At 45.3% G+C, this 71,718-nt stretch overlaps 1 protein-coding gene and 1 pseudogene across 2 annotated transcripts; both read left to right on the plus strand.

Moving 5' to 3' along the window:
* The first annotated feature begins 7,990 nt into the window (after positions 1–7,990).
* LOC143403940 (SLAM family member 5-like) lies at positions 7,991–28,992 on the plus strand. 2 transcript variants are annotated; one of them, XR_013091906.1, is made up of 6 exons: positions 7,991–8,245; positions 22,191–22,574; positions 23,290–23,382; positions 24,250–25,918; positions 27,417–27,556; positions 28,058–28,992. XR_013091906.1 is itself a non-coding variant. In XM_076862284.1 (6 exons), the coding sequence occupies exons 1-6, from the start codon at positions 8,176–8,178 to the stop codon at positions 28,202–28,204; spliced, it is 1,176 nt and encodes a 391-aa protein (XP_076718399.1). In that variant the 5' UTR covers positions 7,998–8,175; the 3' UTR covers positions 28,205–28,992. The 2 variants fall into 2 exon arrangements, 1 of the variants encoding a protein (XP_076718399.1); XM_076862284.1 differs by lacking the exon at positions 23,290–23,382 and having other exon boundaries at positions 7,998–8,245; positions 24,250–24,543; positions 25,778–25,918.
* A 29,786-nt stretch (positions 28,993–58,778) lies between these two features.
* Positions 58,779–59,667, plus strand: LOC143404819 (centromere protein N pseudogene; annotated as a pseudogene).
* The last annotated feature ends 12,051 nt before the right edge of the window (positions 59,668–71,718 follow it).

Raw genomic sequence — 71,718 nt, forward strand, 5'->3', positions numbered from 1 at the left:
GGGTGTGAAGATGATGTAGCCGTCTGGGGCGCTTCTGCTGCAGGGATTCAGCAGGACCAGGTTGAACAGGGCCCCATGTATCCATGGGTCAGACTCCTACTATCCTGAACCTTGTGGGACTTCGCCCAGGGCTAAGTCTCATTGCTGTGGGCACAGGGGCCCGTCAGTGACCTTCACACAGGACTTTGTATCACCCACATTTGGGGACTCCTCAACCCAGGAATGGTTACTGTTGAGGTGCCCAGTCTCACAGAGTAATCTACTTCCCAAATTCTGCTCATGGAACGGCACACCTGTCTTTATTTAACATCCACATTCATGGGACCTGAGGAGTCAGCATCAAGGTGCCAGCAGATCTGGTTGGTAGAGTCCTCCTACCTGGGGGCATGCTGTGTCCTTACGTGGAAGGAGGCTGAGTCCCCCTAGAGCAGGAGGCAGGACACTGCATGACGCCTTGATCCCATTCCCCAGGGAGGAGCCCTCATGCCCAAGCCCCTGTTAAAGGCCCCACCTCCTGACACCATCACATTGGCAATGCCTGAGGTTTGGAGGGGACATTATTCAGCCATAGCAGTGCTTGTCCCCCTTTGCTAGCTCCAGGCTGAGTTCAGATAGTGAGGACATATCCACTGAGACAGTGAGGATGGAAAAGAAAAGAGGAGGAAAATATTTTCAGAGACAGGATCTCAGAGAAATCAGTAGTTAGGAAACCACAGGCCCTGAGTGGACAATGTACGTGGATCCCTTCAGTAAGGGGAGAAACAAGAAGGATGAGAAGGGCACAGGGGACCTCAGCTAGGGAGCAGACAGGCAAAGTGACACGAGGGGGCAAAATTGTGACGTGTGCAGTCGAGGGGAGAAACAAAGTATGTCCATGCACTTCTGCCCCTTTCAATGCTCTATTCCCTCAAATTACTCAATGCAATTTCTCTCTATAGGTTCTTAATCAAGAAAACGACAGTCATTAATGCTAGGCACTGCAATAGACATGATCCATTCACAGCAAACAATGCTAGATTAATTGTAAGTGCTGCAGAATACTTAATCATGACAGGCTAATGTCAGACATTCCCTCTGCATGCTAAGTTTAAAAGTGTCAGACCTTAAGCTTGATGTCCAGCAGATGCACACCCACTCAGACCGCGGTGACCAGGTCCTGAACCAAGGCAGGCTTTTCCTGGCTTGGAATGGATGACCCATTGAGGAGAGGGTCATAGGGAGGTGGCTTTCACTGGGGTCCAGACAAGGTGGTAGAGTTGGAGAGCGGTGAGGATCATGCAGAAGATTAGAAAATGATGACAAGTGATGGGATGTCAGGTCCTCATCAGGCTCTTCAGCCCCAGTGCATCCTTGTTTCAGCTGGCTGAATCCCTGCTCATCAGTTCTATTATTTATACTAAATTTTGGGGCTTTTGACCCCCTTTCAATCCTTATCAGCTACCACCAGTACCCTGGGGTCAGAAACGTCTGGTCTGGTGGTCTCCACCCTGATCTTCTCCCCTTTCCCTCTTATCAGGCGAGGACAGCCTGCCAGGGCTTCACTCTGTTTACCAGGGTGAGGGGAAGTAACTTTTCGGAGGCCACACTGGAGGGCTCTGTGGGTGTGCCTGCATGATAAAAAATTATGAACAATTATCTGATAAACAAGAAGGAATGGATAAATTATAGTAACATACAAACTACTGAAGCCGAAACACAGATAGAAAATTTGAATAGATCAATAATGAGTAAGGAGCATAAATCAATAATAAAAAATGTCTCCCATCAAAAAAAAAAAAAAAAAAAAAAAGCTCAGGACCAGATGATTTCACTGTTAAGACTATGAATATTAGGGAAGAAATAGCACCATCTATCTCAAACTCTTCCCAAAGACTGAAGAAGGGGGAACACTTCCCAACTCAGTTCCCAAGGGCAGGATTCCACTAATGCCAAGGCCAGGGAAAGACACAGCAAAACAGAAAATTGTAAGTCAATAGCTCTTTCAGGCATATAATACTCACATAGACAGTAAGAATGGGAGACAGGCTGAGAAGAAAACAGAATTGGGTGAGAGATCTCCTAAAATCCACAGGAAAACCAGAGGCTTTGTATCCACAGTGGAGTGACCCAACATCAGAACCCTTTTAACAAGGCTTCTGTGGGGACAGAGGACAAGGAGAAGGCAGCAGGTGACCAAGAGGCATCTCAGATGGGGGAGCAATGGGCAACTGGATGAGGGGCTAATGGGAGGTCCTCACTTACCAATAGTTCCCCATCTGGTTTGACTATAAGACGATATTAGTAGTTAATAGAGGAGAGAAAAAGCTGTGCCCTACAGTCATTCTCAGGAGAAAGGGAGGACTGACTCACATCAGAGGAAGTCGACTCCAGAGCAGACAGTTACCAGGGAAAGTGGGATCAGGAAGGTTGGAGGAAACTTGTGAAGGCTGAGGTCAACCAGCTGGTCCCACTGCAACCTCACCCACACTCAGCACAGCAGTGCCAGCTCCCACTGCTAATAATGGAGTGTGCCTTCAGGTGGGAGAAGAGTTCGCCTTCCTCCCCAAGTGCCATGGTGCACAGGAAGGAACCCGGCACAGGCAGTAGAGGGTGAGGAGGGGGCGTGGGCAGCATGAAAACATCCAGGGCACATCCTGGGCTGGGGCCAGGGAGAGGGTGAGGTGGGGTCAGTTCCACAAAATGGGGGAGAGCTGAGAACAAGCCATGGCTTAGGAGCTCTGCTTCCTTGACCTCACCACTAAGTGCCAGGAACAGCTGATGCTGGATTCACTCTGCCTTTCCACCAGGATTTTTGACAATAAAATAAAATTACTGCATCTGAGGTGCTGAGTGATGGATCTGATTGATCAAGTGCTTGATCAACTACCCTGGGTTCAGCAGAGGAAGGAGCCCAGGACAAGGCCAGGTATGGATGGGACTATTGACTGAGACTCGGCACAGTAGTCGTTGAGAAGTCGAGGTGACAAGTTCAGCCCTGGCACGTGGGTGTGGACACCAGTGGAGACTCTGGTAGAGTGGAGCGCAGGGGCTGAGGCCCAGCAGGGGCAGTGGGTGGAGATGCAGGGCTGGGCACTGGCAGGTGACCATGATCGTGGAAGCCAGGGGCACAGGGGCTCTAAGGTGAGGATTGAAATGAGATGATCAGGGGCCTGTGGCAATACCAGATCTGAAATTATGCTACAGAGCTGTAGCAACACAAAGAGCATGGCATTGGCATCAACACAGACACCAAGACCAATGGAACACCACAGAGGACACAGAGACAAATTCATCTGCCTAGGGCTGTCTGACACTTGACAAGGTGCCAAAAGTATATCTTGGAGAAAAGACAGCCTGTTTAACAAATGGTGCAGGAAAATTGGATAGCTTCATGTAGAAAATGAAACTAGACTCCTGTCCTCTCCCTGCACAAAACTCAAACTGAAATGGCTCAAAATCTTAGGAATGAGACTTTGAGCCATTTACGACTGCTGGAAGGAAACATGGAGTTGACACTCCATCATAAATACGCTGGCACCAGCTTCCCTAACAAGTCCCCAAGGCACCAGATATAAAACCAGGAGTCAATAATTGGAGGGGGGGCAAACTAAAAAGATTCTGCACACTAATGAAACAAGAGAATAAAGACAATTTATCAATTTGTCAACACCAATTACATATAGTCATTTAATGTCCTGAATGGAGAAGTGGAGCACTGCACTAATTAGGACCTTTAAAAGCTAAGGATTCAACTGGGGATATAGCTCAGCTGGTAGAGTGTTTGTCTCACATGCATGGGAGAATGGGAGAAAATCTCAGCCAGCTGCTGAGGGGGACTTATACCCAGGATATAAAAAGAACTAAAAAATCTTGACACAGACACACATGCACACACACACGCACACACACGCGCACACACACAGAACCCAATCAATAATGGGCAAAAGTATGCAAATGGCCTGCAAATATATGAAAAAATGCTTAACATCTTTGGCAATCAGGAAAATGCCAATCAAAACTGCACTAAAATTTCCTCTCTCTCCAGTCACAATGAATAATAATAAATGCTGGTGAGGATGTGGATAAAAAGTTCACGTGTACATTTTTGGTGGGACTGCAAACTAGTACAATCACTCTGGAAAGCAGTGTGGAGGTTCCTCAAAAACTAGCGATGGAACCACCACGTGACCCAGCTATCTCACTCCTTGGTGGATCTCCCAAAAGATCTAGTGCTACAGCCACCTCAGTGTTTCTACCAGCACAGTTCACAACAGCTAAATGTTGTAATCAACCCAGATGCCTGACATTAGATGAGCAGATTAAGAAATTGTGGTATAAACATATGCTGGAATTCTAATCAGCCATAAAAAAGAATGAAATGATGGCATTTTGCTGGTAAATGGATGGGAACAGAGAACATCATGTTAAGTGAAATAAGCCAACTCAGAACTTAAAGGTCAAATGTGTTCTCTCATATGAGGAAGCTAGACTAAAACCAAGGGAAGAGGGAGAGAAGAATAGGAATATCACAAAGAGCCAATCGAATATGAATTAATAGATGAGTGAAAGGAAGTCGATAGGACAGAGGAAGGAGAGTGGGAGAGGGGAGAGCGATGGGGGAGAAGGGAGGGTCATGAACTGAATCAATTTCCATACTATTATGTATAACTATAAAGCTCTAATAAAAAAGAAAAAGAAAAAAATGTCAAGGCCTCTATGGACATCCTGTTCTCCAGGCTTTTTCTTTTCTTTTCTTTCTTTCTTTTTCTTTTCTTTTTTTTTTTTGTATGTGGTACTAGTGATTGAATCCAGGGGCACTCTACTGCTGAAGTGCATCCCAACCCACTGTCTTTACAGGCTGACCTTGAATTTGCCTGGCATCCTCCTACCTCAGCTGCCTGAGTAGCTGGGATTGCATGTGTTGGTCACCATAATCAGCCCTAGCTTGTTGGGAGCCATTCTCACACGTGACTGGGTGACTCCCGGTTAGGGTCTGAGGCGCTCTGGCTGTGTCGGAGCTTTCCTGACCCTCTCCTGTTGAGAGAAACTGTCCGTGTGGGGGTGTGACTGACCACTGACCCCGGAGGCCCAATCACTGACCCTGACCTTGGAGTGCGGCCCCCCCTTCAACCTTCATTGGATGGAATTCTCCCCTGAATTTCTTGTTCCCCAATAAAAGGCTACTCCCTGGCGTGCTCTCTCTCTCTCCTGCTAGCCCTGAGTAATCCTTGCTGCCCTGCCGGGCGGTTAGAGGAGGGAACCAGAGAGGGGAGCCGTCTCGGACCTGGTCATAGAAAAAGGTAACTGAATCTGTGTGTTTATTTTGATCTCACTAGCTAACTTTTATGCCAAGAACCTCATTAATGAAACCAGTGCGCTGGCCGCATGGTGGACTAGCTTTTTTATTTTTTTGGTGTGGTGCTGGGGATTGAACCCAGGGCCCTGTGCATAAGAGGCAGACACTCTACCAGCTGAGTTATATCCCCAGTTAAATCCTTAGCTTTTAAAGGTCCTAATTAGTGCAGTGCTCCACTTCTCCATCAGGACATTAAATGACTGTATGTAACTGGTGTTGACAAATTGATAAATTGTTGGATAACTCTGTGTTGGGAGACCTCCAATTTCTGTCATGTCAATTTCCTTGTTACTGAATTCAGATCCTGACATTTTACTAGGATTGAAGTTTAAAAGGGTCTTTCTTGTACCTCTCATGCTGTTGAGTGTCACCATAAGTATAGGCTGCTAATTTTTTTTTTTATGAAGGAGAAAAGTTTTGAAGGTATTTGATATTTTCTACTATGGCTAAAATTGTTCAGAATTGCACACTTCTCCCTGAATGAGCTACTGAAACTACCTCACTCACTCTCTTCTTATGATCTGGTGTTTTATATATTATTTATTTACTTATGATCTATTTCTTATGTTCTATTTATTTTTGATGAAAAAGCACAAACACACACACACACACACACACACACACACACACACATTTTGTTTTACCACCAATTAGTAAGAGGGATACAGAGGGAGAGGGAAAGGACAGAGAGGACAGTGATGCCCAGCTGACTGTCCTCTGTACCCTGCTGTCTGCTGCCCTCCCAGCACAGCCCCAGGCTGCTGGATGCCCCCCTGCACCCCTTGCAGGCCTGGGCTGAGGCTCTTCTCTTTCCCGCAGGCAGGAAGGTCAGGGAAAGACCACCTGCAGAGCTTCTCCTGCAACCTGGCCTCTGCCTGGCCCCTAGCCCTCCTCCTGCTCCAGGAAACAGCAACCCTGGGCCCCCCTGGGGTCTGAGAGTCCTGACTGGACTTTCTCAGAACCCTCACTCCCTCCTGCTCCTGGGGTGCATATGGCTGGGCTCATTTTGACAATTTCTGAGATCCTTGCCCCTTACTGAAATTATGACCTTGGACAAATTTTTCATCTCTTAGGACATTCAGGATGCTCCTCTGTAAGGTGCCACTAATGCTCAGATGATACAGTTTTGAGGATGTACTTCAACATAGTATGTGAATTAGCTGAAGTAACACATGTAAACCCTCTGACATATACTAGGTACTTAGTAAATATGTTCTTCTTGTAAGTCAGCTCTCAGCTGGGTGCTGCCCTTAGACACTCAAATATGTAGATATGACCTTCCATCATGTCCTGGAGAAGTCCATAGCCTTCCCTATAGTTTCCTTCAATTCCTGGGTGTCCAGCTTCCAGGATTATCTCTTATGTCTCTTATTCTCCCCTGGCATGTTGAACCACGATGCAAAGAAAAACCACCAACTCCAATTTCAACCAAATGAAAGCAAGCCTGGCCAGGGGCTGCCTCCCCCAGGGCCAGAGGACAGCAAGCAGCTGGTGTGACTACAGAGAAGTCCTTATAACACACAAAAACAGTTATCAAAAATGGGGGGTGGCTTGGGAACTTACAGATAACAGGGTTCTGGTAAGTGAAATACAAGGGCTGACAGCAGGTTTAGGATCAATGTTGTTTAACATCTCAAGGCGGGGAGCAGACTCAGTCCAATATCAAAGTTAAGGAGGAGCAACTGGGATTCAGGGAGGGTTGTCTTATGGTCAAGGAGAGCCGGGCATGGGGAAGTTCAAAGCAAGGGCAGGAATCCCAAACAAGTGTTTAAAACATCCAATTATGGTCAGGCCAAATAGAAATCTTGGTATTTTACAGTAAACAGAAATGAACTTTTCATGACTTTGTGACGAGATGGCTCCCAATCTTAACATGGAATTAGGCTGGTTCATCAGCGCTCCATGAGTCTGATCTTTGTTTCTCATCTATTTGGCTCTTGGTGGCAAACACACTTTTGTGCAGGCTCCTTTGTTGTTGCTTTTTGTTGTGTGGTGCTGGGGATTGATCCAAGGGCTCTCTGTCTTTGTATACCACATCATACCTTAGGGTAGGATGGCTGGTGTATTGAAAATGTGAGATATGGTGTTCTGAAAAGTCCCTGGCACCTGTCAGCTGGAATATCTATTGACTGACCTTTGTGCCCTTAGTTTCCAGCCATTATCTTGCTTCCTCTTTAGGATCCGGCCCCCCTAACCCTTCCCCCACCCCACAATCTAAACAGTTCCAGAGGCCTGCAGAACAGAGGGAAGGGCTTGTCTTTGCCTGAGCACCAATAAGAGTGCAGAAGCCATGAGGCCTCTCCATCAAAGCTGAGTGCAAATATTTGGTGATTTCCACTCTCCATTACAGTTTGGTGTTTTTTTGACCACAGTTACTCTCGTAGGCAACTGACAGTTGAAGTTCTTGGAATATCAGAAAATAAATGAGCTATAGAATGGGATAAGTGCAGAGGAAAGCCATGAAACTCAGGAGGGCTCAGCTCAGGCTTGTAAGAGGGGGACTTCTGTGCTGGCCACAGGCTGGCATTGGGATCAGGGCTGCCTGGGCAGAGCTGTTCACCCAGTGGGTGTGGGCAGGAGTGTTTGCCTGAGACAAGCTGGCTCTGCCTGCAGGAGGGGGCTTGCCAACAGATGTCAGAGACCAGATGTCCACCCAGGCTCTGGTCGTTCGTACAGTTATTCTGCAATTTTTTAGGGCGAGTGAGGTTGCCTCTGTGAACTCTGGTGGGCTTCCTAATACTGGCTTGTGGCTCTGCCCTCAGAGCAGGGAAGCTCCTCCTCTTGCTGGTTCCTCTTTCGGATGTTTCCTCTGCAGCTGAAGAGGCGGGCAGGCAGCCGGGATGGGATACAGCTCACAGGACCCCCACCTCTGCTGGACCACCAGGCTCCTGGGAGTCATTAGTCTGCTCTGTGAGTAGCTGGGTTTCCTGGAAGGGAGGGCAGTTGGGGTCTGGGACAGATGGGACCCTTCAGTCCTGGGGGCTGTTAGACTCTGATGCCTTTGGGAAACAGAGAAAGCCGCACTGTTATAATTCACCAGTGCAGTGTGGGTAGAGCCCAGGATGAACGGAAAGAGCAAAATGGCCTTTTTGTGGTGAGGACCTGGGACCCTGGGCTCGGGCAGCCCTGGCTGCATGAGGGACCATAGCCAGGGACTGAGGCCACCTGGGCTGCAGCAGCAGGGAGGGGCTGGAGCTGCCTGGGGAGGGGGATGGAGACAGACCAAGAGCCTGTTCCTGGGGCACAGGGGCGAGGAGGCAGCACCCCAGCCTGGGCCCCCAGGGTCCTCAGGGCCTCCGTAGCTCTTCTGTGGAGGCCCCAACCAGAACCCTGGTGTCTGAGCTGGAGGAAGCTCCTCTGGTCTGTGCTCCTTCCCCCCACCCTGAAATGCCCCTGGCCTGGAGACCTCAGATGGAACCTTGCTTATCTCATCACTGTTCCTGGCAAAGCCCTGGAGAAACAGGAGGTGCTGTCAATTGAGGAAAGATTGAGCAAACTGAGCAGTATCTGGGGCTCCTGTGCATGGGATGTCATGGAGGCTAAGGAACAGTGCCCCACTGTTCTGTGAAGAATGTCCAGTTTCCATGAAGGAGATGCCTGGATTCTCCTCAGCAAGATCCAGGGAACCGAGCACCATGAAGCCCTTATTATATAAAAGGACAAGCAGCGGGATGGGGCTGGGGCTGGGGCTGGGGCTGGGGCTGGGGCTAGGGCTGGGGCTCAGTGGTAAAGCACTTGCCTAGCACGTGTGAGTCACTGGGTTTGATCCTCAGCACCAAATGAAAATAAAATAGAGGTTTTTGTGTCCACCTACAACTAAAAAAAAAAAGTAAAAACACAAATATTTAAACAACAACCAAAAGGTCAAGCTGCCTCTAAACCTGAGGGTGTCTACATACCACATGGCTATGGTTACATTGAACGTGTGGAAGGAAACAATGGAGGGTAACACAGGTTTCAGGAGCAGGTAAAATTGTGCAGGAAAATATGCCAGGGGAGAGAGGATGGGAGGTTAAACAGGGGCAGAAAAACACATTCTGAAAAACAGAAACTGAAAAAATACACTGATGGTGACGATGGGCCACATATCACATTTATGACATAATAGAATGTTTGTATGTAGAAGGAAATCAAAAGCTAACAAACATAACATGACCTACTGAATTGAATTTAGTGACACCTTTAAAAGTGTGGATTTTAGCTTTTTCAAATTGTACTTATTAGTGGGATTCATTGTAACATCATGTACATAAGATGATTTGTTCCAGATAATTCCCCAGTACTTCCTCTTTTTGTTCTGCCTCCCCCTCTTCCAACTTTTTCTACTGTTCTGGTCTCCTATTTTAATATATGAATATATTGTAATCATACATGAAAGTGGGATTCATTGTGGTATATTCATACATGCATAAGGCATAATTAGGTTCATTTTTCTTGTACTATTCTGTTGTGTTCCTTGACCAAACACTCAGGATCACTCCAGATGAACTGGGCTGCATGAAATCACCACACAGAGACAGAGAAATACCTTTTTCTTTGGCTCCTCTGAACTTAGGGGTCCTGGGGGAGATAGAGAGAGGGGGGGAGAGAGAGAGAGAGAGAGAGAGAGAGAGAGAGAGAGAGAGAGAAACATGATGAACACTTTTATTGAGAAGAAGCCATTCAAATTTGGCAAGAGGTCAGGTTTCAGGGGGCTGAGTCTAGCTTCATGATGTCCACTGTCAGCAGGTTGACCAGCATCTAGGGAGGCCATCTATGAGCTGTGTGGGGATCATGGAAGAGTGACCTAAGAAAAGACCAGAGTGAGGCCTGCCCAAACAGAGGGGCAATGTCAGTTCAGTCCACTTTGTGCGCTCAGTGCCCACAGTTTACATACACACAGCCCGTGGCTGGCTGGCCACACCTCCACACTCTCATCACTCAAGGCTAAGGGGCACTCAGTTCTATGTGACAGTTCCCTATATAGTCCCCCCCTTTTTTTTTTCTTAAAGAGAGAGTGGAGAGAGAGAGAGAGAGAGAGAGAGAGAGAGAGAGAGAGAGAGAGAATTTTTTAATATATATTTTTTAGTTTTTCGGCAGGCACAACATCTTTGTATGTGGTGCTGAGGATCGAACCCAGGCCGCATGCATGCCAGGCGAGCGCGCTACCGCTTGAGCCACATCCCCAGTCCCCCTTTTCTTTCTTTTTCTTTTTTTAAAGAAAGAGTGAGAGAGAGTGAGAAAGAGGGAGAGAGAGAGAGAGAGAGAGAGAGAGAGAGAGAGAGAGAGAGAGAGAATTTTAATATTTATTTTTTTTAGTATTTGGCGGACACAACATCTTTGTCTATATGTGGTGCTGAGAATCGATCCCGGGCCGCACGTATGCCAGGCGAGCGTGCTACCGCTTTAGCCACATCCCCAGCCCGCCCCCTTCTTAATTAAAAAAAAAAAAAAGGCAATTGGGGAATTATATCTTGCAGTCACTGGATTCTTGGTCCAAGGTCATCATGATCTATTATTGAAACACAAAAAGTTTTGTAGAAAACATATTATCTTAATAACATAATCAACCTGGAAGATCCTGGTTATTATTATTATTTTGCCAAACACTCATCAGGAGATTCTTAATCTGTTCCAAATTGCATGGGAAACATTGTGTTTGGCCATTGTAACATAACATTTTTAATTAGGATGGCATTTAAGCCTTTCCACAAACCATAGAGCTGAGGACTCATTTACAATGTTGATGACAGTGGCTTCTATTTTATTTTAATTTTTAATTTAGTGTTTTAATTTAGTATTTTAATTTAGTGTTAATTCTTTCATTATCACTTATCTGAGTATGAAGGATCTTGGAAGTAATTTAAGCTTGCATAGGTCTAGTTAATTAACATGCACTTGTTTCAAAGCCTGAACATTAACTACAGCACATTATAGCTCTGGAATATTAGCTAGCAATAGCCCGTGATACAATAAGATAAGTTGTATTCTTACAGGCTACAGGATATTCATCTTCCTTTTTCTTAATTCTCACATTTAAGGAGTCTATTAGGTCTGTCAGTAATATAAATATTTTCAAGGTAGAAGTCAAACATCAAAACATCCTTTTGGGTGCCATCTCGCTGAGGGTGATGGTATTATTACCAATAAACCTCCAGGGGTTACAGCATCCTTGCACAATCATGGTTGTCAACTCTGGGAGCCAGTCTAAAATATACCCAATATCTCTAGACACCTTATGTTGCACTGCGAAGACATTTGCATAATCTATCCTCTTAGCAAAGGTGTCAATTTCTACTGTAGAATGATTAGGGCAACAATACATTGGTGGATATTTTAATAAATAACTGACCTGTATAGGAAAAATCTATTTTATTAATCTTTCTGACAATTGTCTGGATAGGTCAATATAGTCTTCATCTCTAAGGGCCAGCATGATTGGCTGGTTTAAGTTTCTTATATGTGGTCTTTTCTCAAAAGATACTCCCGGACAGCCTGTTTACCATAGGATTAACATATAGGTCTAACTGACCATTATAGTCAGTACAGTTTATCTAGTTTCACTGATGGACTTTCCAGTCCCCTGCAATGTGTGTTAAAAGTGGACCTGAGAAATGGGCCCATAGAAGTTTCCTCATGGCTTTTACTTACCTGACACACTTGTGAAGCTGCATGGTTGTAAACTCTGCAGTTGGGAGGTTTACTTCCTGAGTCAGGTTTTTAAGTCATTTTCATGATATCAGGTTTCAACTCTATCTTTGGAAATCTGATTTAATTTACTGAATCATGTGCAGTAACAGTAAAGCTCTCAATATTACAATTAAGAAAAAATTTAAAAGTATTTGGTAAGATCTAATATGTGTCTGTGGGGTCCTGTTTTCCCCCTTTTCTTTATTTAAAAGGCTGGTATAAATCATAATATAATTAGTTTAAATTATAAGGAGCTCTCAGTCTCTTCTTGAGAGAAGATTTCATAATATCTCAGAATATTTTCCTTTAAATAGGTGTCTCAATTGTCCTTTTAGAAAATATGATTAAGGTTACTTCCCTCTGTGGGGAGTAGTATATAAATCTTACCATATTTTTAATGAATAATAGGTCCAGTCAAAGAACTTACATAATACCAATGAATTTCCAACAAGTTTTCCAACTTCCCTGTTCAAAACCCATGTACGACCTTAATTTGGAGAACATCAGTCCTAACAAAATGTTCTCTCAAATCTCACAACAATCCAACAAATAAAAGTTATATGCAAGAATCAGCTGTGTCTTTGAATCATCAAATTTGGTCTCCAGGGAGAATTGTCAAAATTGATATCTAAGTCAGCAGTTTAATATATTTAGTGTTTAATTAAGGATGTGAATTTAATCACTAAAAATATTCTTTGTCTTAAACAGTAAGAATCATTGGGAAATAAAGACCTTCCTTTAAGGAAATAAACTTAATATTTTAATAGGTTTTTATCATGTCAAAATATGGACAAAAATGTAAGCTCACATCAGTATAGTAAAATCAGGGGAATAGCCTGAAATAGCCTTGAATTAATCAGCTAAAATTTTTATAGTCAGTCCAGTATCTACATCACCTGTCTAGATAATCATATGAAGGTTTTCCTACATAGTAAAATACTTTTATCATTAAAATCTAGACTATAAAGTCCTTGTTTTACCCAAAGATGATTTCTGTTTTCTTCTGAGGACCTCTAATGTGTGTTTCCTTTCTGTTGAAGCAATTTCTTTTCCTTTTAGAATTTTTCCTGGTTATACTTTGGAATAATTTTTTGAAAACCTTAGAATCTAAACAAATTATTGTACCTTGGTAAGAAATATCTCAATGAAAGTACAGTTAAAGTCCGTGGATGTTTCTGTAGACAGAATATTTGTTTATTATTTTATAAAGTTTGTACAATAATTTGAGAGTTAGAGATTACTTGATGGTTGTTTTATCTCTTGAAAGCAAATTTATAGAAAAGTACATTTATTTCAAATATCTGTAACTAAAAAGCAGAGTATCAGATAAATGCATGTTATAGAAATATATAAATTTTGTGTTTTCTATTGAAGAAAAACAACTAGATAAATATATATTAGTTAAAAAATTAGACATATATGTTAATTACTTTATGGATTAACTATAGGTTATTCAAATATCTAGAAAATTATATAACATGAATAAGGGCATAACTTATAATTGTATAACTTTATGTAACCATGTGGTTCTTAATTTTGGATCCATTTCGATTTATTCTTTTTTTTTTTTTTTTAAATTTTAATATTTATTTTTTTTAGTTATCGGCTGACACAACATCTTTGTTTTGTATGTGGTGCTGAGGATCTAACCCGGGCCGCACGCATGCCAGGCAAGCGCGCTACCGCTTGAGCCACATCCCCAGCCCCTCGATTTATTCTTAACTAGGAGTGCATTCTTATTTGATGTTACGTGATGCAGCTAAAATAAGATCCTTGTGTATATTGTGTTTATTCATTTTTTTAAATTCATAGCTAGAATTGAAAAGAATAAGGATTTTTTTTGGTCATCACAGGAACATTACCGGCTTTGTTTCTGCCACAATCAAATGCATCCTCATAACCTTCAAAATTAGAAGCAAAATATAAAGAAGCATATGTATTTTTTATACTTGTTATATAGCTCTGTAGTTTTTCCTAATAGTGCTTGCTGCAGCGTGTGTTCTCCTATCTTTTGTATTTTCCCTTGCAGCACGTGGCACTTTAGAAGTGAGTTTAAATGCAGACGCCAGTGTTATTATCAGATCTTAAGGCAGTCTGCGTTTGGCACCCAGGCCAGGTTGTTTAAGGGTTAAAGGCACTGCTGGAGATGGGTCCAGTTACAGACCCCATAGGGCACAGGGGCTGAGTTACAGCCATTCTGATCTGATGGGACAAGAATGTAGCAAACATGTTCAGTATACAGTGAGTGTTCACAAAAATTATAGAAAAATAAAATCCACCTCTCTACAGGTAAAGAATCCTTGTATCAAATCTCATCACAAAATCTTTTTTTCCTGTTTCTTACTCTCCAAGCACAGACTTTTAGTACATAAACCCAAAAAATCTTTATCTAATATTTCAAAATATAAAGATTCACAAAAAACAATCCAAAAAAGTCCATAAAAGTGCTTTTCCCATGGGAGAGGACTGAACCTAACATATCCCATTAATCATCTTAATAATTTTTACATTTATTTAGGGTCCCTAGAATTACAAAAATAAGGTTTTCTTCTAAAGACAAAATATTCCCAAATATTAAAAAAGTTTAACATCACAGATTTCCCTTCTGTCTACTTTCTACAATTCAGCCCACAATACTCTGACATCCTAAGCACGCTTAACTTCTGGAGAGAAATTCCAAACCCACTAAATTTCTAAAAATCACACTGGAGTCACCTTACAGGCCACCGATTGTCGTGTTCTATGACTCAACACTCAGGGTCACTCCAGGTGAACTGGGCTGAGTGAAATAATTATTCAGAGACAGCGAAATACCTTTTTCTCTGGGTCCTGAGATGGCTCCTCTGACCTTAGGGACCTTTGGAAAGAGAGAGAGGGCTCCTGTGCTGAACCCTTTTATTGGGAAGAAGCCATTCAAATGAGGCAAGGGGTCAGGTTTCAGGGGGCTGAGTCTAGCTCACGTTGTCTGCTGTCAGAGGGTGGCCAGCATCTAGGGAGGCCATGGCCATCTATGAGCTGTGTGGGGATCATGGCAGAGTGAGCTAAGAAAAGACCAGAACGAGGCCCGCCCAAACAGAGGGGCAACATGGGTCCAGTCCACCTTGTGCGCTCAGAGCCCACAGGTCACACACACAGCCCGTGGCTGGCTGGCCACATCTCCACACTCTCCTCACTCAAGGACCAGGGGCTGTGGCAGCTCCCACACTATTCTTCCTCTTTACTTCTATCCTCCCTCTCCCTTGGCCTGACCTTTCCTCTAGCATTTTTCTTCTACTATTATGAAATACTGCACTTAAATTTTTTTTTTCTCTTGAACTTCTTCATGGGAGAGAAAATATTCAACCTTGACTTTCTGAATCTGGCTTATTTCACTTAGCATGATGTTCTCTAGTTCCTTTCATTTACCTGCAAATAACTTCATTTTACTTTTCATGGCTGAGTAAACCATGTGTTTGTCACACTTTTTAAATTTGTTGGTCTGTTGATGGACACCTTGGCTGGTTTCCTACCTTGGCTAATTGAAGTGTACCATCTATAGACATTGAAACCCATGTACTGCTATAGTATGCCGATTTCAGTTCTTTTGGATAACTTGGTGAAAGCTTTTACTATTATAGTAAAATAAACAAATAAACAAAAAACCAGCTACTAAGAGAACTTGCAAGGAATTATATGCAATTTAATGGATTAGAGGGCACTTGTGGAATAGGACATATTCAGTGAACAATGAACTTTGCAACTGTAAGGGGCTAGTACCCCATTTTAAATGGGCAACTGTTTGGCATCCAGTGGCACATCAATTAGTGTGTGGTACTTATGAATGGACAACTTTTTCTTTTTTTTTAAATGGACAACTTTTGTGAACAGCGAAGTGTAGACTTTCCCCATTCACAGTGCTGGGTAAATAAGAAGTATGCTAAATGGTGTAGTGTTTTCCTCAGTAGGCTCTGGGGTTGGAAAATTACAGAGGGAAAGAAAAAAGGAAAGGGAGGAAGAAAGATAAGGAAAGCAAGGAAGAGGGAGGGAAGGAGGGGGATTTGCAATCTGAATCCAGAGGGAGACAGTGACTCGCTCAAGGTCACACAGGAACTGGGAAGGTTGAAATGGCTGCCCCATAGGCCTGCCCTCCAGGGACCTGAATGGGACAAACCTGTTGCAGAGGAGCTTTGTAAGAGGCTCTTGGTGGAAGGAGCCTCACCCCTAAATTGCTCTGCATCCTTTCTGGAAGCCTGGAGTCCCACGGTTGCATTTTTCTTTGGTTTCTGGATTGTCCCCTGTTGTCTCAGCCTTGCTTCGGGGGAGAGATGGAGGTGAAGCAGTGATGGTGAGGGTGGTGGTGAACTTCCCTATTAAATCGCAAGCCCTTTCCCGCATGTGGTGGATGGGGAAGTGTGGAAGGGAAGGAGGGAACCTGAGGACAGCTAGTTTCACACTGGAATTTTCCAGAGACACTGGTGACTGCAGAGGGTGTGGTTCTGGAATTGTGGGGACTCCTCCTCATTGATAGCAACAGCATTTACTGAATGTCCCCGTCTGCAGGCAATGAGCTGGAGAAGGGCCTGGGTCACTATGGACCCCAGAGAGAGACACAGAGACAGTGGAGAGGTCATCAAGGAGGGTACTTAGGGCTTCATGCATCAGCTGACAGGGAACTGCTGTTTGCGTGAGAAGGAGGTGATAGGGACATGACGATATGACACACAGAGGAACCATGTTCTATGCCCACGGTTGCATTTTTAATTTTGTAGTATGAAGTTCACCCTCTACCTGGTAAAGCCCATGTGCTCCATGGCTCCTCTTTTCCTTGTTTAGGATGAGCATCTTCTGTAGGTCAGAGAGCTCCTGCTGCCTCCCCTCTCTGCCTCCCTTCTCTGTCTTGCTGATGTCACCCACCATTGGGCCTCAGGGGCAGATCCTCCCACAGGCTGAGGCTGACCCTCCTCTGTATTTGTGGTTCCCTCTTCTAGGAAGTGGGAGTCTGGCCAGGCTGGCTGTCCAACCCTGGGCTAGCCAGAAGTCTCAGCTGTGCTCGGCCACTCCAAGGACTCTGTCCCCTGCTCTCCTGTTCCACTCCCCTGGGGACCCCTGCTCTGTCACAGGAGGGGCGTGGACAGCTCCCCTCTGAAGCCCCTCCAGGGTGACCCAGGGCTTCCACTCACACAGGGCTTTCTGTGGCCACTGCAAGGCCTCTGCTCTGTCTCGTCCTGACCTGTCCTATCCTGTCACCTGACAGGGAGTCACAGCTGGGGAGCCCGTTTAGGCCTCCTTCAGGGAGGACACCCTGAGCTGTCCCTGTGGTCACTTCAGCCCCCAGGGAGGGAAGGAATCCTGCCCCTCAGCTCCTCCCTGACCTGGTCTTCCTGCCTCTGCTCTGAGGGGACCTCAGGGCTGCTGTCCTCAGTCTCCTGCCCAAGGACTCCCCCCTCACACCCTGTGCAGATGTGGTCTGCAAACCTCGCCCAGGAGGCCACGCTCCAGCTGTGCCCTTTAGACCAGCTGATGAGAGCCTCTGCCAGACCTTGAGGTTCCTGTTCAGCACAAAACACTGGCTTCCCTGGAGGACCCTCTTACAGTGCTGGAGGGGACACAGACACTGTGGTGACCACAATGACTCATCAAATCCCTGAGGATGGTCTGGAATACAGGCTGTCAGAGCACCCAATTGCGCTGTTTCCCCATGGGATAGCAGGCTGTTTCTCTGGGCACTGCATTAAATAGAGCACTTAATTTACTGACCACCACTGTACTGACACCCAGCAAGCGCCTGCTGTCCATGCACAGAGAAACCAACACTGCACCAGGTTTTGCAAGAAGAAAGAACTTCACAGTCGCTCCCCTGACAAGGAGAGAGGAGGCACACTCACTCTGTCTCCCCAGGGAGCAGGAAGGGACTTAAGGCAGGGATGAGAAACAGAAGGCTGGCTGGCTGGAGTCGGGAGTCTTGGTGGCATGGTCCACACCAGGTGCCCTGGGCCTGGTGGAACTTCTGGGTACTTTATAAGTGCACTGGTCTCTCTGACCCCATGCTCCCTCCTACAGCTGTGGCTGCACCCTGGCTTCCAACCCAGGTCCACAAGTCCCTGTTCTGGTTCCTCAGCTTCTCATCCTTGGAGACTTCTGGTTCCTCTGAGCTCTCTAGGTCTGCAGCTGCATCCTGAAAAAGCAACTTGCAAACAGTTTTTAGAAACAGGGAAGTTATGGTGTATGGCCCATTTTCACACCCAGAATTACATATTTAAATGTGTTAAACTCTGATTAGGCTGGATGACCACAGTGCTAAAGAGTACTTGTATTTTGCTTATTAATTAAAGAGGGGACCATAGGATGTCACAGCCCCTTCAAAGGGAGAATGAAGGGCACCTCTGCAGGCCAGTGGGAAGGTTGAGAGGCATTTATGAATAGATGCCCAGGCTCATAGGGCTGGAGTGTCTCTGGGCACACGTCATTTCCAGTGCTTACCTTGGGATGGGGCACAATTTGCTTTCATTTGAAAACTCCACAACTTGGATACTTGTTTTCAATGTAACATATGATACTTTTGTATTATAGAGCAACTCAAGAAGGGGAAGATGGGCAACCAGCATTAATAATATAAAATTTAAAATCTTCATTCAAGCATGGGATAACAAGTCCTTCCCTCTACCTTCCCACCCCCACTCCTGGATGCACAGGGGTCCTGTGGGGCTTGGTAATGGTGCCTGCATCACAGTAAATTTCCTTTTAAACTTGACTTTTATAAATAGGAAAGCCCTGGCTGGAACTTGACACCTACAGGCACCAAGGAGATTGAAGCCACAGGATGTCTGACTCCTGCATCCCATCCCTGTACTCAGGAGGAGACCTCCAAGAGGGGCAGCTGAACAGGAGGAAGGGACACCAGCCTGGAACTGGGAATGTGTGGTTCGGACCCGGGGTGCTGGTCCAGTAATGCCCATCATGATAACAACAGCAGCAAATGGGAACAGCACAGTTATTGAATACTGTGCCCAAAGCTCTTTCTGCTTAAATCCAAAGAAGAATTCACTGAAGTAAGCACCATCACTCCCATTTCACAGATGAGAAAACTGAAGCCAGAGAGGTTGAGTAACTGTTCAAGTTCACACAGCCAGAAGATGGGGGACCTAGACTAACTCTGACTTCACTGAGGTGAAGTCCAACCTTGTAACCACTCTTTTGTACCCCCCAGCTGTGGGCCCAGGCTGAAACCAACTTAATTTTGGTTGATTGAAACCTAACCTTAAATGTTGAAACCACAAAAAGAACTTGAAGAAAACTAGAAAAAATGAGAAACATACTTTTGAAGGGAGGGCTATCCTTTTAAGCAAGATATGAAACCAATAAGTACTAAAAAAAACTTTTGATACCTTTGACTTCATGAAATAACATTTTCGACTCCTGGGTAAAATAAACTGTAGTAGATTTAATGGAATTCTTACAAAATTCCAGTAAGATTTTTCACAGAAAAAAAAAATTCTCCAAAAAATTTGTATGGAATCAGAAAAGACCCCAAATAGCAAAAGCAAAAAGAATAAAACGGAATCTCACTCCCTGATTTGAAAATACAATGTTATTGAAATCGAAACAGCAGGGTAGTGGCACAAAAACAGATACACTGACCAATGGAAAAAGAAAAAATTCCATAAATAAACCCAGTGTTTAGAGTCAGTTGATGTGATGTTTGACAAATGTGCCAAGAATATACAACAGGGAAAGGACAGTGTCTTCAGTAAATGCATATGGGAAGATGGGAGGGATAGAGGAACTTTAGATAGGGCAAAGGGGAGGGAGGGGAAAGGAGGGGACATGGGGGTAGGAAAGATGGTGGAATGAGATGGACATCATTACCCTAAGAACATGGATGAAGATGAGAATGGTGTGACTCTACTTCGTGTACAACCAGAGATGAAAAATTGTGCTCTATATGTGTAATACAAATTGAATTGCATTCTGCTGTTTTATTTATATATATATATATCATATTAGAAAAAAAAATTTAAAAAGAGAAAAAAGCAACTCAAAATGGATAAAAGCCTTAATCATAAGGTTTGCAGCTCTAACACCTCTAGAAGAGGCATAAAGGAAAACTTCCATGAGCTTGGGTGGTGATGTCTTGACGAGGACTCCCAAGCACAGACATCAAAAGCAAAAATTGACCGAATTGCATTAAATTAAAGACCTTCTGCACAGTAAGGGAAACCACAGAGTGAAGAGATGGCCCATGTCTTAGGAGAGAATATTTGCAAAGCACACGTCTGAAATGGGGCCAAGAGCCCTGAATAAAGAACTAAGTAACTCGATAGAAGGAAACAGGTAACTTGATTTAAAGTTTAAACAGATTCTTCTCAAAGAAGAGAAATGAATAGCCAATGGATCTATGAAAAAATCCTCAACATCTCTGATCATCATGGAAATGAGAATTTTAAACAGGGAGATATCAGTCACATTGTTAGCATGGCTGTTATTACGATGATGGATGTTCATAAGCACTGGCAAAGACAGGCAGAAAATGAACCCTTAGACTCTGTTGGTGGGAATGTAAATTAGTGTCGCTATTTTGAAGAAATGGAAGGTCCTCCAAAACTAAAACCAAAACTCCTATATTATCCAGCTCCCCACTTCTGGGCCAAACATTGAAGCTGGCGTGTTCACTGAGACGCTGTTCCCAACAGCTAAGGTGTGGAAGCAGCCCAAGTGCCCGTGAATGGATGATTCCTTGGGAAAAGGAAATGTGGCGTTTGTACACTGGGCATGTTATAGGTACTCACAAGTGAGAGACGTGACACAAGGAGAAATCTGCAAATTTGGGGTGTGTACTGGGTGTGGCACACCCCAGTGGAGCCTGGGCTTCTGAAAGGAGGAACTGTCTGTCCTCAAGGACAAGATGGTTGGCTGCGCTTTCCCCTGGTGGTTAAATCCTACCTGGTCTCCAGAAGAAGAGAGGGTCCCCAGGTTCCCTGGGTCTGTGCTTGATGGGAGAGGAAGGGCTCAAGGAGGCCTACTGTCCAGGGCCGTGCAGGGGACAGCCACTAAGGAATAGTGACGGGGACTCCAGGGGCTGCTCAAGAAAGGTCTCTCTTGGTGGCTCGAGCGTGTACTCACCAACTGTTCCACTTGCTCCTCCACATCTTCATCATCATCTGGTCTCAAAATATGAAATACATTGGTCACCCTTGAGCTGCTGCAGGGAGAAAACAGGTGTGACTCTCTGTCCCCCTTCCCTGTGTGGGACCTTAGGAGGCTGAGAGGATGCGGTGGACTCCTCAGGCTCAGCTTTAAGGTGGTGGAGCCCACACTCATGCGTAACCCCGCCCTCACTGTCTCTTAATGTCCTACGAATGAGATGTGCATTTCCCTGTCCTAAGTCCCAGAGATTTATAACTGATTCCACACCACGACCAACACTATCTTGAGTGACTCACTTTCTAGAAGAAGGGGAAGGGGAAGCACCTTCAGGAACGTTTTAATCCCAGGGTCTTGCAGAAACAGATCAAGGTGTTTTCTGGGTGCCATCATCTTGAGGTTCCACTGGGAAGCTTCTGCTGGGAGCTCATCACAGTGGGACTGTGGACAGAATGCAGTTCCCGGTGGCGGCTGCCTGGAAGCTCAGTTCCTCACTAGCTATTGGCCAGGGCTGCCCTCAGGACCTTGCCACGTGGGTGTCTCTACGGGGCAGCTGTCAGTATGGCAGCTGGCCTCATCAGAGTGAGCAGGAGAAAGGCCGAGGACAGGGAGCAGGAGTGAGCCAGGAGGAACCTGTGCTCTGGTTGAAAATGGTTGTATTAAGTGACATCCCATCATTTTTGCTAGGTGCACACTCTTTGCGGGAGAGGATTACACATAGGTGTGAACACCAGAGGGATCCTTGAGTGACATTTTAGGAGCTGCCTCCTTCACTTACACACTCAGCATGTGCCAGACAGTGAGCTAGGTGCTTTCAATTCACAGTGTCATTTAGTTCATGTCACCATGTCAAGACAGATAAGGAAATGAAGGTTAGTCCAGTGAAGTAACCCACCCAGAAATAACTTCAGCAGAACCAGGACTTGATCCTAGAATTGGTTCCATTCACTATACAAGGCTCCTCCCTGGGTCAAGGAAGGGACCAGATGGGTTGATTAAGATGAAAATGTCTGTGTCACTTGTTCTCCTTGAGGAAATACCCATGTTCTCTTTCCCAATGCCCTAGGTGCCGGCAGCACTTTAGCCAAGAGTTCTGGAGCTCATGGTTCTGGGATTAAAGGTTTTAGAACCCACACTTATCTGAAGGTGATCCGGGGAGGTTCGGTCTTGTTGCAAGTGACCCAGGAGCCAGAGGATCCCAAGATAAAGGAGATCTCCTGGGGCTTCACCTCTGATTCAAACTCCACATACTTGCTGAGACTCCAGAATGGGAAGGAAGATCCACTGTGGTTCAGTCTCCAGGACAAGTACAAGCACAGGGTCCAGGTGCCCAGTATGTCATCCCTGAGGATTAACAATTTGACCTCACAGGACAGTGGGCAGTACTGGGCCCAGATCATGTGTCAGACGGGAAGAGAAATTAAAGCAGTTTTCCACCTCACTGTTTATGGTAAGTGACAGCCTCACCTAGTCCCAGGGCTGGGCTCCTTCCTTGAGTCTAGGAGGCTCTGAGACCCCATGCTGCAGGATTCTCCTCAGGCACCAACATGTCAGATATTCATCACAAACAGTAGAGCTGAGGTTTTATACCAGGGAGAAAAATCACATCTGTGTTTTGGGAGACAAAATGGAAATTTGGCCATTTTCTCAGTAACATTTCCTCCTCTTTGTAAGACTAAATTTACTTCTTTTGTGTATTAGTTTTCCTTTGCTGTTTTAACAATGCATAATCGTGGTTTAAAACAACACAAATGTGTATCCACAATATGCTGCAGGTGGAGGTCAGACATGGTTGTCACTGAGCTAAAATCCAAGTGTGGGCAGGGCTGCATTTTGTTCTGCAGGATCTAGAGGGGATCCTTTCCTGCCTTTCCTACTCTCCAGAGCTGCCAGCCTCCCTGGACTTGTGGTCCCCTCCTCTGCCTAAACTAGAAAGGGAGGGGGAGTCTCTCTTGCATCCCTCATACCTGCTCTTTTCCTTCCTTCTCCACTCTGCCTTTTTATATTTTGGTACCAGGAATTGAACCCTGGGGTGCTTAACCAATGACTCATACTCCCAGCCTTTTAAAAATGTCCTATATTTTTGAGTCAGTGTCCTTCTAAGTTGCTTAAGACCACATGAGGTTGCTGAGGCTGGCTTTGATCTTCAGATCTTCCTGTCTTAGCCTCCTGAGCTGCTGGGATTGGGGATGTGCACCACCATGCCTGACTCTTCTTCCACATTTAAGGGTTCTTGTGAGGACTCTGGGACTATCCAGGTAAACTTATTTAAAGCTCAGTTCTTTTTTTCATAACTTAGCATATTCACAGGTTCTGAGGATAAAGATGTGGAATCCACAGGTATCTAGTTCACCGATTCCAATCCTTGCAGGGAGTGGCCAATGAGAGGCCAGCCTCACTTCCACAGATCCCACAAATCCTGCTCTGCAAGCCTTGATAGGGTAGGAAAAGTGATGCTGCTGTACATGTCAGGAGATCCATTTTGCCAACTCTAGGGTCCCCACAGTCCCTCTCTGCCTAGGGCAGTCTCTCTGCAGAGAGTGGACTGCAGGTGCAGGTCCTGTGTGATTTCCAGACTGGCCTGTGGATCTGACCCTTCTCCCCAAGTCGGGAGCACACATTCAGTGTCTCGTTCTAACTGCCTGCGGAGCTGTGCTCTCTGTTGCAGCCAGGGTATCTCCCACAATGTCTCCTGTTTTGAGCTGAGCTTTCTGGGTCCTCCCAGAGCTGGCCTGGTGTCCTGCCCCAGTCTGGCTGTGCAGTCCCAGGCACTGTCTCAGCTGAAGACCCAGGACACAGGACCCTGGCCCCAGACAAGCTCTTCTGTCCCACGCTTCCTCCCCTTTAGGAAGACCCCTATCTTCTAGAAATAATCGTCCCTAAAACCTGGGATTCAGCATCATTTTCTCATGGGAAAAAAGTTAGACTTGCTTCATGTAGTGAGATCACATGAGCTTAATAAAGTGGCTGCTGTCACTTGTCAACATGTAGCTCTGAGGAAATTGTACTTTATTTGTAACGTGCTCCCAGCTTCCTCCTAGGGCTCCTGCCTCTGGTCAGTGAGACCCTGGAGGACAATGTGTGGCATGTGTGAGGCTCTCTCCTTTTGTCCCCTCCTTCCTCAGATCCTGTGCCCCTTGCCCAGATCCAGACCACGTCAGCGTCCATCACGCCCAGCTGGTGCAATGTCACTCTGGATTGTGGGACCCGAGAGGATGTAGAGGTCCTGAATGTAACCTGGGAGGTCCAGGGTCTCCCCAGTGAACTGGAGCAGAGAGGGGCCCCAGGACCCCCCAACCCCTGGACCCTGGCCCTGAGCCTGCCACTGAGGCAGCCCAATGTCAGCCTCACCTGTGTCCTCAGCAACCCAGTGGACCAGAAAAATGCCACCTCTCAGCTCCTTGACCTCTGTAGCCCAGGTGAGTGCACCTGTAGGAGGGAGGGGCACAGGGAGGGGCTCAGGTGGCTCTGGAGCCCGAGGGTCCCTGGCTTTTTTGCTGCTGTGTTTATGAACAGCACTGCCTTCCCTTGGTCACTCCAATCCAGAAGTGTGGGGTGGCATCCAGCTCACGACTGTCTTTAAATATCCCTCACCTCCAGGCCCTTCCCCCTGGGCCAGGGGCAGCCTTCCAGGACCTATCCCACCCTGTCACCATGCCCTGTGTCCAGAGTCATCTTTGGAAAAACAGATCCGATTGTAGCCTTTGTCTGTGTCATCTCTGGGGTTGACCTCCACCTAGTCCCCATAGGATGTAGGGCTTAGGAGGTCCTGTGTCTCCGATGGTGGCCTCATCCACACAGGGACACAGCTACTTGCTGACCTTCCCTAACGTGTGAAGCCACTGCCGGCTCTGAAGGCACAGCCTCTTTAAGGAGCTGCCCACGGCCATCCCCCCTGAGTGGAAAGATCCCTTTCTGGGTCTAAGTCCACCCTGAGTGGGACACCATGAGGGCAGGGGACACATCCTTCTCTCCTCTTAGCCCAGGTGTCCAGCTCAGTTCTGGGCAGTTTGCGCCCAGTAGGTGTTTCACTGACCCCGAATGCCTGGGACCCGTGTGCACCCGTCCTCAGTCTTCCTCCAGGGGCTGCTGGAGGAGCCTGACTGGTCAGTGCAGTCACCACCCTTGGTCATGTGCCCCCCACCTCCACCCTGGAGTCTCAGAGGAAGTTCAACATGGCCCACCCAACCTCCTGGACTCACGTCTGCCTCCCTTGCCTCCCCACCTAGCCCTGCCTCCTGTGCTGTCCCTCCCCTGGGGGACGCTCCCGCCACACTGAGTATCTGTGAAACTCCTGCCGCTCCCCAGGCACAGGTGACTGTGCATGTCCTTGGGGGTCTCACTGGAGACCTTGGACATGGGTCAACCTCTAATGCAGTGAGATCCTTTACCTGGTGATTGAGAGCTTCTGTCTTTTCCTGGTGATGACTTGTTCACAGACCCCACCTTGCTCATCCCCGACCCCCCTGCTCCATGAAGGGCCTGGGCCACTGCTTGAATGAGTGGACCTGCCATGCCCTCCCTCTGCGGCTTCTGCACCAGGCCCCCCTGACACCTGGGCCTTCTCCACCTCCCCTGGCAATGGGTGTGTCAGCTCCTCTTCTGCTGTATCCTCTCTTAACTCTCTTGTTTTCTTAACTCTCTGGAAATGAGCGCCCACTGCTGGACACTCGAGAGGTGCCATAGGGGCCTTCCTGGCTGGGTTTTTCATCCTGGGAGTTGGAGTGTTCCTGTTCCTGTGGCACTTACGAGAGAAGGAGAAGAAGAAGAAGATGGAGATGGAGATGGAGAGAGGCAGGTTGCACTTACCTTTCTGGGTCCAGATGTCTCCCCTCTCCCCTTGGATCCTGGACTTCCTTCCTCCTGCATTTTAATGGCAGGAAGTGGCCTTGTAGAGGGGATGATGGGTGTAGCCACGATGGCCTTGGGTTCCTGGCTCTGTGTGTGAGTGTGTGTGTGTGAGAGAGAGAGAGTGTGAGTATGTGTTAGTGTATATAATTGTGTAAGAGTGTGTATGAGTGTAAGTGCATGTCTGTGTGAGTGTAAGTGTGTGTGTGAGTGCATGTGTGTTAGAGTGTGAGTGTGTGTGAGAGTGTGAGTGTGTGCCTGAGTGTGTATGTATGTAAGCATGTGGGTGTGTCTCTGTGTGTAGGGTTGTAGGTTTCCCTGGCACAGAATGAAGCTCCAGTGAGTGTGTGAATGTAAGTGCGTGTGTGAGAGTAAATGTGTGCATGTGTGTGAATGTGAGAGTGTGTGTGAAAGTGAGAGTGTGAGTGTGAGAGTGTAAGTATGATTGTGTGTTAGTGAGTATGAGTGTGAGCGTAAGTGTGTGAGTGTGTGTGAATATGAGTGTAAGTGTGTGAGAGTGTAATTATGAGTGTGTGAGTGTAAGTGTGTAAGAGTGTGTATGAGTTTAAGTGCATGTGTGAGTGTGAGTGTGAGAGTGTAAGTATGAGTGTGTGTTAGTGTGTGAGTGTGTGTTAGTGTGTGTTTGTGTGTGAGAGTGTAAGAGAATGTGAGTGTGTATATGACAATGTGTGTTAGTGTGTGTGTTAAAGTGTGTGAGTGTAAGTGCATGTGAGAGTGTGTGTGTATAAGTGCATGTGAGAATGTGTGTGTATGAGTGTAAGTGCATGTGTGTGAGTGCGTGTGTGTTAGATTGTGAGTGTGTGTGTTAGAATCAGTGTGTGTAAGTGAGTGTGAGTGTGTTGCAGTGAGTGTGTGAGTGTGTATTACAGTGTGTGAGTGTAAGAGTGAATGTGTGAGAGTGAGTGTGTGTGAAAGTGAGTGTGTGAGTGTGATAGTGTAAGTATGACTGTGTGTTTTAGTGTGTGACTGCGAGTGTGTGTGAGAGTGTGTGAGTGTAAGTGCATGTGTGAGAGTGTGTGTGTTTATGAGTGTGAGTGTGTGAGTGGGTGTGAGTGTGACAGTGAGTTGTAAAAGTGAGTGTTGTGAGTGTGAGAGTGAAGTATGATTGTGTTAGTGAGTGTGTGAGTGTGTGTGTGAGTGTGTGTATGTGAATATGAGTGTGTGTAAAAGTGTATGTGTGTAAGTGCATGTGTGAGAGTGTGTGAGAGTGTGTATTAGTATAAGTGCGTGTGTGGCTGTGAGTGTGTGAGTGTAAGAGTGTGTGAGAGTGTGAGTGCATGTTGGAGTGTGAGAGTGTGAGAGTGAGTGTGAGAGTGTGTTGGAGTGTGTGAGTGTGAGTGGAAGTGAGTGAGTGTGAGTGTGTGTATCTGAGTGTGTGTGAGTGTAAGTGTGTGAGTGTGTGTGTTTGTGTGTGTGTGTGTAGGGTTGGAGGTTTCACTGGCACAGAATCAAGCTCCAGTCTGTCAAGACTCAGATGCGGGATTGCCAGAGGACCCCAGGGCCAAGGACGATGCAGTCTATGCACAGCTGACGGCACAGGATTCTCAGAAGGGGAAGCGAAAGGTGAGAGCTGTGAGTGGTGACCAGCCAGGTCTCATGGCACCCAGCCCTGGGCTGCCTGCCCAAAGCCAGGTATCTGCTGTTCTGTCTCCACTGTATTTTTTTTTCTTTCCTTTTTACCTCTTTTTGTGATGAGAGTATTAAGAAAATTTATGGTTTGGTGTCATGGTTAATTTGAATTGTTTACTTGATTGGATTAAGAGATGCCAAGGAGGGGCTGGGGTTGTGGCTCAGCAGTAGAGCACTTCTGGGTTCACCCCTAGTACCTCCCATCCCCCTGGGGTTTAAATTTTTTAAATTTCAAGACATAATCTCACTGATTTGCTGAGGCTGACCTTGAACCTGCAATCCTCCTGCCTCAGCTTCCCAAGTCTTGGGACCACACATGTGCTCCCCCATCCCTGGCTTAAGCTATTCATGTTAATGGGCGTCAATTGTCTTCTGGTCTCTCTGGGCCACTCTATCCTCAAGCTGCTCTGAGAACCCTCTTTCTTGTATTCTCAGGATACTGATGACAAACATCTGGAAGGAAAGAGGCCATGCACCAGTGTTTACAGCGTGGTCCAGAGACCAGGCCAGGCCTTGAAGATGACTTATTTGGAGGAGGGAGGAGAACCCAGCACTAGGGAGACACCTGCACTCTGCACCTGACACCTGCGGATACCTACTTCCTCTGACTTCAGTCCAGCTCGAGGTGCCGCTGGTCTGCATGAGCCTGACCTGGGGGTCATCTCTACCTCTGTGGGCACATGTGGCCCTGTCACTTCTCCTGCCACCTTCCCAGCTGCCCTCACACTCAGAGCTCTCGTGCCATCCAGCCAGGGTTCTTCCTCTGTCACTGCTGTGGCTTCTGACCCCTCCCTTTCAGAAGCCTTCCCAAAGAGATCCTTGCCCGACTCTGCAGCTGGCAGAGCCTCGCCACCTCTGCTGCGTCCCTCTTGCCATTCTGAGACCCCAGGTCCAGGTGTGGGCACCGTGAAGAGGTGCTGACTTGCCCCAGCGGAGGGGGTGAAGATGGGTCCTGCCGCTGAATTGGGGCTGATGGAGGCAGCGTGGCGAGTGGGAGCCCAACTTCCTTTCTAGGTTTCCTTCCTTTCCTTGTGCAGGGTTTCTCTGGAGCTAAGTGTGTGTGTGTGTGTTGGGGGAGTTTCTTGTGCACATTACACACCAGGGCCAGAGTGGCCTTCCTGGATTCCTGTGCTAACCTGGACTTACGCCTCAAACTCCTGCAGACTCATCATCCCGTGGACTGGGAAGAGGAATCCATATTATTTCAGGTCCTTCTCAACTTTCTCTTTTCCTGAGAATGACCCTGGACTCCCCAGACTGAGGTTGCATTTTTTTTTCCTTTTTAAATGGCATATTATAATTTTATATGACAGTGAGACTTGCTATGTTATACTCATATGGGCAACAATAAAACAGCATAATTGAATCAATTTCATTCCCCTTTCCCTCCCCCTCCCCCTGATCCCCTTCTTCTATTCTGCTGGTCTCCCTTCTATTTTTTAAAATTTGTTCTAATTAGTTATAGATGGCAGTGGAATGCATGTTGACACATTGCACACAAATGGAGCACAACTTCTCATTCCTCTGGCTCTACATGGCATAGAGTCACATCATCATACATGTATCTATAGGGTCATACCGTCTGTCTCACTCTACCGTCCTCCCCATCCCCACAATCCCAATGGGGTTGCATTTTTTAATATTTATTTTTTAGTTGTAGTTGGTTGCAATACCTTTATTTTATTTCTTTATTTTTATGTGGTGCTGAGAATCGAACCCAGGCCCTCGCACTTGCTAGGTGAGCACTCCACTGCTGAGCCACAGCTCCAATGGGGTTGCCTTCTTAAGGAAACTGCTTCAGCTCTGCTCTTGGCCCAAGAAGGAAACACTTGGTTAACAGGGTGTGTCATGTTCCCTCCCTCCCCTTGGGGGCAGCTGGGTGAAGCTGTGGGAAGATCTGATACTGAGAAACTGATGTGACTCCATTTTTGAGAAACCAGCTTCTACCTCAAGGCCTGTCCAAGGAAGGGGGCGTGACCCTTGTCCTTGGAAAAACCCACAGAGCCTTTCTAGGCACATACCCAGCCTGCTGAGTTGTTTGTCTGCAAATAACAGGAGAGATCTGAGGTGCCAGGTGTCCTTGACTCAGTCAGGCTAGGTGAGGACCCATAGCAACCCCCCCAGCAACCACCAATCAGCATGAGACAGGGAAATACCTGGGATGCCAGATGACCCCCAAAGAGTTTATGGTGGCTGATAACATGTTGGGAAACCATGTAGTTTAGCACGTACACCCCTCGTGGCCTAAACCAATCAGTTCAAAGGAATCCCCCTCTTGTACTAACCTATCACCCCTACCCAACTTGTTCCCACCAGTGAATGTGCTAATCTGTCGGAGACCAGCTCCAACAGGGGGTCTCAGGAGACGAACGAATGGTGAGGAGTCGGCGAAAGAGGGGTGGAGAAACAATACAGACACCAAAGTGCAGGTGTTGATCCCAATCTTTACTTGTGAAGTTGATCATATATACTTTTCATTTTGGCAGGCTCACAGTACTTTGTGGTTACAAAACAGGAATCATTATTCAAAGAAACAAAATATTACCTAGCTACAATTAGAATAGAAGAATGTATCTTGGCTTATGCATAAGCAAGCATTTGTACTTTCAGTTTGCGTTTTGCTTTGAGCTGTTTCTGCTTAGTTAACTTTTAATAATAGTTAGAAATGTCCCAAAATATTGGCCTATACCTTGACTATTCTTTCTTGACTTACTGACTGGAACCAGTGCCATGGTTATGGCAAGTGTTTGACTTGTTATTAATTTTAATCAAACAAGAGTAAGAGCACAAACCATTGTGCACAGGAACAAGAACAAGTTGCCCAGTACTAAGCACTAATCTGTCTTCTTAACATTAATTCTTCTTCTCTAGATTTTAATTTAATTTATCAAAAACTTCCTTGACAGGAATACAGGGAGTTTTTCATTAGACATTAACCATTTACGCTCCACAGCTGAATCATTGCATTTAGAGCAAACAGATCTATTCTTTAGAAGTAGTTGCATTAATTGGGAAAGTCATGTTTTTTCCTTCATACTTAATGATCATATGAGAAGTCGCAACTATACTTATTAAAGGAATACAAAAACAAATCAGCCAATTCCCAGAAACATACTGCGCTCCTCCAGAGGATGGACGCCTTGCGCCATCCACCTCAGTAGGGCCTTGCCATTGCCTGAGTCAGGGGAGGGGCGCAGCACTAATCAATGTTAAGAGTTGTTGTTTGACTTTCCCACGCTATGGAATTATTTGCTGTGTGATGTTGTGATGCATAGAGTATCCCCCCAAAACCTATAAAATCTCTTGAATAAAGGACCGTGACTCACTCCCTAGGACCGCTGCATCAGGAATGGTTGTGAGTCCAGGCTCGAGCTTGCAATAAAGACCCTTGTGTGATTGCATCGGATTCAGCTCCTGGAGGTCCACTGGGGTCCCAAGAATCTGGCATAACAATACAAGACATAAAAAAGTATCACGAGGACAGCCCTCTCTAGCCTCTGCTAGGGACCTTCAGCCTGCTGCAGCCCTGCTGGTCCTGAAGTAAAGTCAGCCTCTCTTTTGTCTTTGAGAGTCAAACAGGTTTATTAGCAAGAGGTCCAGCATAATATTAAAAATCATATTCAAAACTATCAGTTTGGCCAAGTGCAGTGGTGCACACCTGTCATCCCAGAGGCTTGGGAGGCTGAGAATACAAGTAACAATAAATGTTGGTGAAGATGTGGGGGAAAAGGTACACTCATACATTGCTGGTGGGACTGCAAAATCATGCAACCACTCTGGAAAGCAGAGAGTCCTCAGAAAACTTGGAATGGAATCACCATTTGACCCAGTTATTCCACTCCTTGGCATATACCCGGAGGGCTTAAAATCAGCATGCTATAATGACACAGCCACATTAATGTTTATAGCAGTTCAATTCACAATAGCTAAGCTATGGAACCAACCTAGGTTCTCTTCAACAATGAATGCATAAAGAAAATGTGGTATATACACAATGGAATAATACTCAGCCATAAAGAAGAATGAAATTATGGCATTTGCTAATGTTTGGATGGAACTGGAGACTGTCATGCTAAGTGAAATAAGCCATCCCCAAAACCAAACGCTGAATGTTGTCTCTGGTATGTGGATGCTGACACACAATAAAGAGTCCAGGGAAGAGTAGAAGTTCATTGGATTAGACAAAGGGGAATGAAGGGAAGGGAAAAGGATGGGAATAGGAAAGTAGAATGAATTGGACATAACTTTCCTCGGTTCATATTTGACTACCTGACCAGTGGAACTCCACATCAGGTACAGTAACAAGAGAGAGATCCTGTTAGATAAAGATATACTCATGTGTATACAATATGTCAAAATACACTCTACCGTCATGTATATCTAAAGAACAACAACCACAAAAAGAAGCAGTCTACCTGAACAGTCTCATGAATACATACAGAAACATAAAGTGGAATTATGAAAGAAATCGCAACAAAAGTTACAAGTCTATGGGGGGGGAGGGGGAAAACAAAACCCAAGTAGACTCAATGGTTTTAGAGAGAATTGATTCAGTTTCTTCAAGAGATATCTGTGGCGTGTCTGTCTACAAGAATAGAGAAAACATTTGTCACATCTTTTCCTTTGTCTTCCTGCCAGGCAGGAAGAGGACCTTCCCTAGCTGTCCTGTAGGCAGGGCAGATCAGCCAACATGATGACATTCCTTAGCTCCTGGGCTGGGACAATTGAGAGCTGTGTGCTTCTCCCTGTCCACTAGCTCAAAGCAAATGACCTCAGTGTGGCAGAGCCTCGTGATGGTAGATTCCTGAACCCTCCTGAGTCACTGCTTGAAGGTGAACTTTAAGGAGAGCTGCTCACTTTGTATTAATCATGAGATTCAAGGGTTTTAAAATATTTGTTCTAATTAGTTTTACATGACAGCAGCATGCCTTTTCACCCATTGTACACAATGGAGCATAACTTCTCATTCCTCTGGCTGTACATGGTGCTGAGTCACGTCAATAGTGTGATTCTACATGTATATAGGGTAATAATGTCTGTTTTATTCTAGCAGCCTTCCCATCCCCACCGCCCCATCCCTCCCCTCAATCGCCTCTGCACAATCCAAACTTCCTTCATTCTTGCTTCATTCTACCACCGCCACCCCCCCACCCCAGCCCCTGCCCCACTATGGATCAGCATCTGCTTATCAGAGAAAACATTTGGCCTTTGATTTGGGGGGATTGGCTTATTTCACTTAGCAAATTCCATCCATTTACCTGCAAATGCCACAATTTCATTCTTCTTTAAGGCTAAGTAATATTCCATCGTGTATATGTATCACATTTTCCTTATCCATTCATTTGTTGAAGGGCATCTAGTTTGGTTCCATAGCTCAGGTATTGTGAATTGAGCTGCTATAGACACTGATGTGGCTGTGTTACTGTAGTATGCTGTTTTTAAGTCCTTTGGGTATAAACCAAAGAGTGGGATAGCTGGGTCAAATAGTAAAGAATTTTTTTTTTTTTTTTTACAATAGGTAGTATTAACTATCCTGATGAATACACCTGGGTCAGGTATTATTTTAGGACTTCAGAATAAAGCAGACAGCAGGCAGTGTACTAAGCAGACAGTTCCTGCCCTCCTGGAACCTGTATTTTAGTTGAGGGAAGTGGGGGGAGGGGCAGACAGAGTTTCATAGAATGAAGAAATAATTATGCAAGAGAGGAAAGTCTGAGGTGTCATGGAAAGAACAAGTAGGGTGACGTAAAGATGATCAGATATCTCACCTCTGGCTCTGCCATCATTTGGGTCTGTTTCTCCCTGTGTTGGAGGCTTGGTCCCTGACAGTCGCTCTCCTGCTCCTCCCTCTTGCCGTCCTCCGTGGGCTCCACTGCAATGGCTCCTCTTCCTCTTCCTCTTCCTCTAGCTCTCAAATGTGGGTCCTTCCAAGGCTTTTGCCATAGTCCCCTCATCATCTCATCTTGATCCTCACCCTCGGGGCCTTGTGCCCCTGGCTTCCATGGTCATTGTCACCTGCCAGTGCCCAGCCCTGCATCTCCACCCACTGCCCCTGCTGGGCCTCAGCCCCTGTGCTCCACCCTGCCAGTCTCCACTAGTACCACACCCAAGTGCCAGGGATTAGTTGAGTGGTAAATAAATGCACTTGTCACCGACTGCTGTTCCCAGTCTCAGTCATTACTCCCATCCAGACCCTGGCCCAGGCCTGGGCGCCTTCCTCTGCCTGACCCGGGGCAGTGGGTCAAGTACTGACAGCAGGTCAGGTCCATGGCCAAGCACCTCAGATACAGCGATTGTATTTTATTGTCACTTTTTCTTTTAGCACTACTGGGGGCTGAACCCAGGGGTGCTCTGCCACTGAGCCACACCTCCAGCCATTTTTATTTCGAGACAGGGTTTTGCTAAGTTGCCCCAGGGGCCCTCAAATTTTGTCTTCCTCCTGAGTCACAGGAATTACAACATGCACCACCACCCTGCCCAGCTATCATCACTATCTTAATAGATAAGGAAGAAAGAACGAAACTTTGTTTTAAAAATTTTTTTTGTAGTTGTAGATGGACAGCATGCCTTTATTTTATTTGTTTATTCTTATGTGGTGCTGAGGATTGAACCCAGTGCCTCACACATAGGTGAGCGCTCTGCCACTGAGCCCCAGCCACAGCTCCAAGGATGAAGCTTTGTTTTTGAGCAATTATTAATGAAGATGCTGAATGAGAGCTCCCTAAGCAATCACATTTTTTTTTTTCCTCTGAGCTTTTCATCATTTTTTGGCATCTGGAACAGATTGCCATCCTCACCCAGAGCAAAGCCAGGATGTGCCCCTTGATGTTTTTATGTGTTCCAGTCCCTCCCATCACATGCTATGGCAGGGTGCCAGTTTTCTTGTGGGAAGCCATGTATGAATTGTGGGTTTGTTTGAGCTATTACAAGACAGGGGGGTTGCTTTTCTGAGAACTCCTGACCTGCACCCACCAGTTGCAGATGGCTCAGATTCAGCTGACAGCTGACCTTAGCTCACAGCCCTAGGGTCAAATGCAGCCTCCTCCGGAAGTGGGCATAACCTCCCTAGCCCTGTCTTTATCTGGTTTTCTTCTGGAAGCCTGCCACACTGAAATCTCTTGCTGTATTTCCCCTTAAATAAAGAATTTGGGCCTTTTTCATTGTGCATTTCCAGTTTCTGCCAGGACTGAAAAACCCACCAAGCCCCAGCTTTTAAAACTATTTCCTACCTCTTGTTCCTTATTGATTATTTTTAGGCTTTTAAAGTTTCCCAGCAGGTTCACACCTCCAAGCAGGAATCTGGGCTGCTGGGGTGTTGGTATCAGTTCCTTTTTTGTATAATGTGGAATTTGGCAAGATAGAGAGGATGGATTTTTCTTCTCCAACAGGAAATGAAAGCAGAAGCAATTATTAGGTATGTTATCTGGAAATAAATATGTGTGTTTTTTTTTTCCCATGGGAAAGACTGCCATAGTTTCAACTAGTTTACCTGAGTCTACAATGATTGAAATGCACAGTTTGAAATTCCACTCTATGGTTCTCACCTTGGCCCCAGGTTCTCCTGGAGATCACTGGTGTCATGAGGTAAGAATCTAACTCCAATTTCCCTGCAGGGGGCTGAGCAATGAGAGCCTGGAGCTTCTCTTGCAGAGAAATAACTGGAGGAAGAGACCCAGGATCAAAGGGCAGCTCAGGGCAGGATGGTGGTTGTGTTCAACTCAGGCTGTTGGCTGAGGCAGAGCCTGAAAGTGACTCCACAGAGGGAAATCCTGGGTGGCCAATGCCAGACTCTGATGTATAGCAGTATCAACAACCCAGAATGTTCTCAGATCAGTGGGATTTTTCATAGGACCTGGTATCACAAGGGGGCAAAATTGTGAAGTATGCAGTCGAAGGGAGAAATAAAGAATGTCCATGAAAAAAAAAAAAAAAAAGAATGTCCATGTGCTTCTACCTCTTTCTACGCTTCATTCACTCAAATTGCTCAATACAATTCACTCTATAGGTTGTTAATCAAGAAAATGATGATCCTTAATGCTAGGCACTGCAATAGTCATGATCAATTCACAGCAAACAATTCTAGACTAATTCTAAGTGCTGCAAAACACACTTAATCATGACAGGCTAGTGACAGACATTCCCTCTGCATGCTAAGTTCAGAAGTCTCAAGCCTTAGGCTTTAAGACCAGCAGATGGACACTCACTCAGACCAAGTAACCAGGTCTGGAACCGAGGCAGGCTTTTCCTGGTGTGGAGTGGAGGACTGATTGAGGAGGGGGTTGTAGGGAGGAGTTGCAGCTCTCACCAAGGTCCAGACAAGGTGGTAGAGTTTGAGAGAGGTGAGGATCATGCAGAGGATCAGGAAAGGTTCTCATCATGCTCTCCAGCTCAAGTGCATCCTTGTTTCAGGGGGCTGAATCCCTGTTCATCAGCTTTATTATTTATACTAAATTTGGGGGGCTTTTTGACCCTCCATGCAATCCTTATCAGCTCCATGACATCATTTACCCTGGGGTCAGAAGCAACTGGTCTGGTGATCTCCACCCTGATCTTCTCCCCTTTCCCTCTTATCAGGTGAGGACAGCCTGCCAGAGGCTTCACTCTGTTCATCATGTGAGGGGAAGTGACTTGTCTGAAGCCACACTGGAGGGCTCTGAGGGTGTGCCTGGGGACACTGCAGGTTTCAAACTGGAGTTTTCAAAATGGAGTTGCTAAGGCTCAGGCCTCAGGCCATCCTCACACCAGGACATAGCCAAGACAGTAGGCATGGGTACAGGTTTGAACAAGTTAGGAAAGGAAGGGGGGGACTGTGAGATAGTACAGTTGGAGATTTATGGAAGCCATGAGGGGACTTCGTTGTGCCAAATCCTGGAAAGGGGTCAGACCAACTTTAAACAAATTCTCAGAACAATTGGCAGACACATGAACTGGCTCATCCAGCAGCCATGACATCTCTGATACAGGGTGCCTTCCTATTGAAGCCAGAATTAGACAGGCAGTCAGTGTAGATGGGTAAATGGAGTCAGGTGGGATCAAGGAGGCCAATTTTGAGTCCTGGGAAGTAGGAGACTGTCTCCTGAGGGATTGAAATGTTAATTCCTTCAGAGCCTTTTCAGCACCCTTATCAAAACCTGATCCTGCTCCAACTTGTTGCCAAGGTAACCTGTCCCAGAATTGCCCCACCCTACAAGGAATGTGTCCTTGGCTGCTCCATCCTGCCCTTCCCCCTTTAGCCCACTGTTTCCCACCTTTTGGCCACCCTATGGAGCATTCCTGGGCCTAGTCACAGAAGCAGGAAGGAGGAAGATAAGGGGAAGAGGGCAGGAGAACCAAGGAAGCCTAGGACATATAAAAAGGGCAGAAGACCTTGCTTCTGGGGATACCAGGACACCAGCCATGGCCCCCTTCTCCTCCCGGGAGAAGTCTATGTTACCCTGAGCAACTGAGGTGACCCACAGAGTGTTCCTAGGCACATAGCCACCCTGGTGAGTCATTTGTCCATGAATAACAGGAAAGGCCCATGGAGCCAGATATCCCTGACTGCAGGGCCAGAGGTCCTTAACTCAGCAATGAAAGATCCTGGACAGACCAGAGAATGCTTGAGGCCTCAGTTTTGACCTTAATGACCCAAAGCAACAATCAGCTTGAGACAAGGAAGATATCTGGAATGCAGGCTGCCCTCCCAGTAGTTTCCCTATTGACAACAGGATTAGGACACCCTGCAGTTTAGCATACACACTCTTGGAACCCCTGTTGGCCTAAACCAATCAGTTCAAATGTATCCACCACTTGAACTCACCAATCACCCTTACCTGACTTGTTCCCACCAAGAATGTGCTAATCAATGTTAACAGTTGTTTGATTTTCCTGCAGTGTGAAATGATTCGCTGTGTGATATTGTGACGCATAGAGTATCCCCCAAAACCTATAAAATCTCACTGAACAAAGGACCAGGACTCACTCCCTGTGACTGCTGCAATGGAAATGGGTGTGAGTCCGGCCTGAAGCTTGCAATAAAGACTCTTGTGTGATTGCATCAGATTCGGCTCCTGGAGGTCTATTGGGGTCCCACGGATCTGGTATAACAACCCCTTTTTAAATAAACCCTGCTTCATAGGCTTGCCTCTGCGTGCTTCTCTAATGTTCAAACTTCAGCATGTGGGGAAGCAAGACTCATCACCAATCACCAGCAGTATCACTATCCTGAAGTGGATGAAAAACTCAAAAACTATTTTGTTTTTTTATACCTGGGATTAAACTCAGGGGCACTTACCTCCTGAGCCACATCCCCAGTACTTTTTTTTTTGGTATCAGGGATTGAATTTAGGGACACTCGACCACTGAGCCACATCCCCAGCTCTGTTTTGTATTTTATTTAGAGACAGGGTCTCACTGAGTTGCTTAGCACCTCGCTTTTGCTGAGGCTGGCTTTGAACTTGCAATTCTCCCGTCTCAGCCACCCCAGCTGCTGGGATTATAGGTGTGCTCCTCAACCCCTACCCCCGCAAGAATATTTTTTCTTTTGTGGTGCTGGGGATTGAACCCAAGGCTTTGTGCATGGAAGACAAGCACTCTACCAATTGAGCTATACTCCCAGCCCCTAAAAATACATTTTTTTTAGTATGCTTTTTCCCCTTTGAGTAGTTACAAAGAATGCTGTCTCTGTTAATTTTTTTTTTTTTTTTTTTTGGTGCTGCGGATCACACCCAGGGCATTGTGCATGCAAGGCAAGCACTCTATCAACTGAACTATATCCCTAGCCCCCTGCTAGATATTTGACTAATACAAGATGATATAAAATAGTTGCTCACAAAAGCCTTTAAAGGAAAATTGAATATGGAATTCTCTATCTAAATGACTTTGAAGGATCTAATATTTTAATTTAATTGATTTAAAAATTGTGGGAGACCAACCTTGTAAGGGTCCGGCGAATGTTGGAGGAAGAGACCACCATGTGACCAACTCAAGCAATAGCAAAAGGGGTTTATTGAGGATCCAATCCAGCGCACTGGGGCTCCGTGCTCACTCAAGAAGGGAGAGCAGCCCAGAGCCCCAGGCAGGGCTTGAGCAGTGTTTAAGTACACTTTTTGGGGAGGGCAGGGGCTTTGTATACATCACAGTCTCCTTTAACAAATCATCATACACCGTGGGAAAATCAAACAACAATTCTTAGACATGATTAGTACATTCATTGGCGGGAACAGGCTGGGTGGGGGTGATTGGTCACTCCTAAGCGGGGTACACATTAAACTGATTGGTTTTGGGCCCTGAATGCCTACGTACCAGGCTACACATGGTCCTAGGTTATTAAACAACCAGAGGGTCAGGGGGAATATTTACTGGGCAGTTCCGGGTATTGTCCTAACAGCTACAGGAATTTCAGGTTTTGAGGGTAGCAGAGGAACTTAACAATACCTGGTCCTTTACTTTTTAACTCAGGCCTTGCAGCTTAGAAACTTTACAATGCCCGGTCTTTTACTTTTACACTTTAACTTCAATTTCTTTTACTCTTACAACCTTGCATGTGACTGATATACACTCCCTGGCTGGGTGCTGAGGCGCTCAGTCACAGAAATGCGGTAGAGCTTTCCTCGCCCTTCTTGGGTTCAAGGGTCAGTGTCTCATGCATGGGTGTTGTCAGATCAGTCGGGGCAGGCAATGGCCAAAGGAGACAGATTTAAAAGGACCACTGAACAGGATTTATTGAGATATCACTCCTGGGTGGAACTCCATCAGACTCACAGAGGGGACAGGGGAAGGGTCTGACGAGAAACCGCATGGAAGCTCAATTGGACTGGACTTTTATGGGGCTTACAGCAGGAAGGGAAGGGCTCAGGACAGGAAAAGGTGTTTCTAGGGTCCCTTGCCCCTTTGGAGTTGGTCAGGGGAGTTGGCTGAACTCTAGGATTGGCCAGGGGGGTCCTGTTGATTGACAGGCGTTAGTTAGGGGATCTGGCTGATTGACAGGCACTTCCGCCGGCATCTGATTGATGATGCCCTTTTCCAGTGCGGGCTGCTTTGTTCTAAGTTGCCACTAAGTCGCCGCCAAGTTGCCACCACCAACCTAACAGGTGTGTCTTGCTACAGCCCCATGGGTGAAGCTATGCTCACCTGTTCCTTTGTAATATAACCCCTTGCCCTGTTTAGGATAGAGTCTTCCATAGAAGTGCCTTGTGTGTGACACCTTCTCTTACTGTGCCCTTGGGTGTGGTCTACCCAGGTGTCAGTCAACCTGCTGACAGTGGACATCATGAAGATAGACTCAGCCCCCTGAAACCTGGCCCCTTGCCTCATTTGAATAGCTTCTCCTCAATAAAAGGGGTCAGCTCATGTGCTCTCTCTCTCTCTCTCTCTCTCTCTCTCTCTTTTTGGACCTTTAAGGTCAGAGGAGCCAACACAGGGATCCCAAAGAAAAAGGTACTTGTGTCTCTTGTGGGGTTATTTTGCGCAGCCCAGTCAGCCCAGTTTAATTGGAGTGACCCCTGAGCCTTTTAGTCGTGAGAACAGAAACCTGGCAATTGGTGCCCAACGTGGGCCAAAGGTCTGAGTCTTTAAGCTGCCAGGACAAAGGCAACAAATGCTGCTCTTAAGGGGACTCCAATTTAAATATTAGAAGTTTAGTGAGTTGAAAGTTCTCTCCAGAAGTTAAGCATACTGAGGATTGCAGAGTATCGTGGACAGAATTTTAATAAGTAAATTAGAAGGAAAATCTGTGATGTTAAAATTTTTAATATTGGGGTATAATTTTTTGTATATTTTTAATATATTCTAGAGACTCTAAATAAATGTAAAGAGTTATTAAGATGATTAATGGGCTGTGTTGTTGATTTGAGTCCTCTCCATGGAAAGAGTGCTTTTATGGACTTTTTTGAATTGCTTTTGTAAATCTTTATAAAAGATTTGTTGGGCATTAGTAGAAGTTTGTGCTAGGAGAGTGGGCAAAAAGGAGAGAAAATGTTGTGATGTTTACCTGGAGAGAAGTAAGTTTCAATTTTCTATTGTTTTTGTCAGTACTCAGAAAGTTTGTACTGACCTCTTTGCTACATGATTGTCCTATGAATCAGAATGGCTGGAACTCAGCTGCTGGGGATGAGAGACTTTAGCTGCAGCTTGCTGCTCGGTATGGGGTCCTAGCCCCTGTGGCCAGCAGTGCTTTGAACCCTTAAATGACTTGACCTGAATGCGGAACACATACTAACTTAATATCTGATGGTAACGCTGGCATCTGCTGCTAAAAAACTTTTGGAGCACCCACGTGCCACAGAAAGAGGTGCAGGTTGCAGGATACACAGGCTACAAAGGCAGGTCACAGAGACACAGCAAGCTGCTACCACAGTAGGATCTTGGCCAGGCAGGGGAAATGCAGACAAAATCAAATGAAATGCAATCAGCTAGGAAAACTCTCAGGAAACTTTTGTCAGAGAGACAATGAGCAGCAGACTCCATATTGCTTGCGTCACCATGGTAATCATGTAGCGCCTGGACGGAGGAGGGGGCTTCCTGGTCCCACCTCCCACACTTTCGTGGTCTTCCAATTGGTTCTTCCACAGTCACTCAGACAGGACTTCTGGTCCCGCCTTCCAGCTGCTCACCTGTACTTCCTGTTTCAGATTGCTACTGGAGCTGCTCAGAGCATTCATTTTTAAAAATGCCCACCTGTAAATGCTAACGAAAGATATCTTTTTCAGACAAAATTTAATTCCACAGGTTTCTACATTGCAACCCTAAATTTAAGTTAGTTCTGAGTTAAATAACCTGACTTTCTCTATAGTTGTGTTACTAAATAATGTTCTATTGATGAGAGATATCAAACATGCCTCTTTGTATTTAACTTTTATTTTGGAGGTTACGGGGATGCATTTGCTCGCCGCAGGAACAAAAGCCAGCAATTTTCCTGTGATGACCAAAAAAATCCTTATTCTCATTCCTGACTATAAGAAATAAATATGTATACATAATGTTCTTATTTCAGTTACATCAAGTGATGTCACATAAAAGAGTGCACTCCTAAGCAAAAATTAATTGAAATGGATCCAAGTATTTTAAGACCACGTGGTTACTATAAAGTTAATACAATTATAAGTTATGTCCTTATTCTTAATATATATTTTTTCTAGATATTTAGATAACCTATAGTTGTTAATCTATAAAATAATTAGCACATGTCTAATTGTTTGGTTAATGCATATTTGTCTAATTGATTTTCTTTAACAGAAAACCCATAATTTATACATTTTATATGTACATTCATCAGATACTCTGCCATTCAGTTACAGATATTTGAGATAAATGTATTTACTATAAATTTGCTTTTAAGAAAAAATACAATCTTCAAGTAGTTTCTAATTCTCAAGTTATTGTACAAACTTATAAGATGATAAACAAGTATAATTCTGTCTACAAAATATCTAAGAATTTTAACCATATTTTCATTGATATTTCTTATCAAAGTACAACAATTTGTTTATAAATTCTAAGGCTTTCAGAAATTGTTCCAAAATGTGACCAGGAGAAATTCTAGAAGATAAAGATGTTTCAGCAGAGAGGAAGCACACATTGGAGATAAAAAGAGAGAGAGAAAGAGAGAGAGAGAGAGAGAGAGAGAGAGAGAGAGAGAGGAAAAAGAAGTCATCTTTGGGTAAAACAAGGTCTTTATATTCTAAATTTTAATGATAAAAACATTTTTCTAAATAAAAAGATCTTTATATCATTATCTAACCAGATGATATAAAAAAGTTAAAACAATTAAAAAAGAGAGTTATATGTACTGGACAGACTATAACAATTTTAACTGATTAATTCAAAGATATTTCAGGCTATTTCCCTAATTTTACTATGCTGATATGAGATAAGATTCTTCCCATATTTTGACATAATAAAAATATATTAAAATGTTAAGTTTATTTCCTTAAAGTTGTTTATTGCCTAATGATTTTTGCTGTTTAAGACAAAGAAATTTTCATAAATAGATTCATATCCTTGATTAAACACTAAGTATATTAAACTGCTGACTTAGATCCCAATTTTGACAATTGTCCTTTAAGACTAAATTCGATTGTTCTAAGACACAAAGACACTGTTGATTTTTACATATTTTGTTTGTTAGATAATTATATGAGATTTAAGAAAACATTTTATTAGGACTGAAGTTCTCCAAATTAAAATCGTATGTTAATTTTGAGCAATAATAAAAGTTACAAACTTTAAAAATTCATTGATATTATATAAGTTCTCTGGCTGGACATATTATCTATAAAAAATATGGTAAGACTTATATACTGCTCCCTACATTGGAAATAACCTTAATCATATTTTTTAAAAACAATTAAGAGATATCTATTTAAAGGATAATATTCTAAAATATAAAGATATTTTGAGACCTTCTCAAAAAGAGATAGTGAGTTCTTACTAAATTATTAGGATGGATCAACTTGTCTAAATTAAAAAAATTACAATAATCAACAAAAGGTAAATCTATTCTTATCATTTAAATACTTGTACTATAATATGTAACTTATAATATTATGACTTATGCCAAGTCTTTACTCAATTTTATTAAATAAAGAAATGGGGGAAATACAGGATCCCAGAGAGACAAACTAGGATTTACAAAATGTTTTTAAATTTTTTCTTAAATTGTAACATTGAGAGCCTTAATGTTACTGAACACAATTCAGTAAATTATATTAGATTTCAAAGGAAAGTTTAAACCAGTGTTCATGATGATGACTGAGAAACCTGGCTCAGGAAGGTAAATTTCCAACTACAGAGTCTATACCATGCAGCTTCATGAGCTTGCAGGTAAGTAAAAATTATGAAAAGACTTATATGGACCCATTTCCCAGGTCCACCTGTAATGTGTCTTGTAGTGTGAATGGGAAAGCCCACCCACTAAACTAGATTAATTGTCCTGACTGTAATGGTCAGTTATACCTATATATTGATTCTGTGGTAAACAGACTATGTGGAATTATCTTTTGAGAAAAAGACAGTGTTGAAATGACGGATTGTTCTGCATCCCTATGGATGGCGGCTATGGACCAGATGTAAGTAACCAACTAAGGGCCAGTTCTCTGTGAGGGATCATGCCCTGAGTCTTAGCACTGCCCTCCTCTTCATCTATTTGTGTCTCTCGGCTTTGTCACAATATTACTGTTTGTCTGTCTGTGGCCTTTCTCCTTCCTTCCTGAACACAGCCTCACCTGCCCAGTGCTGTGAGCCCGACCCTCCATGGAGAAGAAACCTGAGTTTGCTGATCCTAAGGTAAATGCTGGTGTGGAGGCCACGGGGGCATTATCTATCAAGGAGACAGGGAGCCCTCTCGGGGACAATGCCTTGCACACTCCACCTGTGCAAAGGCCTAATTCTTCACCCTCCTGAGAGAGGTCTCCTGCCCCATGGCGGCTTTGCTCCCCACACAGATGGAAACCCAAGTGGCAGACAGAGACCTAGTCCACAGCCACTGCCCTCTCACCACAGCAGGAAACACCTGCAGCCACTGGAAAGGGCCCTGTCTGGATGCTTCCTTTTTTCTATGCATTTCCCTTTTCCTTTCTTCTCTCATCAGGGTTCTCCTTTGGCAACAAATTCAATAAAAGGGGAGGAGACATTGGAACAGCCTTCAGTTGCAACTAACAGCTGGGAGCATTTAGAGTTCCTCACAGAGAGGTTACATTAGGCAGAAGACGATTGGCTTATGGATGTTGTCTTGCTTATGTATGATTGACGGGCACGCCCCACTCGAACCCTATAACAGTTGTGTGCATTTGAAAAATAAACTGAGCTACTGGACGTTGACTTGAGGTTTGTCACCAGCCAGTTCTCACCAGCTCCTGGAGTCTGTGTGTTGATTCCACATCTCCACCCCCCACGACTAAGATAGCTGAAGTAGCCGAGCAACTAATTGAACACACCAGTGACAGGAACATATGCTAGACAGCAGATAAGAAACCTAAGCCAGCCAATTATGCTGGACTTTAGTGACTAAGACTATGTTTACCTATATGGACAATTGTTGGAAAGATTATTAAATAGATTTTTCCAATTGTACTTATATTACTGACAGATCTAATAAACTGCTTAAATGTAAGAATTAAGAAAAAAGATGATAAATATCCTGTAGACTGTAAGAATACAACTTATTGCATCATTAGTTATTGCCAGCTAATATTTCAGATCTATAATATGCTGAGGTTAATATTCAGGCTTTGAAACAGGTGTATGTCAATTAACCAGACCTAGGCAAACTTCTGGTCTCATAATCCCTGAAGAGACTACTTTAAATGTTATTCCTTGCTTATTTAATTGCAGTCTTTGTGGCTATGTCTTAAAACTTACAATGTGTGGATTTTCTTAATGTTTGACTTAAATTATTTCCAAAATCCTTCATGGTCAGATAAGTGCTGATGGAAGGATGAGAACTAAGTAATAATGCTCTAGAAGACAATGTAATAAATGATGTGAGTGAGCCCTCTGCTCTGTGGTTTATGGAGAGGCCTAAATGCCATGCCAATGAAAATGTCTGTTACTATGGCCAAACGCAATGCCTCTGAATAAAATTAGGAAAAGATTAAGAATCCTCTGATGAGTGTTTGGTGAAATAATAATAATAACCTGGATCTTCCAAGTTGATTATGTTATGAAGATGATATATTTTCTACTAAGTCTTTTTGTGTCTCAGTAGTGAACCATGATGACCTTGGACCAAGAGTCAAGTGACTGAAAGATAGAATTTCCCAGTTGCATTTTAAAAATATATATTAAGAAAGGGGGGAATATGTGGTAGACCAACCTTGCATGTGACTGAGTCACACTCCCCGGCTGGGTGCTGAGGTGCTCAGTCACACAAATGTGGCAGAGCTTTCCCCACCCTTCTTGGGTTCCAGGGACTGTGTCTTATGCATGTGTGTGTCTTGCTATAGCCCCATGGGTGGAGCTATGCTCACTTTTTGCTTTGTAATATAACCCCTTGCCCTGTTTAGGATAGAATTTTCCATAGAAGTGCATTGTGTGTGTCCCCTTTTCTTACTGTGCCCTTGGGTGTGGCCTACCCAGGTGTCAGTCAACCTGCTGACAGTGGACATCATGAAGATAGACTCAGTCCCCTGAAACTTGACCCCTTGCCTCATCTGAATAGTTTCTCCTCAACAAAATGGGTCAGTGCATGCTCTCTCTCTCTCTCTCTCTCTCTCTCCCTCTCTTGTTGAGGACCTTTAAGTTCCGAGAGGAGCCATTATAGTGACCCCAAAGAAAAAGATACTTGAGTCTTTTGTGTGGTTATTTTGTGCAGCCCAGTTAGCCCAGTTTAATTGGAGTGATTCCTGAGCCTTTTAGTCTTGAGAGCAGAAGCCCGGCAAAAAATTATTTTGTCTGTCCCGATAATAGATACTAATCTGAGTCATCTAACAAATATTACTATTATATGGTGAGATGCTGGTAGTTCATAGCACCCAGCTCTAAATGATCACCAAGAGTTACCTGGAACAAAGTGTGTATTGAAGGTAAGATGCAGACATATTGAATAACTCTTGTGATAGAAAATTATAGGGAGGAAAAATAAGGACTATAAGGTTTGTGGGCTGCCCTAGATGCTTCTAAATGTGCTGGAGATAAGCTCAATGTTAAAAATTCTCAGTTTAATGAGTGATCAGACAAGCAGAAGCTTTCTCTGTCTACTACAAAATAATCACTCAGTTCCCACAGCCAAAAATCAGATACAGAATCAGACCCTGCATGTTGCTGAATTTCAAAGTAGGTTGAATTCTCAGCCTTTTCAATTATTTTGTTTTAAAGAGCAGCACACTAATTGGGTAAAAACTGGACCCTGAGAACCAGGACCTCCCTTGCCAACCAAAGTGCTCCTACATCCTTCTGGAAAAGGAATCCTGCCTTCCCAGTTTGTAGTAACTTCATCTCCTGTGAGTTCTGGTGAAGGAAGACAGCAATTCCCCTCATGCTTCATCTCTCTTATCCCTCATTCCTCCAGGATAACTAGGTCCTCTGTGTCCCAGGGGCTAATTAGAATGTAAAACAATGGAGGAGAAGTTTCTCACACTTTAAGACTTGCAAGATTTTGTAAAGTCATATGGGCAAACATCAGGGAAATACTGGTGGGAATAGATTCTCAAGGTATCACAGCCTTGAGGGAGAAATGTAGTAGGTCTGGTCATATCCCCTCCCATCGGACTGCAGATCTAAGTAGGGAATTACATGATGTTGGTTTGATGCAGCGAGAAGGAGATTGCAGGTGCTCTAGATGCACTGCACAATACAGAGGTATCAGGAAATGGAAGATAGATCTCTTGGAAGTCAGCGGACCTGACATGTTGGCACAGTTCTAGGAGTCAAATCATTTGGGGACTATCAGCACATTACCTCAAAGACAAAAAAATTTGCTTTTCCTTAAATGCACAGTTTTGAACAAAGAGTCACCCACTAGGCCTTGTGGTCTTTTCTGCATTTGGAGGCACTATTCATCGCAGCTGGGTGTACTGTGTCAGCACATTCACCGAGGTACACAGATGGCAATCAACTGTATTTATTTATTATTAAATTTGTTTATTTATTTTATAGTAGGATACATTTTGATATATTGTACACAAATGGAGCACAACTTCTTATTCTGTAACAGTGGTACCTTCACCTTATGAATGTAGCCCTCATTGCTCTAAGGCTTATTTTTTTAAAATGTTTATTTTTTAGTTGTAGTTGGACACACTACCTTTATTTTATTTATTTTTATGTGGTGCTGAGGATCGAACCCAGGGCCTCACACATGCTAGGCGAGCACTCTGCCACTGAGCAGCAATCCCAGCTTCTAAGGCCTATATTTCTACAAAATGTTTTTTCTCTTCTCCCCTCTCCCCTCCCTAACCAGATTAGGGAGACAGTGTTACCCTTTCTTCCCCTAGTTTAATGCCCTTGAACACACCCACTACAGGAAGGAGATGCCTGCTGAGGATCTGGGAAGTGAATATCTCCCAAATTAAAATGTGAATCCTAACACTCCATCAGGGCACCCTGGGGTCCCCCTACCAGAGCACACCTGGAATGTAACCCTTGAAGTTCCTTTAAAACCCCCCTGTCCCTCCTGATCAAGAGAGACACACCATGTCCTCATTATTAAATTGGCATTGATTGGCACTGGGGACAGGGACCAATTCCTCTGGCTGTCCATGGTGCAGAGTCACTCCAGTAGTGCAATCATACATGTATATAGGGTAATAATGTCTGCCTCGTTCTACTGTCCTTCCCATCCCCACAGCCCTCACCCCACCCCTCCCCTCACTCCCTCTACAGAAACCAAAGATCCTTCATTCTTCCCTATCCCTCCACCCTACTATGGATCAGCTTCCGCTTATCAGAGAAAATATTTGGCTTTTGGTTTTGGGGAGTTGGCTTATTTCACCTAGCATGATATTCTCTATTCTATCCATTTACCTGCAATGCCATAATTTCATTCTTCTCTAAGGCTGAGTAATACTCCATTGTGTACAAGTACCACACTTTCTTTATCCATTCCCCTGCTTAAGGGCATCTAGGTTGCTTCCATAGTTTAGCTATTGTGAATTGAGCTGCTATATTGATGTGGCTGTGTCACTGTAGTATGATGATTTTAAGTACTTTGGGTATAAATTGTGGAGTTGGATAGTTGGGTCACATGGTGGATCCATTCCAAGTTTTCTGAGGAATCTCCATACTGCTTTCCAGAGTGGTTGCACCATTTTGCAGTCCCACCAGCAATGTGTGAGTGTGCCTTTTCCCCCACATTCTCGCCAAACACGTATTGTTACTTGTGTTCTTGATAGTTGTCATTCTGACTGTAATGAGATGGAATCTCTGTGTAGTTTCAATTTGCATTTTTTTAAATTAATAAAGATGTTAAACATTTTTTCACACATTTGTTAACCAATTGTATTTCTTCTGTGAAATGTCTGTTCAGTTCCTTTGCTCATTTATAGATTGGGTTATTTGTGGTTTAGGTGTTAAGTTTTTTGAGTTCTTTATATATCCTGGAGATTAGTGCTTTATATGTGGTGAGTGTGGTAAAGAGTGTGTAGGCTCTCTCATCATGTTACTGATTCTTTCCTTTGCTGAGAAGAAGCTTTTTAGTTTTAATTCATTCCATTTAAAGATTCTTTTTTTTTTTTTTCCGGGGTTTGGAGGAGGTGTTCCAGGAATTAAACTCAGGGGTACTTGACCACTGAGCTACATCCCTAGCCCTATTTTATATTTTATAGACAGAGCCTCACTAAGTTGCTTAGTGCCTTGCTTTTGCTGAGGCTGGTTTTGAACTTGCAATCCTCTTATCTCAGTCTCCCCAGCTGCTGTGATTACAGATGTGTGCCACCTTCCATGCCCAGCTTCCATTTATTGATTCTTGATTTTACTTCTTGTGCTTTAGGAGTCTTGTTATGGAAGTCAGGTCCTAAGCCAACATGATGAAGATTTGGGCCTACTTTTTCTTCTATTAGTGCAGGGTCTCTTTCTGTTCTAGTATCTAAGTTTTTGATCCACTTTGAGTTGATTCTTAAAAATTTTTTTTCAACCTGCAAAAAAAAATTTTTTTCTAGTTGTAGATGGATAACAACACCTTTATTTTATTTATTTATTTTCTTATGTGGTGCTGAGGATCGAACACACTACCTCACGTGTGCTAGACAAGCGCTGTACTACTGAGCTACAGCCCCAACCCCACTTTGAGTTGATTTTTGTGCAGGGTGAGAGATAGAGGTTTAATTTCATTTTGCTATATGTGGATTTCCAGTTTTCCCAGTACCATTTGTTGAATAGGTTATCTTTTTCCCCAATGTATATTTTTGGTGCCTTTGTCTAGTATGAAATAACTGTAATTATGTGGGTTTGTCTCTGTGTCTTCTGTTTTGTACCATTGGTCTACATGTCTGTTTTGGTGCCAGTACCATGGTGTTTTTGTTACCATTGCTCTGTAGTATAGTTTAAGGTCTGGTATTGTGATGCCTCCTGCTTCACTCTTGCTAAGGAACTGCCTTTGATTCTGTGTCTCTTATTTTTCTAAATGAATTTCATGAGGCAATCAACTTTAAATGGCTCAAAACAAGAGAAGGTTCTCCTTCTGGTGTGGCTGAAATGCTACCCTTATGGTCCTGCAAACCTAAAGGTGTTTGAAGTGACCTTGAGCTCTCTAGTTACTATTTGGAGCTATGGCAGAACATGATAGAAAAAGACACACTGATGTTCCTTAAATATTGAGCAGAACAGCAGCTTCTTGGGAAAGTAACACCTTTCACATAGTTTTAGGTTTGCTGTTATCCTTATCTGGATAATTTCAAATTCATGAAACCATGTGACCAGGCATAACTGAGAGCATTTAATTACCAAGTGAAAGTCACACACGTATACACACACACACATACATACACACACACATACACACACATACACACATATAGGAGCAGGTTCAAGCAGGACTTGAAAGCATGTCACATAAGCAGGTTGCTTAGAATAGCAATGCTCCTACTCCTGCTGCCAAAGCCATCTCTAACATTGGTGGAACCCAGAGCAAGATAACCACTGGAGATCCATAAATCCCACTTCTACATATTGAAAATCCACACATCATTCTTACCTGTTAAATAAAATTTGTTCAGTTCCTTATTTTGAAATACTCTCCTGTGAGTATACATGAATGTCTAAATTCTAAAAATAACCCATGAAACTATTAGGTGGAAATTGCTTTTCCCAAGGAACCACAATTCCTTAAGAAACTAGGAGCTTTCCAGGAAGGAGAATGGAGGTCAATACTGGACCTCCAAGCTGCTTTGCTTGATGAAACAGCTGGCCAAAGTCTGGAAGTTGCTGCAGTGGGATCAAATACCAGGCAGTCTTAGAACTCTACTGAAGGAGACTCGTCACCTTAAACCACAGTCAATGCCTGGCAGGATTCTCCCTGGTGATGTTGATAGGCAGACTCCCAGTTGGGTTTCTGACCACACATCAAACAAAAGGAAAAAGAGGCTTCTACCCAGGTGTTGAGATTGGAGGGATTTGTCCTCTAAGATACCAGAGGTGATGGGGGGATTGCTAGCCTGCCCATGGCATTATGGGAGAATCTGGAATGAAATCTGACAGCAGAGGCCTGGACTTCACCAGAGTGGCCTCCAAATTATTGTTCTTGGTGAAGCTATTTGTGAGGGATGAAGTGACAGTGGACTATTTGTCAAAAAGACCAAATGACAGGAGGCATCAGCTCTGATTTAGGGATCTGGAGGGATCAGATCTGCTGAATCCCTAAAGTTAGATTTCTGCCAAGTAATGTAATGGGTAGGGAGAAAATAGTTGTTTCTATATTGACCACAGAAGCAGGTTCAGAACAAAACTCTAAGAGCTACTGACATTCAGTGCCCACTAATTAGCCTTCATGTATTAAGTGGGGGCAAGGACTTCACAAATGGGAGCACCCTGCCCTTAACACCTAGCAGTTCTAGTGCATTTGCAGTAGATTTTGGTAAATCAAAGCATTGCCTGGATCACAGGAGTCAGAAAATGTGTGCTTGTGTCCATTAAGACAAGAAAAGGTATCATGTAGCAGACTGCAGGTGAAGGCAACTCCCACCCTAGAAGTTCAGAAATTTAAGGCCAGAACATGAGGGGAGTGCTGGAGTGGGGAGAAGTTTGTCAGTCAGCCTTCAATCACTGTGACAAAATACCTGAGGGATTCCACTTAAAAGGAGGAAAGGTTTGTTTCAGCTCATGGTTTCAGACCCTGGTCACATGGCCCTGTTGCTTTGGGCCTGTGTGGGATAATACATCATGGCAGAAGCACATCAGGAGGAAGGTCTATTTATCTCATGGCAGCTGGGAAGCCAAGAGAGATGAGGGGTGGGGGATGGAACTGGGTCTCAATATCTTCTTCAAGGCATGACCTCAGTGACCTTCCTTCCTTCCATTAGTATTATGGTTTGGATGTGAGGTGTCCCCCAAAATCTCATGTGTGAGACAGTACCAGAAGGTTCAGAGGAGAAATGAGACAATTATATATATATCCTTATGTGGCTTTGGGCATATATTAGTATCTGGCAAGTGGACCCTCTCTGCTTCCTGATCACCATGTGAGCTGCCTCCCTCTGCCACACTTTTCCACCATGATGTTCAGCCTCACCTGGAGGAATGGTGCTAGATTTCTAAGAACTGAGACCTCTGAAACCAAGAGCCCTTGAATAAACTTTTCCTCCTCTACAGATGTTCTGGTTGGGTTTTTAAGACAACAGTGAATTAACCTGACTAAAACATTTAGATCTTACTCTCCAAGGGCTCCACTACCTCCCCAAAGCCCCACAGGCTGGGACCAATCCTTCAACACAGGGCCCTTGGAAGACATTCAAGATGCAAACTCTTACAAATATTTTAGTTGCTACACTATTCTGCTCCACTTGTAAGGGGGAAGAGCCCTGAAATCACAGAATGGTCCCTGATTCTGAAGAGGGAGAACCCGTGGCATAAGATGAGGTCTAAATCCAAATCCTTCCAGTTCTCATTAAACACTAGTTGTTCTTTTCTGAACCGGAATCCCCAGTACTTTCTAATCATGAGGGGGATCCCTGCCTGGATAGGTTGCATGGAGAGCCAGATTTAATCAGCTGTGTGTACCCCCAAGGAGAGGGTGAGAGATGCAGAAGACTGTAAGGTTACAAACCACTATATGTGCCCCAGGGAAGAGTTCAGTCCCCACCATTGGGAAAAGGAGGATGTGTGACATCACCTAGGACAGGCGGTCCCAGTGTCTTCCCCTATCCCATCCCTGGGGAGAGAATTTGAGAGAATGTGATAGAAGGTACAAATATGTCTCTCAGAAGATTCAATGAGATGGAGAATGTATTTCTTTTTTCACCTAAAATTTCCAAGGAAGCTGAGGAAGACAAAGAAACATGAGAAAAATAGAGGATAAGCCATTGCTCCATGGAGAGGCTGTTCTGTCCCTTGAGGGGACCGTGCAGGGTGGGTAGGGCCACTGGGGAGGAGAAGTTGGTTTTGAAGGGAGACAGTGACAGGGGATGACAGTGGGAAGATGGGAGCGCGGGCTGGATGGTGCTTGCCCAGCATGCATTAGGCCCCGGGGTGATTCCCACCAGAAAGGGAGAAAGGGAAGGGAGGGGAAGGGGAGGGAGGACTCTGCAAAGCTAAGCAATCATTGGACAGGATTCCTCCTTGGACAACCTCCAGATGTTGGATGAAGCGTTTTGTTTTTTGGTCATTTTGGCATGTATTGAATTCGGGGCTGTGCACACGCATGTGCTCCCCCACTGGGTGCACTCCCAGCCCATGGTGAAGCTATATAGTGGATCATTTTGATGGACAGTCAATAGACCTGAGATGCTGGGTGGAATTAAGGAATGGGGAAAGTGGGGACGTGGGTCGTGAGGGATAGGGCTCAGAAATTACCAAAGACCAAGGATGGCTTTTGATCATTAGAGTCAATCATAGGATGTTTCAGATCAAGCTTAATGAAGTTGAGCTGGGTGACATCAAGATGAACATTCCAAAGGATGCTGGATCTGATGATCTCCCTAGCATTGGGGGGTTCAGTGACAGCAGCACCATTAATCAGTGGTGCATGGGGGATTTCTGTGTTGCATAGAAGTTCAAAAGGTCCCTCCCTATTCAGGCTCCATGCCTTTGTAACACCATGAGCGAGCCAAGTCTTCAGAGGGATCCAGCTGACATGACTCCTCTCCCTCACTGCTGCCTCTCCCCAAATCTCCAGACAGAGCTCTTCAGTATGAGCTATGTCTGGGAAGCAAATCCTCTACTTCCCAGAACATCCTACACAACTGCTTCTCTGTCTCCTCCCCAGCCAACGTGACTCTGGTCCAGCAACTCTGGTCTCCCTTGGCCTTTCCTCTCTCCAGTTCAGATTCAGAACACTCCCTGGAGCTAGGTCTTGTCTTGGGGCATTTGGGGTGGGGAGACAGGGAGGAGGTGCATGGGAAAGAAAGGAAGAGTCTTTTCCCAGGACAAAGCCTGATTTGTGAAAGTGGACAAGTCAACTTCTAAAAATATGCTCAAGTTCACTAATCACCAGGGAAATAAAAAGTGAAACCCAATATGCCATTTGAAAAAATATATATCTAATTGTCAACCAGGTTGGTTATCATGTTGACAAGGCTGTGAAAAAAATGGGAATTCTCCCAGACTCTGGGGGAGAATGTCAATATGCACAGTCATTTTTGTGTGCAATTCGACAGCATATCAATGTTACAAATGGCCAAGGCACTCTGATCTGGAAATTCTACCTCCAGGGGTATAACTGAACAGAAGGAAGCCTGTCTGCACCTTTGAGGAGACATGGTCTCTGTGGATCCCTTCCCTTCCTCACTCTGTGTTTGGTTGTAGTGATGTGCCCCACCCACTAAAGCTCACGTCACTGAATGGGGCTTAGGGAAAGTTCCCTCCCTCGCCCACTCTTTCCTTTATTCTAGTGTTTGGAACTTGTACACGATGACTAGAGTTCCAGTTGTGATTGTGTTGTTACCGCTGTTGACCGGTGATGAGTCCTTGCTTCCCCAATGTTGAAGAATAACACCTTGCTGAGGCAAAGTCAGAGTAGAAATTAGAAGTTTATTAATGGACAGCAGAAAAGACTTCTCCCAGAGGAAGAAGGGGACCCAAGAGGTGGAATCCGTGGAAGTGCGATTGTTTCCCCTTTTTATAGTTTTGATGATGGAATGTAGGTTGGAAGGCCTGAGGGGTGGGACACAGGTGGGCCAAAGAAGTAATCTGGGCAGGAAGGACTTCATTATCACTTCTTTGGGATGGACTTTGGCCTAGGGCCTTTTCAGGACTTCATTGACATTCCATGAGTTGTCCTGCGTTTCCTGGAATCATTCTCAGCATGGCCTCCATTTTAGATTTCACTCGGTATTAGACCTGATTTACCTAACTACACTGACTACCTAACTTTAAATCTGGCTTCAGTGTGACCTGGAGAATAAGCTCTATATGCCAAGGAAGATGAAAATGTGAGGAGCCTGAGACCCTCATGCCCCAGAGAGCCCCCCTTCCCACCTGACCTGCTTCCCTACAGTGTGGTTTTGGACACAAAAGGAAAAGAAGCCAGTAATTGTTCAGTCACTGTGATTAGGTCTTTCTCACTAGTAGATGAAAGTATTTTTTTTTTTTTTTTGGTGGGACTCCATTTTTAGACTGGCAAGTTATAATTACACATAATAGTGGGATTTGTTACATATTCATAAAAGCACATAATAGAATATAATTCCGTCAACCACCCCCCGACCTTCTTTCCTCTTCTCCCCACTTCCTTCTACTCTATTGGTCTTTCAATTCTTTCTTTTCTTTATTTTTTTGGGGGGCGGGTGTAACCAGGCCTTGCATTCAGGGACACCTGACCACTGAGCCACATCCTCAGTTCCATTTTCTATTTTATTAGAGACAGGGTCTCACTGAGTTGCTTATCGCCTCCCTAAATTGCTGAGGCTGGCTTTGAACTTGCGATCCTCCTGCTTCAGCCTCCCCAGCTGCTGTGATTGCAGGTGTGGGCCACCGTGTCCAGCAGTCCTTTAATTTTCAAGAGATGCTCCCTCTCCTACGTCTCCATTTTTTCTCTCCAGCTTCCATATATGAGATATCTGACTTTCTTAGTTAGCCAAGTTTCTCTCTAGGCGATACAGATGTTTATTGTGACATTGCTTTAAATAGAGGAATGACATGAACAGTCTAAGTGTCCCTGGCTTCTGGAATTTCCTTGAGGTTTTCAAGACCCTTCGAGTCTCAGTACAAGAAAATCCTTACATTGGGCCTCTTCTCCTTAAAGACACTTGGCCTGGCCACTCTTGAGCACATTCCTCTCAAGTTGCTGGAGACCCACATTTGTAAAGTGACTATTTCCAATTCCCTCCCCCCCCATCTAAAACCCTACATTTTATCAACAAAACTCAGGAAGTGGCAAACAGAAGATGCAATGTAAGGGTCCCACGAAACGTTGGAGGAAGAGACCACCAAGAGACTGACTCATGCAATTGCAGAAGGGGATTTATTGAGGATTCAATCCAACATGCTGGGGCTCCATGCTCACTCAAGAAGGGAGAGCGGCCCAGATCCCAGAGCAGAGGTCAAGCAATGCTTAAGTACACTTTTTGAGGAGGGCGGGGGCTTTGTATACATCAGAACAAACCATCATGAGGCACAGGAAAATTGAACAACAACTCTGAGACATGTTTGCACATTCATTGGTGGGAACAGATTGGGCGGGGGTGATTGGTCACTCCTAAGTGGGGTACACATTCAAACTGATTGGTTTTGGGCCCTGAATGCCTACGTGCCAGGCTACACAGGGTCCTAGGTTATTAGATAACCAGAGAGTCAGGAGGAATATTTACTGGGCAATTCGGGTATTGTCCTAACAGCTACAGGAATTTCAGGTTTTGGGGTAGCAGAGGAACTAAACAATACCTGGTCCTTTACTTTTTAACTCAGGCCTTGCAGCTTAGAAACTTTACAATGCCCGGTCTTTTACACTTTAACTCAGGCTTTGCAGTTTAGAAGCAGCTTAGAAATTTTACCCTTACAGCAACAGAAAGATAAATTTGCTCACTTATCATTTAACAGGAGAAAACAAGTTTTTTTCCCCCATAACATTCATAATTAGAGGAAAACTCGATTCAAACTCTTTTTTTTTTTTTTTAATTTAATTGCCAGAGACCACTACGAAAGTTGGAAATAGGGTGTTTACTGTCAAAGTCATTAGAAGGCAGGCAGGGAAAAGGAAATAGAGTTTATTAGCGGTTTGTAAACATCTTAGGGCTGTGAAAAACAGTTAAGAGGTTTTAAGCAGGTCACCCTCCCATAGGTACATTAGTTGATATGTTTATTGGACCCTTGAAGGCATACAGTACTAAAAATAAAGTAATTGAAAATATGAGCTATCCCTATCCATGGCATAAACAATCTTTCATATCCTACAATTCATGATGGCTTCCTACATCACTGGCTGATACCTGGGGCTGAGCATGCAGTAGAGTAAGGAGGATTGTTATCTGTGGCAGAAGCAGTGCTGTATTTCATATGGTCTTGATCATTTTGAATTCTGGGTGGGTTTCTTGTCCAATTTAATTTCTGTTTTGCCTCATCCTATCCTGGTGAAGAACTTATCCTGGTGGGGAAAGGGTCAGCTCTGTCTCTTGTTGGTTTGTGTTGTGTCATATATTCAGTCTGCAAATATCAGAAGGAGATCTTTGCCCCCCTAGAGGGCAATGTCTGAAACTGACATTCTTACTTTGAACTTGAACCTTGCATTCTTGAGATTATTCACACACTCACACACTCATCAGTCTCACAAAGCACACCAGGGTGGTGGTGGTGATGGGTGGAGGAAGAATCTGTGACATATTAGGAAAGAGTGCTTTTCTATTTAAATAAAAATATAAATTGACCCCCCCCCCTATACTTTCTTCTTTGACTACAACTTTCTCATGGAAACTGCTTTGGAGGTATTTTACCTAGAAAGGTAACTTCTAAAAATTTTATTTAAAAATGCACAGAAAAAACATTCCCAGAAGAACTACACAAGAATACTTATGGTGGTTAGTTTTGTGAGGTGTGATAATAAGTTATTTTATTTATCTATATAATTTGCTGTGTTTTCCAAAATTTTCTGGAGTCAACATGAATTATTTTGGGGTCAGAAAAACATCCTTGTGTCTTCCACGTGTGCAGTTCCTTTTGACTCAAATGGCAAGAGAAGCGGGGGGGGGGGGGGGGGGCACAAACAGGGTGGGGCAGGGGAGGGGCAACATGTCACCTGGGTCCCTAGGTGGCCAGGGAAGGCTGTGAAGGCAGTGATGGACCCTCTGGCAAGCCTCTGCTGGCTCCACACCCAGATCCTGATGCTTCAGTTCCTTCCTTCTCCTGGTGAGTAGTGGCATAGGGGTGTGGGGGTGTGGGGAGGGTGGGGGCATAAGGCAGGTGGGAAGGAGCTGGAGCTTCCCTGGACTCTATCTCCTGATTCCCCATGTGTTTTTGAGGGATGAGGCCAGGAAAAGGGACTTGGGGACTCTCTGGGAGAGTGCCAGTTGCCCCCTCAGGCAAATCACTGTCACATGCTGAGTGGCTCCTTGCCTGCTGATGCAAAGGAGAAACCCAGGCTTGAGACACAACGATGTTTTTCCGACACCAGGAGTAATTCCTATTGACTGTAGGAAATTTGAAAAATATGAGAAATGATATAGAGATGAATAAAAAACATGTTTCATACTTCACAGAACTAAACACCATAGATACTCTGTGTACTCCTCTGGGTGAGTTTTCTGTGCTTCAGTGTATTTTTCTGACTTCAGAAGACAATTATTTGTGGGGCTGTGCTCTGCTGCAGCTGCTTTCCTGAGAGCAATGTCCTGAGCATTTGGTTTCTTGCTGCTTTAGCAAAAAAGAAGGAGAAAAAATTACAATTTACAATGCAAATTTACAATCACTTCCTTACTGTATGACCTACCCAGTCCTCCAGCCCACTTCCTTCCTCTACTCCTGGACTGAGAGGTAGGATTGCCTCCCAGGAACCAGCCTGACTCAGTGTCTCCTACCCTGCTCTGGCTGCAGAACCTTGTTAGAGTTGAAAGAGGGGCTGGATTCTGCAATCAGACCCACTGGGTCCCTACTCTGGTTCTGCCACCTAGGGTTCATAAAATTGTGGACATATACCATGGGACAAAGAGGTGCCTTTTGAGATTGTTACCTCAGTGGTAAAATGGCCCTCCTAAGAGTCACCACTGAGGAGAGGTGAGGAGCCACTTCCCCTACCTGAGCCTGGGAGTAGAGGAGGGAAGCAAGATAATCCCTAACCCAAGGTGCTGTCTGAGAGATTAAGTGATGGTGCACATTCTGACCACTGTCTGACATAGCAACTTAAGTGTGTGGTGTTATGTACTTCTCTATCTTGGTAAAAGCTTGCAAATGGGGAAGGCACCTCAGTGGGCACCGCTGCTGAGGGGACTGCTGGAGATGTGGGTCAGTAAGACAGCCCTGGAGGCCTGAGATCAGGCCGGAGGGTGGTGAGAGCCTCAGCCTCCATGAGATGAAAAGATGTCTGCCAGACACTCCATGATGTCCTGTGCTGTCCCAGGCCCAGAGCCATGTGTCAAGCCCATGAATGAAACCTGCCAAAGAGATGGATGAGATTGTTGCTGAATTTAACAGGAGGACCATCTTGAAAATCTCCATGAATGAAATGATGACAATCTTAAAAGCTTGGGATTTTTTATTTGAAAACCAACTTCAGACCATAAACTTTCAGCAGAGAAAGGAATGTCTGGTTCAGGACTTGGTTGGGCTGTGTGAGGAGAAGTGTGCGAGTGTAAACGATGCAGCCCTTTTAGACATCATTTATACTCCAGTACATCAGCACCAAAAAGTTTGGGATGTTTTTCAGATGAGTAAAGAACCAATGAAGATGTTGACCTTTTTGACATGGAACAATTCAAACGTTCATTTAAGAAAATTCTTCAGAGAGCACTGAAAAATGTGACAATCAGCTTCAGAGATGCTGAGGAGAATGCAATCTGGATCCGAATTGCCTGGGGAACACAGTGTACAAAGCCGAACCAATACAAACCTACATATGTGGTGCATTACCCCCAGACTCCCTACGCCTTCACCTCCTCCAAGCTGAAGAGCATTATGCCCCTTCTGGGTCAGGCACTGACAGTTGCTAGCAAACACCATCAGATTGTGAAAATGGATCTGAGAAGCCGACACCTGGACTCTCTCAAGGCTATTGTTTTTAAACAGTATGATCAGACCTTTGAAAATCACAACTCTACAACACCTCTACAGGAAAGATGCCTGGGACTAGATGTAAATATGGATTCAAGGATTATTCATGAAAACAAGGTAGAAAAAGAGAGAGTCCAAAGAATAACTCAAGAATTTTTTGGAGACTATCCTCAACCACAATTAGAATTTGCACAATATAAGGTATTGCAGATGTACCACTTTCTCCACTGCTCACTTGCATACCAAACAAGGGGATGAATTATTTTAAAATCAGAGACAAATAAGTTGTATAAGGTTTTGTAAACCCAGGGGCTCCTTGGTGATGGTGTACAAGCATTCCAGTTAATGGCTAGATAGACAGCCTCTGGCAGTAATCTTTACTTTAGAAATTAATCCTTAGTATTGACAATGTAGAAGTGTTTCTATAATTTTGGGACTGATTCTTTCCTTCTTGTGCCTCCTCTCCCACTTTTCCTGCTAAATATAGCATTTGTGGGCATTTGAGAGGTCACAGGATATGTATTGGGCTCTGGATTCACCTTAGTAGCACAGAATGCTCTGAAGCCAAGCATATGGCACTGTAACCACAATCCTGTTGGCCTTATATATTGTGCCCTTTTCCCCACTCCTGCCTCTATTCAATCCTAGGGAGGACTAGTTCCAATTGTTCCTTTCTAGGGATCTTCTGTTAAGCCTTGATCACTTAAAAGGAACTATACCCAACTCAGAACTTCTAGAAGAATCATAAAATTAGTCCATTCAGAGAATAGAATTGGGTCTACTAAGTTGTTGCTGGAGGAAATTACATATCCAATGATTCATTTTTATAAAATAATTGTTTCATTGTAAATATGATACTTTTCATAATGCATTTTATCATACATGTAATATTCAAACTGACCATTATAATACTTATTTGTAAATAAAGATACTGAAAAACTGGAAAAAAAAACTTGCAAATGGATAAAAAAAAAAAAAAGAGACAACTTTGATTTGTGATTGGTGATCTTATCAAGATCCAGCAGTTTAAAAAGAGAGGAGATTTTCCTCTGGGCACTAAGGGGTTGTGATAGCACAGACATTGTGTCCTTTCCTGGGCTTCTTGTTGTACAGCAATGGAGCAGTGCAACCCGTGTTCTTATGCATTATAGACAGTTTTCTAAGTGAAGGCTTCTGAACAGTCTGTTGGATGTGTCAGAAACATTTGAACATTTAACATGTTTATACCTTTTTTTTAATTGGTATTTCCACCTCTAGGGTTTAACCCAGAGAGGGAAAAACAACATCATGCACTCAAAGCTTCTACACGACAAAATTCATTGTGGTCTAGTTAGAGTAATGAAAAGCCAGAACCCAATAAGAGGGTGATCACACCTTGACATTAAGGTGGTGAAATGATGGCTTTAGTAAGTGACTTTGGTTGGGCCACTGAATTTTCTCAAAATGAGAAGATGGAAAGGACTTGGTTAGAAGGAAGGACAGGAATAAGCGTGTGTTGAGCCCTGTCATATGCAAGATCTGGACTGGGCTGTTACAGACCTGATCTCATTCCAGCCTCACACACCATGTGTTACCCGGGACATTTGGTCAAGGATAATGAATACAGGAAGGGACAAGCACCAGGCACAGGAATATTGGCTGGGAATCTGGCTTTACACTTAAGTCTTCTTAACCCACAAAGCCCAAGTTTTCAATTCTGCCAATGTTTCAACAAAATCAACACAGGAGAATTGAAACAGCTTAGAAATCCTAACCTAGAGCTTATATATGGGCTCAGTAGATCCATCACCCCCATTTAGCATTTGAAGGAATGTGGGCTCTGAGAGGCTGATCAACCTGGAGGAGATCCATCATAGATCTAATAGGTTTCACACTAGGATTCCAGCTGTCCTGCAGACCATGCGCTGCCTCTGTGTGATCTGGCTGTGAAGCCAGGTCTTTCTAAATTCCATGTTCTTGCACTTCACTCCTGATCTTCCTCCCACCTTTCCCACCCACAGGACTCCAGCTCTCTTAACTCAAGGGCTTTGGGGCGGGGTGGGGGGCAGAATCCCAAATGGCCCTCTGCTATTGGAAAGAACTTCCGTCCTCATAACTCTGCTCTCCCTTCATGCTGCAGCCCCGAGGGAAGCAATTCCATTTATATCTCAATAGGAAACAGCTCCCTAGTACCTTCCTTCCCCTGCGTGCCCTGCCTTTCCTTTTTCTATTCGTCCAATACTGTCATTTTCCTGTTTGGGTCATGGGATCTTTGGGGTCAGTGGTTAGTTTGGGAATCCCCCTCTCTTCTTTATTTGAAATTTATTTATTGTTATTTTCCCATATTTTTTATTGGTGCATTATAGTTCGACATATAGATGGGGTTTGTTGTTACATGTTCCTGTAGGAACAAGATGGACAACGATCTAATTGGGCTGATATCACTCCCCCACATCTCCTCCTCCCTCCCTGCCCCCCACCCCTTTGTCTCTTTCTGCGGCAGTCTGGCTGGGCACAATTCAGGAGCCACTTGTCAAAAGAAACTAACTTTATTTTTAGAACCACACATGCCAAACAAAACAGCTCCTCAGGAAAGACCCTCAGAGCCCAACTGCCACCACCGGCTGAGTCTAGCTCATGATGTCTGCTGTCAGAGGGTGACCAGCATCTAGGGAGGCCATGGCCATCTCTGAGCTGTGTGGGGATCATGGCAGAGTGAGCTAAGAAAAGACCAGAGCGAGGCCCACCCAAACAGAGGGGCAACGTGGGTCCAGTCCACCTTGTGCGCTCAGAGCCCACAGGTCACACACACAGCCCGTGGCTGGCTGGCCACATCTCCACACTCGTCACTCAAGGACCAGGGGCTGTGGCAGCTCCCACACTATTCTTCCTCTTTACTTCTATCCTCCCTCCCCCTTGGCCCTGACCTTTCCTCTAGCATTTTTCTTCTACTATTATGAAATACTCCACTTAAATTTTTTTTTCCTCTTGAACTTCTTCATGGGAGAGAAAGTATTCAACCCTTGACTTTCTGAATCTGGCTTATTTCACTTACCATGATGTTCTCTAGTTCCTTTCATTTACCTGCAAATAACTCTTCATGGCTGAGTAAAACCATGTGTTTTCACACTTTTTAAGTTTGCCGGTCTGTTGATGGACACCTTAACTGGTTTCCTACCTTGGCTAATTGAAGTGTACTATCTATAGACATTGAAATTCGTGTACACTGATTTCAGTTGTTTTGGATAACTTGATGAAAGCTTTTACTGTTATAGTTAAAAAACAAACAAACAAATAAACCAGCTACTAAGTGAACTTGCAAGGAATTATATGCAATTTAATGGATTAGAGAGCACTTGTGGAATAGGACATATTCAGTGAAAAATGAACTTTGCAATTCTAAGGAGTTGGGACCCTATTTTAAATGGGCAACTTTTTGGCATACAGTGGCACATCAATTAATGTGTGGTACTTATGAATGGACAACTTTTTCTTATTTATTTATTTATTTTTTATTGGTTGTTCAAAACATTACAAAGCTCATGACATATCATCTTTCATACATTTGATTCAAGTGGGTTATTAACTCCCATTTTTACCCCAAATACAAATTGCAGAATCACATCGGTTACACAGTCACATTTTTTTTTTTTTGAAATGGACAACTTTTGTGAACAGCAAAGTGTAGACTTTCCCCATTTCACAATGCTGGGTAAATAAGAAGTATGTTAATGGTCTAGTGTTTTCTTCAGTAGGCTCTGGGGTTGGAAAATTACAGAGGGAAAGAAAAAAGGAAAGGGAGGAAGAAAGATAAGGAAAGCAAGGAAGAGGGAGGGAAGGAGGGGGATTTGCAATCTGAATCCAGAGGGAGACAGTGACTCGCTCAAGGTCACACAGGAACTGGGAAGGTTGAAATGGCTGCCCCATAGGCCTGCCCTCCAGGGACCTGAATGGGACAAACCTGTTGCAGAGGAGCTTTGTAAGAGGCTCTTGGTGGAAGGAGCCTCACCCCTAAATTGCTCTGCATCCTTTCTGGAAGCCTGGAGTCCCACGGTTGCATTTTTCTTTGGTTTCTGGATTGTCCCCTGTTGTCTCAGCCTTGCTTCGGGGGAGAGATGGAGGTGAAGCAGTGATGGTGAGGGTGGTGGTGAACTTCCCTATTAAATCGCAAGCCCTTTCCCGCATGTGGTGGATGGGGAAGTGTGGAAGGGAAGGAGGGAACCTGAGGACAGCTAGTTTCACACTGGAATTTTCCAGAGACACTGGTGACTGCAGAGGGTGTGGTTCTGGAATTGTGGGGACTCCTCCTCATTGATAGCAACAGCATTTACTGAATGTCCCCGTCTGCAGGCAATGAGCTGGAGAAGGGCCTGGGTCACTATGGACCCCAGAGAGAGACACAGAGACAGTGGAGAGGTCATCAAGGAGGGTACTTAGGGCTTCATGCATCAGCTGACAGGGAACTGCTGTTTGCGTGAGAAGGAGGTGATAGGGACATGACGATATGACACACAGAGGAACCATGTTCTATGCCCACGGTTGCATTTTCAATTTTGTAGTATGAAGTTCACCCTCTACCTGGTAAAGCCCATGTGCTCCATGGCTCCTCTTTTCCTTGTTTAGGATGAGCATCTTCTGTAGGTCAGAGAGCTCCTGCTGCCTCCCCTCTCTGCCTCCCTTCTCTGTCTTGCTGATGTCACCCACCATTGGGGCTCAGGGGCAGATCCTCCCACAGGCTGAGGCTGACCCTCCTCTGTATTTGTGGTTCCCTCTTCTAGGAAGTGGGAGTCTGGCCAGGCTGGCTGTCCAACCCTGGGCGAGTCAGAAGTCTCAGCTGTGCTCGGCCACTCCAAGGACTCTGTCCCCTGCTCTCCTGTTCCACTCCCCTGGGGACCCCTGCTCTGTCACAGGAGGGGCGTGGACAGCTCCCCTCTGAAGCCCCTCCAGGGTGACCCAGGGCTTCCACTCACACAGGGCTTTCTGTGGCCACTGCAAGGCCTCTGCTCTGTCTCGTCCTGACCTGTCCTATCCTGTCACCTGACAGGGAGTCACAGCTGGGGAGCCCGTTTAGGCCTCCTTCAGGGAGGACACCCTGAGCTGTCCCTGTGGTCACTTCAGCCCCCAGGGAGGGAAGGAATCCTGCCCCTCAGCTCCTCCCTGACCTGGTCTTCCTGCCTCTGCTCTGAGGGGACCTCAGGGCTGCTGTCCTCAGTCTCCTGCCCAAGGACTCCCCCCTCACACCCTGTGCAGATGTGGTCTGCAAACCTCGCCCAGGAGGCCACGCTCCAGCTGTGCCCTTTAGACCAGCTGATGAGAGCCTCTGCCAGACCTTGAGGTTCCTGTTCAGCACAAAACACTGGCTTCCCTGAAGGACCCTCTTACAGTGCTGGAGGGGACACAGACACTGTGGTGACCACAATGAATAAAAAATTTTAAAAAGAGAAAAAAACAACTCAAGATGGATAAAAGCCTTAATCATAAGATTTGCAGCTCTAACACCTCTAGAAGAGGCATAAAGGAAAACTTCCATGAGCTTGGGTGGTGATGTCTTGACCAGGACTCCCAAGCACAGACACCAAAAGGAAAAATTGACCAAATTGCATTAAATTAAAAACCTTCTGCACAGAAAAGGGAACAACAGAGTGAAGAGACAGTCCATGTCTTGGGAGAGAATATTGCAAAGCACATGTCTGATATGGGGCTAATAGCACTAATGTGTAAAGAACTAAGTAACTCGATAGAAGGAAACAGGTAACTTGATTTAAAGTTTAAACAGATCCTTCTCAAAGAAGAGAAATGAATAGCCAATGGATCTATGAAAAAATCCTCAACATCTCTGATCATCAGGGAAATGAGAATTTTAAACAGGATACATCAGTCACATTGTTAGCTTGGCTGTTGTTACGATGATGGATGTTCATAAGCACTGGCAAAGACAGGCAGAAAATGAACCCTCAGACTCTGTTGGTGGGAATGTAAATTAGTGTCGCTATTTTGAAGAAATGGAAGGTCCTCCAAAACTAAAACCAAAACTCCTATATTATCCAGCTCCCCACTTCTGGGCCAAACATTGAAGCTGGCGTGTTCACTGAGAGGCTGTTCCCAACAGCTAAGGTGTGGAAGCAGCCCAAGTGCCCGCGAATGGATGATTCCTTGGGAAAAGGAAATGTGGCGTTTGTACACTGGGGCATGTTATAGGTACTCACAAGTGAGAGACGTGACACAAGGAGAAATCTGCAAATTTGGGGTGTGAACTGGGTGTGGCACACCTCCATGGAGTTGGGCTTCTGAAAGGAGGAACTGTCCATCCTCAAGGACAAGATGGTTGGCTGCGCTTTCCCCTGGTGGTTAAATCCTACCTGGTCTCCAGAAGAAGAGAGGGTCCCCAGGTTCCCTGGGGCTGTGCCTGATGGGAGATGAAGGGCTCAAGGAGGCCTACTGTCCAGGGCCGTGCAGGGGACAGCCACTAAGGAATACTGACGGGGACTCCAGGGGCTGCTCAAGAAAGTTCTCTCTTGGTGGCTCAAACCTATACTCACCAACTGTTCCACTTGCTCCTCCACATCTTCATCATCATCTGGTCTCAAATCATGAAATACATTGGTCACCCTTGAGCTGCTGCAGGGAAAAAACAGGTGTGACTTCTGTCCTCCTTCCCTGTGTGGGACCTTAGGAGGCTCAGAGGATGCGGTGGACTCCTCAGGCTCAGCTTTAAGGTGGTGGAGTCCACACTCATGCGTAACCCTGCCCTCACTGTCTCTTAATGTCCTACGAATGAGATGTGAATTTCCCTGTCCTAAGTCCCAGAGATTTATAACTGATGCCACACCACGACCAACACTATCTTGAGTGACTCACTTTCTAGAAGAAGGGGAAGGGGACGCACCTTCAGGAATGTTTTAATCTGTGGAGCAACCTGCTGCCCCATGGCTGGTTGCCCAAAAGCAACATCATGAGTTCTCCCTCATGGGGTCTGGGGTCAGCACTGCTCTACAGTGGGGTCTTCTGGCCCAGGGTCTTGCAGAAACAGATCCAGGTGTTTTCTGGGGTGCCATCATCTTGAGGTTCCACTGGGAAGCTTCTGCTGGGAGCTCATCACAGTGGGACTGTGGACAGAATGCAGTTCCCGGTGGCGGCTGCCTGGAAGCTCAGTTCCTCACTAGCTATTGGCCAGGGCTGCCCTCAGGACCTTGCCACGTGGGTGTCTCCACAGGGCCACAGTCAGTATGGCAGCTGGCCTCATCAGAGTGAGCAGGAGAGAGGCCGAGGACAGGGAGCAGGAGTGAGCCAGGAGGAACCCGTGCTCTGGTTGAAAATGGTTGTATTAAGTGACATCCCATCATTTTTGCTAGGTGCACACTCTTTGTGGGAGAGGATGACACATAGGTATGAACACCAGAGGGATCCTTGGGTGACATTTTAGGAGCCACTTCCTACACTTACACACTCATCATGTACCAGACAGTGAGCTAGATGCTTTGAATTCACAGTCTCATTTAGTTCATGTCACCATTTCAAGACAGATAAGGAAATGAAGGTTAGTCCAGTGAAGTAACCCACCCAGAAATAACTTCAGCAGAACCAGGACTTGATCCCAGAATTGGTTCCATTTCACTATACAAGGCTCCTCCCTGGGTCAAGGAAGGTACTGGATGAACTGGTTAAGAAGAAAATGTCTGTTTCTCTTGTTCTCCTTGAGGAAATACTCATGTTCTCTTTCCTAATGCCCTAGGTGCCTGCAGCACTTTAGCCAAGTGTTCTGGAGCTCATGGTTCTGGGATGAAAGGTTTTAGAACCCACACTAATCTGAAGGCGATCCGGGGAGGTTCAGTCTTGCTCCAAATGATCCAGGAGCCAGAGGATCCCACAGTAGAGATCTACTGGGGCCTAGGCTCTGATCCAGACTGCGTATACATGCTGAGACTCCAGAATGGGAAGGAAGATCCACTGTGGTTCAGTCTCCAGGACAAGTACAAGCAGAGGGTCCAGGTGCCCAGTATGTCATCCCTGAGGATTAACAATTTGACCTCACAGGACAGTGGGCAGTACTGGGCCCATGCCAGATTTCAGACAGGAAGAGAAATTAAAGCAGTTTTCCACCTCACTGTTTATGGTAAGTGACAGCCTCACCTAGTCCCAGGGCTGGCCTCCTTACTTGAGTCTAGGAGGCTCTGAGACCACATGCTGCAGGATTCTCCTCAGGCACCAACACGTCAGATATTCATCACAAACAGTAGAGCTGAGGTTTATACCAGGGAGAAAAAATCACATCTGTGTTTTGGGAGACGAAATGGAAATTTGGCCATTTTCTCAGTAACATTTCCTCCTCTTTGTAAGACTAAATTTACTGCTTTTGTGTGTTAGTTTTCCTTTGCTGTTTTAACAATGCATATTCGTGGTTTAAAACAACATCAATATGTATCCACAATATGCTGCAGGTGGAGGTCAGACATGGTGGTCACTGGGCTAAAATCCAAGTGTGGGCAGGGCTGCATTTTGTTCTGCAGGATCTAGAGGGGATCCTTTCCTGCCTTTCCTACTCTCCAGAGCTGCCAGCCTCCCTGGACTTGTGGTCCCCTCCTCTGCCTAAACTAGAAAGGGAGGGGGCGTCTCTCTTGCATCCCTCATACCTGCTCTTTTCCTTCCTTCTCCACCCTGACTTTTTATTTTTTGGTACCAGGAATTGAACCCTGGGGTGCTTAACCACTGAGCCATGCTCCTAGCCTTTTAAAAATTGCTATATTTTTGAGATAGGGTCCTGCTGAATTGCTTAGGACCATGCCAGGTTGCTGAGGCTGGCTTTGATTTTTGGACCCTCCTGTCTCAGCCTCCTGAGCTGCTGGGATTGGGGGTGTGCACCACCCTGCCTGACTCTTTCTCCACATTTAAGGGTCGTTGTGAGGACTCTGGAACTATCCAGATAATCCTATTTAAAGATCAGCTCTTTTTTTAACATAACTTAGCATATTCACATGTTCCGAGGATAAAGATGTGTCATCCACATGTACCTAGTTCACCGTCCTCAATCCTTGCAAGGAGTGGCCAGTGAGAGGCCAGCCTCACTTCCACAGACCCCACAAATCCTGCTCTGCAAGCCTTGATAGGGTAGGAGAAGTGATGCTGCTGCATGTCTCAGGAGATCTGTTTTGCCAACTCTAGGGTCCCCTCAGTCCCTCTCTGCCTAGGGCAGTCCCTCTGCAGAGAGTGGACTGCAGGTGCAGGTCCTGTGTGATTTCCAGACTGGCCTGTGGATCTGACCCTTCTCCTCCAGTCAGGAGCTCACATTCAGGATCACGTTCTAACTGCCTGCAGAGCTCTGCTCTCTGTTGCAGCCACGGTATCTCCCACAATGTCTCCTGTTTTTGAGCTGAGCTTTCTGGTCCTCCCAGAGCTGGCCTGGTGTCCTGCCCCAGTCCGGCTGTGCAGTCCCAGGCACTGTCTCAGCTGAAGACCCAGGACACAGGACCCTGGCCCCAGAAAAGCTCTTCTGACCCACGCTTCCTCCCCTTTAGGAAGACCCCTATTTTATGGTAATAATAGTCCCTAAAAACTGGGATTCAGCATCATTTTCTCATGGGAAAAAAGTTAGACTTGCTTCATCTAGTGAGATCACATGAGCTTAATAAAGTGGCTGCTGTCACTTGTCAACATGTAGCTCTGGGGAAATTGTGCTTTATTTGTAACATGCTCCCAGCTTCCTCCTAGGGCTCCTGCCTATGGTCAGTGAGACCCTGGAGGACAATGTGTGGCATGTGTGAGGCTCTCTCCTTTTGTCCCCTCCTTCCTCAGATCCTGTGCCCCTTGCCCAGATCCGGACCACGTCAGCGTCCATCACGCCCAGCTGGTGCAATGTCACTCTGGAGTGTGGGGCCCGAGAGGCTGTAGAGGTCCTGAATGTAACCTGGGAGGTCCAGGGCCCCCCCAGTGAACTGGAGCAGAGAGGGGCCCTAGGACCCCCCAACCCCTGGCCACTGGCCCTGAGCCTGCCACTGAGGCAGCCCAATGTCAGCCTCACCTGTGTCCTCAGCAACCCAGGGGACCAGAAAAATGCCACCTTCCAGCTCCTTGACCTCTGTAGCCCAGGTGAGTGCACCTGCAGGAGGGAGGGGCACAGGGGGGCACAGGGAGGGGCTCAAGTGACTCTGGAGCCCCAGGGTCCCTGGCTTTTTTGCTATTTATTAAGAGCACTGCCTTCCCTTGGTCACTCCAATCCAGAAGTGTGGGGTGGCATCCAGCTCACGACTGTCTTTAAATATCCCTCACCTCCAGGCCCTTCCCCCTGGGCCAGGGGCAGCCTTCCAGGACCTGTCCCACCCCATCACCATGCCCTGTGTCCAGAGTCATCTTTGGAAAGACAGATCGGATTGTGGCCTTTGTCTGTGTCATCTCTGGGATCGACCTCCACCTAGTCCCCATAGGATGTAGGGCTTAGAGGGTCCTGTGCCCACACAGGGACACAGCTGCTTGCTGACCTTTCCTAATGTGTGAAGCCACTGCCGGCTCTGAAGGTGCAGCGTCTTTAAGGAGCTGCCCACGGTCATCTCCCCTGAGTGGAAAGATCCCTTTCTGGGTCTGAGTCCACCCTGAGTGGGACACCATGAGGGCAGAGGACACATCCTTCTCTCCTCTTAGCCCAGGTGTCCAGCTCAGTTCTGGGCAGTTTGCGCCCAGTAGGTGTTTCACTGACCCGAATGCCTGGGACCCGTGTGCCCCCGTCCTCTCTCAGTCTTCCTCCAGGGGCTGCTGGAGGAGCCTGACTGGTCAGTGCAGTCACCACCCCTGGTCATGTGCCCCCCCCTCCACCCTGGAGTCTCAGAGGAAGTTCAACATGGCCCACCAAACCTCCTGGACTCATGGCTGCCTCCCGGCCCTCCCTACCTAGCCCTGCCTCCTGTGCTGTCCCTCCCCTGGGGGACGCTCCCGCCACACTGAGTATCTGTGAAATTCCTGCCACTCCCCACACACAGGTGACTGCGCATGTCCCTGGGGGGTCTCACTGGAGACCTTGGACATGGGTCAACCTCTGCTGCAGTGAGATCCTTCACCTGGTGATTGAGAGCTTCTGTCTCTTCCTGGTGATGACTTGTTCACAGACCCCACCTGCTCATCCCCATCTCCCCTGCTCCACGAAGGCCCTGGGCCACTGCTTGAATGAGTGGACCTGCCACGCCTCCCTCTGTGGCTTCTGAACCAGCACCCCTGACACCTGTGCCTTCTCCACCTCCCCTGGCAATGGGTGTGTCAGCTCCTCTTCTGCCGTATCCTCTCTTAACTCTCTTGTTTTCTTAACTCTCTGGAAAGGAGCGCCCACAGCTGGCCACTCCAGAGGCGCCATAGGGGCCTTCCTGGCTGGGTTTTTCATCCTGGGAGTCGGAGGGTTCCTGTTCCTGTGGCACTTACGAGAGAAGGAGAAGAGGAAGAAGATGGAGATGGAGATGGAGAGGCAGGTTGCACTTACCTTTCTGGGTCCAGATGTCTCCCCTCTCCCCTTGGATCCTGGACTTCCTTCCTCCTGCACTTTAATGGCAGGAAGTGGCCTTGAAGAGGGGATGATGGGTGTAGCCACGATGGCCTTGGGTTCCTGGCTGTGTGTGTGTGTGTGTGAGAGTGTGTGTATATGTTAGTGTGTGTATGTGTTAGTGTGTGTGAGTGTGTGTGACTGTGTGAGAGTGCATATGAGTGTAAGTACATGTGTGTGAGTGTAAGTGCGTGTGTGAGTGCATGTCTGTTAGAGTGTGAGTGTGTGTTAGAGTGAGTGTGAGTGTGTGTAAGAGTGTATATAAGTCCATGTGTGATCGTGAGTGTGAGTGCGTTTGTGTTAAAGTGTGAGTGTGTGTGATAGTGAGTTTGTGTGAGTGTGAGAGTGTAAGCATGACTGTGATAGTGTAAGGTGTGTGAGTGTAAGAGTGTAAGTATGAGTGTGTGTGAATGTGTGAGTCTGAGTGTGTTAGTGTGTGATTGTGTTTGTGTGTGAGTATATGACAATGTGTGTACATGACAATGTGTTAGTGTGTGTGAAAGTGTGAGAGTTTAAGTGCATGTGAGAGTGTGTATGTATGAGTGTAAGTGCATGTGTGAGTGTGACTGTGGTGAGTGTGAGTGCATGTGTCAGATTGTGATTAGGTGTATTACAATGAGTGTGTGTAAGTGAGTATGAGTGTGTTAGAGTGTGAGTGTGTGAGAGTGTATGTATTAGTGTGAGTGTGTTAGAGTGTGTGAGTGTGAGTGTGTAAGAGGGTGTACAAGTCCATATGTGATTGTGACTGTGAGTGTGTGTTAAAGTGTGAGTGTGTGTGTGATTGTGAGTGTGTGTGATAGTGAGTGTGTGTGATTGTGAGAGTGTGAGCATGAGTGTG

Source organism: Callospermophilus lateralis, chromosome 7 (genome assembly GCF_048772815.1).
Source record: "Callospermophilus lateralis isolate mCalLat2 chromosome 7, mCalLat2.hap1, whole genome shotgun sequence".
NCBI classification, from domain to species: Eukaryota; Metazoa; Chordata; class Mammalia; order Rodentia; family Sciuridae; genus Callospermophilus; species Callospermophilus lateralis.

Bases quoted from the DNA above. Each gene is read 5' to 3' on its own strand.
- LOC143403940 (XM_076862284.1), top strand. From the start codon at position 8,176: ATGGGATACAGCTCACAGGACCCCCACCTCTGCTGGACCACCAGGCTC. The intron at 24,544-25,777 runs GTGAGTGCACCT...TCTGGAAATGAG, and splicing joins CCTTGACCTCTGTAGCCCAG to CGCCCACTGCTGGACACTCG. The intron at 27,557-28,057 runs GTGAGAGCTGTG...TTGTATTCTCAG, and splicing joins CTCAGAAGGGGAAGCGAAAG to GATACTGATGACAAACATCT.